Source organism: Sinohyriopsis cumingii, chromosome 18 (genome assembly GCF_028554795.1).
Source record: "Sinohyriopsis cumingii isolate HCF-2022 chromosome 18, ASM2855479v2, whole genome shotgun sequence".
NCBI lineage: Eukaryota > Metazoa > Mollusca > Bivalvia > Unionida > Unionidae > Sinohyriopsis > Sinohyriopsis cumingii.
In genome coordinates this window covers 45,067,727-45,139,815 of record NC_142978.1, presented here as the reverse complement: position 1 = coordinate 45,139,815, position 72,089 = coordinate 45,067,727, and the positions used below count along the sequence as shown (strand labels likewise).

The 72,089-nt window shown below is 37.1% G+C and overlaps 1 protein-coding gene across 2 annotated transcripts; it reads right to left on the bottom strand.

Annotated features, from left to right (window-relative positions):
- Nucleotides 1–16,111: 16,111 nt before the first annotated feature.
- LOC149776541 (uncharacterized) lies at nt 16,112–58,866 on the bottom strand. 2 transcript variants are annotated; one of them, XM_089940998.1, is made up of 4 exons: nt 58,683–58,866; nt 19,186–19,419; nt 18,562–18,597; nt 16,112–17,140 (listed from the first exon to the last, which is right to left on the bottom strand). In XM_089940998.1, exons 1-4 carry the CDS (start codon nt 58,723–58,725, stop codon nt 16,644–16,646), a joined length of 810 nt encoding a protein of 269 aa, XP_089797124.1. In that variant the 5' UTR covers nt 58,726–58,866; the 3' UTR covers nt 16,112–16,643. The 2 variants fall into 2 exon arrangements, with proteins under 2 accessions (XP_089797124.1, XP_089797125.1); XM_089940999.1 differs by lacking the exon at nt 58,683–58,866 and adding an exon at nt 30,804–30,989.
- Between the last annotated feature and the right edge of the window lie 13,223 nt (nt 58,867–72,089).

Genomic DNA, 72,089 nt, shown 5'->3' with positions numbered 1-72,089 from the left:
AAGTGTTACCTAAAGTGGGAAACGACGTCAGTCAGACGTTGAGCAGAACGACCGCCAAGTATCCGATACGAAGAGTGGAAGTGAAAACGTTCACCATTCCTGCTGGACAGCGATCCATGATCGAAGATCATCTATTCCAAGGACAGTTACCCAAACGTTTGATCGTTGGTATGGTCAAGAATTCAGCCTTCAACGGACTCTACCAGGAAAATCCTTTTGAGTTTCAACATTACAATGTGTCCAAAATCGAAGTCAGTCGTGATGGCAAGACCTTGTGTACCCGACCTTTCGAACCTAAGTTTGGTGACAGACATTATTTGAGATCGTACTTGTCCCTGTACGAAGCCACTGGTCAGTTAGGAACCAACACCAGTCACGGTATTACGTACGAGGATTATGTAGTAGGCTATGCTTTGTGGGCTTTCGATTTCACTCCAGACCAAGGCAGCGACGAGGGACATTTCCACCCTATAAAATCCGTCCAGATTCGTGTGGAACTTCAGTTTACTAATCCTCTACCTGACACAGTGAACGTCCTCCTATATGCAGAATTTGACAATACCCTAGAAATCAACAGTTTGAGAGAAGTCAATCTAGATTATTAGAAGCTATGGAAGACTGTTATCCGTCTTTACCTAGTGGAGAAACATTGAAGATGAAATGTGGGGAAACTGTGGAAGAAGAATCCCAAGACAAAGACGAAGAAGTTATCATGATGAAGTCAAGATGGCCAGAACAAGAAGCCCATTTAGTCTGCTGTTTTGCCAAACACTTGGTCGAAAAAATGACGGAATTGATCAAGAAAAATTGCTATGGATGTCAAAACGATCATCCCAGTCAAATTCAACACGATAAATGCCTGATTCTGAGTCAAGAAGAAAAATTGGACCAGTATCTGGACGAGGCTTGGAGTCTCATCTCGGACGAAGACGTGTGGCACCAGTGGTATAAAGACTTGCGTGAACATTCTTGTCCAGCATTAACCACTCAAGAGATCCATCGTATCGAAGCTCTCCTGAATCAGAGTGAGGAGACGAAACGAAGAAACGGTTATTTGTCAGACATTTTCAAGCAAAAAGTCAGGATCGAATTGACGACTTATTATTACCTGTGAAGAAAAAAACCACACAAATGGATACCTGGGAACTTTATTACCTTTTGAACCACAGTTCGTATACGGCTTCTTGGAATCCTGTCGTCTGTGCTAAAGATGAACTCCCTCATCGCAAACCTCAAGACCATCAAGCTTATGTGATCAACACGGACGACAGTCATCTCCCAGGAACCCACTGGGTAGCCGTTTACTTTCCTCAAGAAGGATGTGTGGAATATTTCGATTCGTACGGATTGCCCCCTTTGGAAGACGATATCGTTGACTTTATGAGAAGAAATGCTCAGACCACCCGATTCAATAATGTGAAATTACAAGGCACAGATTCCTTGGTGTGTGGACAATATTGTGTGTATTTTCTGCATCATCGCAGCCTGGGCTATTCCTTAGAACATTTAGTGACTCATTTTAATCCTCGTTCTTCTTCTAGAAATGATGTGAAAGTAGATAGATGGTTTTGTGACCATTATGCTTATCTTTTGTCTCAAGCTAGGAAACGTAGTGTCCATCAATGGCCTAATGACTTCCAACAGTGGAAATCACAATTTCATTCACAACGTTGTCAGCCATGTTTAAAGTAGGCTATATATTGAAAAAATGTTTGTGATTTGAAAAAAATGTTTGATGTTATATTGTTGGATTATTGTTAGAGTTGTTGGTTAGTGTTAAGTGATTTTGAATAAAAAATGTTGTTTTGAAAAAAAATGCCTTTGTCTTTTGTTTGGCTATAAGAATTTTGATTCATGCTCTTTGATTTCTTACTATCCCTCTCATGACACTCATTGAACGTTGCGGCTCGAAAACCGTAGGTGGATGTTTTCCTTCACGTCCGCGCTTTGACTTTAAGAACCGGTGGGAGTTTCCAGTCTAACCATCCATTGTCGACTCATCCTCCTACGAAGATGTGCTCCAAACTAGCTAAGCTAAACGAAGCCTACGTGAATTTGCATAGGGTCAGACACAGTCTGATACCGAAGCCAGAAGAAATAGAGAATGTGAGAATGCTAAAAGTCACTGAAGACCTGATAGAAGAGCTCTTCAGAGAAGAAGTGAACAGGGAGAAAGAAGAATGGACAGAGAAGTACAGACTTCAGAGACAGCAGCAGCAACAGCAACAACAACAACAACAACAGCAGCAGCAGCAGCAGCAGCAACCTGAACCTGACAGAGGCTTTGTCGATTGTCGTATCGACACCAAAGAGTTCTTCTTCTCTTTCCGAAGAAGCAGACCTATCGCCAGAAAGTCTATCCTCAGAGGACATCGCATTCTTAGAAACTAAAAGATTGCCATAGCAAACAAAAAAACAGCCCTTTTCAGGGCTACCCCAATACTCTAGAAAAGAAATAACCATCGATTTGCCAATGTGTGTAGGTAGAGTAGTGTGAATATAAACACTGACTCTTTTTTATTGTGTAAGTGTATGTGTTTGTAAGTGCTCACGTACGTTGGTGTGGATAGTAGATTAAGATCATGTCTTTTTTTGCTGTTAGAGGTGAAGGGAGAGTAGATTTGGGGGTTAGATTGGATTGCTTTGCGTATGTGAATAGTATACTGAAGTGATTAATGAAAATAATTTTTTTAGAATAGGAATGGGTAGTATAAAAAAGTGAGTGTTTCTTTTAGGTCCGCGCGTTGTTTTTTTTGGTCATGATCTAGGTAAGATCAATTTTATGTTTTTAGGGGGATGTTTTCCTTCACGTCCGCACATTTAGTATAAATTGAAACTCTTCGGCAGTCCAGCTACCCTTGTTGATTGATCAACACCAGAATGAACACCAGACTAGCGAAACTGTTGGAACTTCATGTGCATCTGGAATATGCCAGGCGCCTGTTGAACGAACTGGCCGCGGAAGCCATTGTGGAAGAGGGAAGGATGAGAGAGGAGGAGAGAAGATACAAAGAAGAGGAGGAGAGAAGATACAAAGAAGAGGAGGAGAGAAGATACAAAGAAGAGGAAGAGGAGAGAAGAAACAAAGAAGAGGAGGAAAAGGAGAGAAGAAATTTCAGAATCCCAGAAACAGAAAATTGGGATTCTGAAGCTATTTATCCCGCCTCTGCTCTCTCCCCCAAAAAAGTAAAAAGCAACTGGAGAACAAGATGTGTATGTGGCGCCAGGCCTGGAAGGTGCCATCATTAACCAGGTGTCCATGAAGTTCCAAAAAAAGCCCTTTTCAGGGCTACCCAATACTCTAGAAAAGAAATAACCATCAATTTGCCAATGTGTGTAGGTAGAGTAGTGTGAATATAAACACTGACTCTTTTTTCATAGTGTGAGTGTAAGTGTTTGTGTGTTTGTGTTTGTGTTTGTAACTGCTCACGTAAGTTTGTGTGAATAGCAGATTATGGGTTTGTTTATTGTTTCTTAGCGTATGTGGAGAGTATAGTTTGGGTTTTATTATATGAAATGAGAAAGTAGGAGGATGTTTTCCTTCACGTCCGCGCGTTGTTTTTTTTTGGTCATGATCTAGGTAAGATCAATTTTATGTTTTTAGGGGATGATTTCCTTGACGTCCGCGCTTTCACTATAAGAACCCACAGTATTCGTCGTTCAAACCATTCTACAGAGAAGATGGCTTCAAACCACGTGGATAAAATGCAAAAATTACAAGACGTCCTGGACAATTTAGGCATGATGGAACAAATGCTAGTGAGACTAAATGAAGACCACTATTCCTATAGTCCCCATCGAGTAAAGATGGAAATTAATAACTTAAGAAAAGTAAAGGACATAATAAGTGGTGTAATAAAAGAGATAAAGGAGGAGAAGGAGGATGAAGAAGAAAGGATAAGGATAAGAGAATGGAATGAAAAAATTGAAAAAGAAGAAGAAAATGAGAAGAGGAAGAAAGAAGAGGAGGAGAAGAAGAAAGAAGAGGAGGAGAAAAAAAAGAAGAGAAAGAGTGTAGGAGAGAAAATAAGAAGTTGGTGGAGAAAAAGAAGAAATTAGAAGCAGAAGAAAAAACCAAAGGCCCTTTTCAGGGCCACCCACATTTCTCGAAAAGAGAATGACTTTCAATTTGCCTACCCCTTTTTTTAAAAATTTTTATAAAAAAAAAATCCCATGTTCAATTTCCCTTGACGCTATACAGTCCCACCCTGTTTAAATTCCTTTGTCGCTCAACAGTCCCACGATTTTTCTCCATGTTCATTTCCCTTGTCGCTCAACAGTCCCATGATTTTTCTCCATGTTAATTTCCCTTGTCGCTATATGTTCCCACGATTTTTCTCCATGTTAAATTTCCCTTGTCGCTATATGTTCCCAAGGGGGGTCTGTAATGCTAATTCCCATTGTCGCTATAGTATCTCACTTCACTACTCATAACTGATACGTTACGAATAGGCTATAGGTATACTCTCTACATCAGTGAGGCATTTCCGTTTATTAATAATGAACAAAGTAACAAAATGAAAATATATTTATAATTCACATTTTATAAATATATATAATCACAATCACACAATTTAATCGAAATTCCATCTGCATTTACTATTGTCTCTCAATCTGTATGCCTTAATGGACTAAAAATAGGGTTTTCAGTGCGTTGTGGCATTTTCCGACGGAAAGAAATATCTATTTCATATATTTCATACTAAGGTTTGTTCAACTAATATAATGGATATAAACATTTAAAATTTGAAAATCGAAATCTTTTTAGCAAGGCTTGCATCATTTCCCAAATAAAACAAAGAATAAAGGACAATGATTAGGGCAGTAAATCCTCTTTGAGTAGAATAATTTTATTATCAAACACAAATCTAATTGCAAATACACAAAATAATTTTCCTTCTCAAATACAAATCCAAATATTTAAAAATGAGCATATTTGCATGATTTGGTAATGCTGTTAAGCAAAACTTGGGTTTTAATGCTTTATGACAGTTTTATCTTGCCGTCGATAAGCACTTTGGGCAAAGTTAGACTCAAAGGGTATGGTGTACAACGTCAGGCCATCCTGTGTGACTTATTTCTTAGAAACATTGTAAAGGATTTGAAAAGGCTTTAGTTTAATAGTTGGAGACATCATCCATGTGAATAACAACGGAGAAACGTTTAAGTCTCGGCCATGGAAGACGAGATCTTGGATCTTGATTTGGGAGTCGATAAGCAATGGTGAAAGTTTTCATTTCGTCAAAGTATGTGAAAGTGCTAGTAAAGTACACGTGGTTGAATACTATGCCTTTATGTTGGAGTTTGTCTGCAGAGCATTTCTATCTCCGGATTGCTACTTCTACTGATGTGGATAGAATTATTCCACTAATGACGTTCTTTTTTCACAGCATTAATGACACATGGTTTTTGGATTTCTGCAACTTATATTTTTATCATAGCAGGAGCTTTTCATGGTATCTCCGTTACTCCTTGACCGATAAATCTGTCCCCACTATGACTTTTATTCTGATAGTCATTACAATACAGAATATTAAAATGAAATGTTACTTATATTTATATAATGTACATTACTTTTACAATACAGGTTTTATTAAAGTAACTTAATGACATTTTTAATTACGAGATTATATGAATGGATTGTGTATCATAAGAAGAGTACATGTATAACACGTGGTACTATTTCAGTTCATATGGTCTAAGTTTACGTAAATTATAGCAATCAAGAGCGACTTTATGTTCAGATGAAAGATGGTAATGCACTCTCAAATCAAATATGTCTGCTAATATGAATACTCATACTTAGGACTAAGTGCCATCCGTTTTTGGGTGGATGCGGTCATGTTAGAACGGCTAATGGGGTTGGGGCGTACACTTAAGGACCTCGATTATATTCCCTGCAGGATACGAATTATAAATCTCTAACCTTTATGGTAATATTAGTTGTAAATTCACATAATAATATCAAGCGTTGTCATATATGATACATTGATAGTTCTTACAATATAAGAGCTACAATTGGTTTCTGTCCAAGAAGTGAATGTGTAAAGTGAGGAGAGGTAGTCACGGTATATGTTACTGAGTGTGAATACTGCACATGAAGTCTATAATTTTCATCCCTTTTTTTAGGAAGCACGGATGATCGAGAAGGTATCGGGGCTTGATGTGTGCAGCAATTCCTATGGTTTCCGTAAATCATGGTCTTGGGATCAATTTCTAATAAAAAATAATCTTTTAGTTTGTTTCTGCCTCAACTTTGATAGCTGCTAAAGTTGTCTTAGTTTTCATATTTTCTGAGCAATACTTGAATCTAAGTTTCAATAACAGCCTCGGTATCGAATGAAAGACTAATATTTTGTATCTTGCATGTAAAGCTATGAAATAATATTTGCAGCATTGATCATAGACCATCCAATTTTGAAATTACTGATGACAATAGTGTGACGTTAGGAATGATGCCGTATGATTGACTCAAAAGACAATCTTCAAACTTCCCTAGTACAAATTTAAATTTTGCATAGTGTTTATTTCTACAGGTAGTAGGATTTATGAAAGTAATTGTTTACAATGTACTATGATTTGTTCATGAAATGTTTACATTTGACGACTTATCTGATGTGCAATAATGCCTAACACATACCAGATGTATGAGCTTGCAGTGATAATATTTCTTTACACTACATTTAAATCTTTATCGAGATGTATGGAAACTTATTTCATTATTTCTGATTGATAAAGTCTTTGCATGATAATGTTATGTTCGTACGGGTATTTATATATAGGGTATTTATATATATTCTGAACCTGAAATGTTTTGATACATGGGGTGGAATACACATCAATTCGGGATGCTGACGGTTATTAAAAAGAGTTTTGAGTTATTAAGCTCCTTTGCGCCTTGTAACCCTCTTTGCGACAATGCACACGTTCCAAGATTGTCTGAAACTTGAAACAATGAAACATGAAATGAGGACAAACAATTATGTGTTGTTGAAGAACTAGTATAGTTATATAAAGCTCGTGAATTCCGTTTTTAATTCATAAATGCCACAATATTAATAGTTTCCATAGATAAACACTGGCCACATTTATATGTATGATATTCTTTTATGTCGCTTTTGATTTTTTGTCATTTTCAAATTGTACAAAAATATATTAGTTTAATTTAATGTGCATGCAATCTTGACATTATTCAAACGGAAGATTCATACGTTTTTTTACTGCAAGATTGAGAGCTCGATTTTCGCATTCCACGTATCTATGTAGATTCTATTTGAGTTTGAAAATAAAATAAAATATATAAAAATGATAAAGTTCAATAACACAAATTAATTTATCAAGTTGTATAGATCATTCCAGTACACCACATATAACCATTCAGCCCCTGTCTTTTCAGGCGTACCTCAAGGTACAGTCGTGAGTCCTCTGCTGTTCTTGATTACATCAGTGTTTTGCCGTTGGGAGTCGATTCTGAAATGAGTCTTTTTGCTGATGACAGCTTGCTGTACAGAGCAATCGACTCAGACCACGAAGCAGACCTTATACAAGCAGATTTAGACAGGCTACAATGATGAAAAAAAAAAAAAAACAACTTGCAAATGAAGTTCAATCATGATAAATGTGAGGTCATCCAAATCACCAACAAGAGACGGATCGTCTCAGTCATATACACCTTCTATAATCAAAAACTAACGATGACATCCAAGGCCAAATATTTGATCACCATCGATAGCACCTTATCATGGAACATCCACAATTACTCTGTTACAGAGAAGGCAAACAACACCATAGCGTTCCTTCGTAGAAATCTGTCTACATGCCCCGAACAAGAAAAGGCTATGTGCTATAAATCGTTAGTACGCCCACAGTTGGTGTATGCTTCGACCGTTTGAGACCCATCTATCAAAACAAACATTGCCAAACTTCAAGCAGTACTGAAAAGGGAGTACGATTTACTATTTGGGATTATCGACGAACCTGTAACGTCTCCACCATGCTCCAACATTTTGGATGGGTAGAGCTGCAAGCTCGATGCCAACAAGCAAAAGCTGTTATTATGTATGAAGTGAAATCTAGCTGTTTTGCGACCTTCTCTTATATCATTATCTTTGTCTCAGTAAGGTCGTCTCAGTCATGGTGTCCACGCGCTAAGAACTAATTTTAAAACGAAGAAACCATTGTTGTGTTCTACGCTGTGTGACAGAGTTGTTCTAAAATCAAACAACAATAACATATATATTTAACACAAACATCCAAATAGCAGCTTAAGGTATCTCCACCTTTGAGAACACAACATATAAAACCTTTTGAAATAGACACACACAGGCACAAGAAGTGGAGCTATTTGGTATTATGCTAGAAGCTACAGTTCGCTCCACACAGCATAGCGAATTTTATCCTATCTGTTGACCTAACTCAGTAAATGTTCAGGTCAGCGCCAATTAATGTAGCTAAAAGTACCTACTTAGATTTAAATACTTCGTGTGAAACGAATTAGATATTGTTAGCTACGTATAATGACGCTGACCTGAAAAATTACTGAGCTACAGATAGGATAAACTGGGATTTCATTGTCTTAGTGCAAACCGCAACATAGATAAGATAAGATAAGATAAGATGATAAGAATTCTATTATTTCATACAACAAAGTTGATACCTCTAAATTAAAATAAAACATTTTAAACATAAAAGAACATACATATCATACATACAAGTATACATATCCATCGACAACAATTAATTGTGCGATGCATTGTTAAGAACAACATTAAATGGCACATTTAAAGAGTAATTTGTTCCATCTACTAATAATATGAGAATTTAAACTAATGTCATAGTACCAAAGATATTTCAATACACAGTTTTTACTATTAGATATTCTTGTCATCATTGAGAAAACATACTTTCTCATTACTTCATCAAAACTGAATACATTATAATTTACAAGCATGATGGAGGCACCGTTCCACCCAGGAAGACCTAATAGAAAACGAAGACTATTATTATAACCAATAACTAGTTTTCTTTTCATACAGTCACTAAATTATATCCACAGAGGAGCACAATACATAGTACAGCAATAAGATTTGAATAATCTAATTTTGATATTCAATGAACAATTCTTAAATTTACGTAGAAGCATGTTTGCTCGAGTACACAAAAATTGGTAACGTCTCATTATATCCTCATTATCCGACCGACTGGATTTCAAATTATGACCCAAATAGGTGTAACTGTTGACATATGTAAGAGCATTGCCGTTAGGATGTACAGGGTGGAGGAGATGGTAATTTGAAAGAAGTTGACTGAAAGACCATGCATACTGATTTTTTTGTATTATAGATTATATCATTCTCAAATGCGTATTGTTTACATATCTTTAATAATTTCCTTAAATCTGTGATAGGAGGACTTATCAATGATATATCATCAGCAAAACTAAAATTGTTAAGGAACAACGCATTTGGTGGCAGAAGTAACCCCACGTGACACTGACCGAGCTTACCATTTAATTTGTATATATATATATATATATATATATATATATATATATATATATATATATATATATAACAAAAGGGAAAGAATACCCACTGCCTCACCCCATTGGTTACATGAAAAGAACTGGATATTACAGTTCCACATCGCACACAATACAACTGTTTGCCATACCAGTTAACTAAAGTATGAACTATGTAGACAGGTTTTTAATATCAATCCACATTTTAAGGAGTGTCCAGTGATTGACCCTATCAAATGCCTTGCTAGCGTCTAAAAAGCATGCAAACACTCGGCTGCCGTGTTCAACATAATAGCTAACAGTTTCCTTAAAGGCATATATGCATAAATCTGTTGAATGCTGCTTTTTAAAACCAAACTGATTATCAGAGATTGTGACTTCACATCTTTGCAGTATGATGCATTCAAATATTTTTGAGATAATAGTAGTAAGAGCTATAAGTCTGTAGTTATATTTGTCCGCTAGGTTACCAATTTTGCTCTTTAGTAGAGGTATAATTGCAACTTTTGTGAAATCATCTCGTACAAAGTGATGCACAAACATACAATTAAATAAAATTATCAATAGCACATGAAGTCTAGTATCTGAAAATTTAAAATGTTCCACATATAAAAAATCTGATCCTGGACATTTACCGCCTTATGTCTTGTAATTGCACTTTAAACATCAGATAAAGTGATTACCTCAATACGAGCAGAAGAGGTATTCAATGCTGAAAGCACATGCTTCTTATTCGATTCATTTTTAGCACTATTGAGTAAGTCTTCAAAATGATTTTTCCACATATTGCATATATTATTCTGACTATGGTTCCCATTAATGCAATGCAAATTGGTAGTTTACTGGAAGTTGTCATCAATGTCCATATATCAAAATTGAAGCGGCAATTGTCGGAGGTAACTCGCGCAGGCGTGATAAACGTGTGCTACTGGTACTATATTTTAGAGTTAATAAGTATATTTAAATAATCTACTGGGGTTCGGGGTGGGATTTGTGTGTGTGTGTGTGTGATATTTACCGCTTATTACATTCTTATTAGTTTCGATTTAAAAAAAAATATCTCGTGCACTTTTAGATACACAAAAAGGGCATGTATGCATATTCTAATATGATATATATATATATATATATATATATATATATATATATATATATATATATATATACATATTTACTTAAAATTCGTATAACTCAAACTCATACTAATGTACACACACACACACACACATATATATATATATATATATATATATATATATATATATATATATATATATATATATAGAGAGAGAGAGAGAGAGAGAGAGAGAGAGAGAGAGAGAATGTTTTCACTTACTATTTATAGAAATTAATACATGACTGCATACGTACACAGGTAAATAGGTAAAAAGATCTACTTATATAGAAGATGCATGTCCTCTTTCGATAAAATTGGGTCTATTTGAAAGTTTACGGTATCACATCTCTCTCTCTCTCTCGTAAAATAGAATTATAAAAGGATGATGAACCCAGGTAGACGTCACCTGATTATGATATTCTAACCATCCGCCATGATATATAATATTATAATTATAAGAACAATTATGATAACATTGAATGAGCAGAACATGTAACATGGTGAACATGGCTGACTCATTGTAGGACGGCATCGTGGGCACTATGATGAATCTTTTCTTTTATTTCATTGAATATCTTTCGTAGATCTTATAAATTTGATTGAATAAAATCGAGTAATCCTGTCGGACCGGATGTTCGCGTAATGTGCAGTTCAGTACAAATTTGTTCGTACCTGTTTTCGTGGGTACACTTACAGTAGGGTGCGACGTCTGGGCCTGACGTCTCGCTCGCCAAAGGAAAGTGAGGCGTCTCTCATAGCCTCTCCTTTACAGCTGTAGCGATCTCCGCGGGACCACTGTCTGGCTCTGCTGGGCAGGAGGTTACTTGCATATGGCCTCTCCTACACAAGTGTGCCCACAGCAACCCCCTGATGCGGGTCCCCCTGTTTTCACAGAGTCTGCTGCGTGGCGCGACCGAGTGCCCGGCGATATAACTGAGTGGGCAGACTGGTCTTATTAGCCTTGGTAGGCAACCAGTCTACGAGAAGGACAACTCTGAGTCCCAGCCATTGGATGATGGCTCCGCTGCTTTGTTGATATCTTCGGGAGGAGGAAAGGCTACGGGAGTAAACCCAGACAGAAAATCTTGAGCGGAGCCCCTAAGGCGGCTGAATGTTATCTACGACTTCCTTCCGGCAGCTCCTGTATCCACACTGGTGCCAAATGTCATACTCAGCGTTCCTTTTGACCCCACCAACAAGGACGAGAAGGGGATCCTGACGTCTGGGCAGTCCAGGATCTACATACTCCATGCCCAGACTTACGCCCTGGAGAGGCCAATTCAGCTTCGCTCCTGAGTGAGAAATCAACACGGAAGCTTACATTCTACCGGTTACAAGTCCCACCCGATTGGCGTAGGGAAGGGGCGCCACGGGTCAGCATCGACAGCGGGAGGGATCATCGCGTCCCACTGACCGAGTACCGCCCGCATCAAGCCGGGCAGCCCCCGCTCAGTAAGGTGTTGGACCGCCAACATCTGCCTGCTCCAGTGGGTGTCTGGAGCTCAGTGTGTTGCTCAGCATGACAAGCAGACGGAAACTCCGCACAAGACATAATAACCAAGAAACCAACAAAGAAGACTGTAGCTCTTCGATTCGCAAGCTCGAACGTGCGCACGATGTCCACAGGCATCCCGCATTACCTCAGGGAGGTGGACGACACCAGGAAGACGGCCATCATCATCATAAAGCTCACCAGACGAAATGTCAGCATGGCTGCCCTCCAGGAAACCAGGCTCTCCTCAAGCGGCTTCCTCAGAGAGAAAAATTACACATTCTTCTGGAAGGGTCGAGAAACTAAGTAGCCGCGCCAGCACGGAGTAGGTTTCGCCATCAAAAACACTCTCCTGGCCTCGGTTGAGCCTCCCTCAAGGGACACTGAGCGTCTCTTGTCCATCCGCAATGCCACTGCTATAAGTCCTGTCAGCATCCTCAGCGTCTACACCCCCACTCTCACGGTGAGTGGGGACGAGCCACTATCCCTCCTCGACGACTTTAATGACAGAGTAGGTACGGACCACGAGTCATGGCCTACCTGTCTTGAACATCATGGCACTAGAAAGACCAACGAAGACGGTCATAGACTGCTGCAGCTGTGCACCTACCATTACCTGTGCGTTACAAATACCTTTTCTTTTTCAAGTGCAAGCCACAATACAAAGTGTCATGGAAACATACCAGGTCTCATCGCTGGCACCAGCTTGATTTGGTCATCACCAGGCATTATGTCCTGAACGGCGTCTTCTCCACCAGACGTTACCACAGTGCAGACTAGGACTCCAACCACGCCCTCGTGACCAGCAGGTTGCGCCTATAGCCAGACACACTTCACCACTCATAACCAAAAGGTCGCCCTCGCATCAACTCTGCGTAGATGTTGGTACCCTCGAAGGTGGAGGTGTATGTGTTCGTGCAGGACCAGGCTTTCCAGGACCTGCCAGAGCACGCTGTCACAGCCAAGTGGAACGCCAAGAAGGGTGCCATTTACAGCGCAGCCCTGTCTACATTTGACAAGAAGGAATGGCACAGTCAAGGATGGACCCAATAATCTACGACAAACGAAAAGCCTTCACAGCTTACATAAATGCCCCAATGAAAGGACGCTTGCTACCCTTAAAAGTGTCCGATGCATTACCCAACGCATCGCCAGACAGTGCGCGAACGATTACTGGCAGCAACTGTGTGAATGAATCAAGGACAGTGCCGAATCTGGAAACATCTAAGGCATGTACAGTGGCATGAAGAAGGCCCTAGGCCTTATAGTGAAAGGGGTCGCCCCCTGAAATCTCTGACGTGTGGCCAGATGAGTGGAACACTACTCACTGCTGTACTCCCGAAACACTTCAGTCACCGATGCGGCCCTTAGCATCATACAAAAACTACCAACCATGGAGGAGCTCAACATAGTGCCCACATTAGAAAAGCTCAGCAAAGCCATCGATTGCCTCCCAAACAACAAAGCACCAGATGGCGATAGCATCCCTCCAGAAACGTGGGATACCAATGTTGCTTCAGCCGCTGAATGAGCTACTATTCCTCTGCTGGGAGGAAGTAGCAGTTCCCCATGACATGCGCGACGCCACCATTGTGACCCTTTAAAAAAAACAAGGGCAACCGCAGTGACTGTAACACTTATAGATATACTTGGTATTAACTGGAACATTTAGCAGAACATAGTATATTACAGGCTGATTAACATGAATCTGCAAATATACGACCGAGTAAGTCATCCATAATACTCGGATTAAATATCGTAAAATGAGAATGGACGGTGAGTACCAATGGGTGAAAATAATCTTCATGCATGGACACGTCTCAATACCTGATGGTTGATAACTATAAATGGATGGAATATAAAGAAATTAGATTAAATGAAACTATTGCTATATATGATTTATAGGTTACTGCATTTGTATGGGAAAATATGAACGATTTTTTCGGATGGCTATACTGCATGACATGCACATGATACTGCATGAATTTAGAGAGACAATTAAATCCCTGAACATAATCAGTTTTCGGTGTTACAAAAGTAGTTACATTTGCTTATTACAAGGGTCAAACAACAACGGTTGCTTATTACAAGGGTCGAACCCCAAAGGTTGCTTATTACAAGGGTCGAACCCCAACGGTTGCTTATTACAAGGGTCGAACCCCAACGGTACCCAAACTATTATGTACATTGAAAAGATAAAGATACCTCTCAATCTCTACCTTTAAAAATTTAAATACAATTGGGTTTAAATTTGTAAAGATACACTGATAGTTCTTATTCGGTCAACATACACTGATAAAATTACTACATGCAATACATGATTTTGAGACAACTTTTCAATTTTGAGGTTGACAAGATAAACACATTAGGACATACAATAGGCAGTGTGTTTTGGAGGTACAATGAACTTCTAATGAAAAGTATACCTCAACAGAACATGCATGGACATCTGGGGGTTGTTGCATACAGTCATTAAACCCAGATTCGAATCTCAGTTGGGATGAATTGAACGATTCTCCAACCGGTACAATACTATTCTTTATCAATAAATAATTTAATTCGATATCGCCACGCATTCGCATGTAAGACCCATGGAGAGCACTTTCCCCTGTGTATTGTGCACATTTGTGTGTGTCTCTCTCTATACTTTTTAAAATTTGCTTAGGAAATTCGAAGACAAAGCGGAAGTCACTATGCAGCCGCCGATTTTGTTCTCATTCACAGGACCATCATGCAAACACTCTTTTGGATTGTTTTGCCATAAGTCTGGTTATCATGATAGTAAGTCTGACTGCCAAATAGTGTAAAAGCTTCCAAGTGGTTTCCCTATGTACATCAGTATAATGTAATATATACATTTTTTAATTTGATATTCCTCCTGTTTTCCATTGCAATCTCTGCTAATGAGTTTGAACCACATCTAATTAGTTGCTTATAAACTCTAGAGTTCTTATTAGTAAACCTGAAGTTAGGATGTACAGTTTTGTGCTAAATCTTTTTTGAGCAATACAATTACACGAATGGAAAGGTAGCATTTTGTTCGACGTATTTACATAGGCAAATTTACAATAGATTGTGATAATAAAAAGGTAGCAGACAAATGAGTGAACATTTATTTTAGTAGATTTTACATCCAGGTATTTTGTTTTATTTTAAAAAGGCACTTTGCTTGATTTTTCGCTAGAATATTAATATTGCAAATGCCTCGATTGCAGCAAGATATTACGCAATGACGACATTTAAGGTCTCTTGATTTTATCGCATTCCACAACCAAAGAGCAATGTCATAAACCTTTAAAATGTATCCGATTAGCTATTTATCCATTCACTAGTTCAGTCTTTAATCACACAACCCCACCCACCCACCCCTAAATGACAGCACAATATGTACTCATATCAAACATAGAAACACAAAAACCAGCAAACAAAGTGCTAACTAAACACACAAAAGAAAGATACACATCTGTATTCCACTCTTTGTCAACAGCAGAGGGAAAATAGTCTAAAAAATGGTATTTCGTATAAGTAGTTGACTGATACTACCATTTGTATTATTATATGTTGCATGTGACATACGTATTGTTTTGGGATTTTACCAATAAAACTGTCGATTGAATTGAACCGAACAAATTTAACCCAGCCATACTTATCCTGTGAGACAGCAGGCTTAGTAGGAAATCCGAGACTTTCGGCATTTCGGTTTATTCCAGCATAAATTAAAAGCTTTTTTGAAAGATTGAACCTCAAGCAAAGCAAAGGAATGTCAAATACTCCGACTTGAGATTATTAATAAAGATGTACACAAGCTGAAAAATAAAAGGAAACATACAGCATAAACATATAAAACATGTCAATTCGTGATATGTTAGGTTTTTTTCTTTGTCATTCATATTGACTTCTTTGAACAATGTCTGTCCTGCATCAAAAATAAAGTCACTTCATTTTATGCATTAAAAGAATATGATTTCGTAAGAATCCAACGGAACGATGTAAGTTTAATAGGCGACATAATCAAAACCATTTAATTACAATACAAATTGAATATAATGGACAGTCAATCGTAGGAAGAAAGTGTTCTTTCATTCTTTTATAGACAAGCATTTTGTTTGGTCGTTTCCGGAAACAGCGACCCGTTTCTATTTATGTTCATGCGCATGTCTATTATGTGAATGAGGAAAACTGATTGTAATATATTATTGATTAGGACAGTTAAATAACAAAATACATTTAATAAAGACAGACTTTACAATCTAAAGCCAGAATGCTATAAGAAGACAAATCAAAATTATAAACTTCTGGCAAGGGAATGTGGAACGATAGAAAGTCATTGGTCAAATATTGGTGCCCTAGTAAGTACCCATATACCGCGGTCTTCTTTGCTTGCATCTGATATTGTCATTCTGAACGTGTGTCCTCCAAGCACAAATACCCCTTAAAAGTCCTGCAATTAGACGTCAAGACCTTTAACTCATTTGTTCCTACTGAGATAAAAAAAACAATGGTTTCACGGATTTTCAGTATTGTTCAAACTCGTGACTTTTCTCATTCGATTTTGAAGATTCTTCTTGTATGGGTAATATCGTCGCTTTCAGTTCAGTAACGTTTTGCTCTTTGGCACCGTCATTTTTAGTAACGTTTTGCTCTTTGACACCGTCATTTTCAGTAACGTTTTGCTCTTTGGCACCGTCATTTTCAGTAACTTTTTCCTCTTTGGCACCGTCATTTTCAGTAACTTTTTCCTCTTTGGCACCGTCATTTTCAGTAACTTTTTCCTCTTTGGCACCGTCATTTTCAGTAACTTTTTCCTCTTTGGCACCGTCATGTTCTTCCCCTTCCGTCAATGCTACTTCTTCCTCTTCTTTTATAATACCCTGGGAGTATTGTTTACGTTGGTGGAACCACCAAAGTAAAACAACAATATGGCCGACACAACTGACCAAGAAGAGAATCAAGAAAACTACGAATAAGGGCAAAGACCAGGCGGGAGTTGAATTTTCTTCCGTCGCAGTACCTAAATAAGACAGGAAAGGAAAATGTTTTGCATTATTCATATCAGTTTTAATTTTGCATTTAAAATTAACTTCTAGTTGTTTTGCATATCGTTTTAATTGTAAATTTTACAATAAAATAAACACCGTTAAATGACATAGAACACAAGACGAATCCTAATTTAATTTTTAAAAGTATTCATGTAGTGTAATAGTTGAAGTATTAATGGTGAAGATGGTAGTGGTGATGGTTGCAGTGGTTCTTGTAACATAATAATATGAAAGGATAATGGCCGGAAAATACGACCGATTGAAGATCGAAGGTTTAGGCCAAAGTATCTATAATACTATTTTGAAGTTTGAAGTAAGTTTGGTTGTTGAGGATGTGTGTGTATATATATATATATATATATATATATATATATATATATATATATATATATATATATATATATATATATATGTATGGTGAATGATGCAGAATAAAAAGTTAGAGTGTAAAGCTGTAAATGCACAAAAGTTTTCAAAACCTTAAGGAAGACAAATTCTTCTAAATGAAACCAAACATGTTCATCAACAAAAAATAAAATATAAAAGATGAAAGATTTGAACACTGCTTTACAAGGCATGTAAAACACCATAATTCAAGAATACTCAGTATTACAATATACTTTAGAAATCAAATGAAAATTGTTTCTCGAGAAGACGACATAATGAACTATTTTTTTTAAGGTTAGTCATGCATTATTAAAATTAGCACATGGTGGTGAAATTTTAAAAGTGATTAATAAAAAAAATAGTTTTCCACTCAGTTGTCCGTTTAGGGAAATGTCCGGTACGGAATGTTTCTTTATACCTTTAATACGTAGAAAACTAAAATTTCACTAAAAGACTTTTGGCAATACGTGGTTGTTCTTAAACGATCATAATGCTAGTTTGTACTTCAATATGGATGTCGTCTTTATACTCTTTTTGTCTCTGCTACTAAATGGATAGTCGTGTGTTAATCCTATACAATTTAAACAATAAATTCTTCTAACATCCACTCTTTACAGGTATTTAAATTTAATTTCTGATACACTTAAAAAATTAAGTCAATAAATTCTTTTATTATCCCCTCATTACAGGTATTTTAGTTTTAAATGAAAAGTTTATTGTACAAATTCTATGCATAATAAAACCTACATAACATTTAATACTCTCAAGAATTAAATTCCTCATTAAGATGACAATAGTTAGTTGTATGTTTGTGTCTTGTATAATAGAAGAGATTTGAAGACCGCGAAGGCTACGATATAAGTATATTTTCAGTTTCGATTTTAAATCGTGATACGTAGTGTTTTATTTCCTTCCGAATGGTTCCTTCTTATATTGGCAAACGTCTAATGCCAACACGTTTTATATATTCCTTCATGACACAAAGCTGTAGGATGATAAAAAATACCTGGGTTCTCAAGGATTGCTTGTTCAACACCCTTATCTGAAATGAAATAAAAATGGACAAACATTGCAATTTACATAACTTTTCTCTACATATCTCCTGAGAGTAATTTAATATTTATGGTTGATAAGAATGTTTTAGAGTTTGCAACAACAATAAAGGAAAATGCTTATCTTTTTAATTATATAAAGTTTCGAAGAAATGAGAAAGAAACATTGTGACCATTTTGTAACTGGAAATGGATATACCTCAACATGATATAAATGATGTGTATTTTGGCGTTCGTCATTGAACCTCTATACTGTTCTACAAGAAAGGAAATGTCGATCACTGGCAAACAATAATACAGCTGTAAAATATATAACTTGTCTTGATACCTTCCAAAGCATAAAAATACCATACTCTAACAATGGGGCACAAATATAAGGCATATCTTTCTGTAGGTCTATCATCGATTAAGAGTTTAATATATTTCTACTTTGTATTGACTGTTTCCAAATCAAAACGCTGTTGCCGATGCGGTTTATCGTTTCTAATTGTTATAAAAACTCAAATTTAAGCCACCATGAAAACGTATTTTATGTCGACATAAGATTAGCTTTATAAATTTGTATTATTGAATATTACCTATACAATATTGAAGGCAATCGAGATGTTGAGTACAGTTTGGTTTCTTGTACACACATCCTAGACATTTATTTGCACGTTTGTCGCAGTATTCTTCATTCATTACACACCATGTTCCGTTACATAATAAAGTATGTTGGCCGGAGTTTGCTGCATAGTCCCTGTTTCCATTAGGTATTTCGGTATCACCGCTTGCAATTGCAATAGATGTGATGCAAATTATAGAAAGCAATCCTGTAATAAAAGAAGGTAAACAATTTATTATTCCTCCACTAACTCATGGGAAACAACAGAAGGCTACAGACAAAAACATTTTTGAATGATCTGACAAAGTCATAAGCTACATATTTTTAAGATTTGAATTAATGCCTACCATATTGCATCAAAGTATATGCATCGTTCTATATGTAAGTTTGAACTGATACTATCTTAAATATTTTTCATGTTTTTAAGGCTTAATCGTGATTTAACGAACTATGAAGGATAAGAGCTTAGGTTTGTTTAGTGACGAATGAAAATATTTACTTTTGAGAGAAAGACAAGTGTAAGGTGAAGCTGTTGACACTTGCATTATGCACAATGGATAGTATGTTGGCATACCTATATGTCACTTTTATGTTATGTGGCTAAACTTTCTTCGGACATTGTGCTTATGGAAATTGTAAATGATCAAAGCACACAGCTAGAGGTGCACATCTGAAGTAATGCCAAGTTGTATATTCTATAAACCAAACTACATCCATGAATGATACATCAAAAAATGGAATTACAAGTTCTTTCAAAACTGTCTAAGATATATAAGGTTATTTTATCGAGCCAATATACCCACAGAGAACCTCGGAAAATTATTTTTCTTTAAAACTTAACAACATGCATAAAACAAAACTGTCGACTGCCACCTTAGTAGGTGTTGGTAAGCGCCAGTAAGACCCAACATATTTGTTGTCAAGTAACATGACGCCACCTTAGGTGTATCATGAGGAAACATCATGCGAAATCACGTCACGTCGTTCAATGTATTATTGCGATAAATAATAATAATAATAATACTAATACTAATAATAAAAATGATAACAAGAACAACAAAACAACATCAATAATAATAATAATAATAATGATAATAATAATGATAATAATAATAATAATAATAATAATAATAATAATAATAATAATGATAATAATAATGATAATAATAATGTAGCGATAATACATCTCCTAAACATGAGAAGCGCTCAGCGCTTTACAATGCTAGATAAAGCATTAGTAATTATACGATACGATTACAAAAACACTATTAAATACCAAACAAAATGCCGACAATAGTTAAGTAAGTAAACAATATTAAATCTTGAAGTCTGTTCATGCAATCGAACTAGGTGAGTTTACAGAGCACTCTTGAATGAGATCGCAGTATCCTTGTTTCTAAAATCTATGCGGAATCCGTTCCACATAGCTTGGCCATGGTACTCAAAGAAAACGTTGTCGGTACGGTATGACTTTTTTTAAACAGTTGTAGCAATGATAATGCGAGTGTCTGGAGAGGAGCGTACTTTTTAAATAAGGTGTACGCATGAATAAGGTCATATAGGTGTATTGGACTGGAGTCAGTCAACAAAATGTAAAACAATGAACAGATGGTGTGTTTGATCCAGTGATCGTTACAGAGTAGAGGGAAGGTGTGCTCAGTTCAACGTATATTTATATATTAATGGTGTTTATGCCGTAGTGTACTGTAGACGAGACTGATGTATAAACGGACGAGCTTGCGAGCTCCAAGTAATGTGGGAGAAACCATAACATCGATCAATACCAACACCTTAAAAGCCAACATTACAGTGTTGGTGTTTCAGAGTGGTTCCAACCGTCTATTTCTAGTTAATTAGTTGTGAGGGTATAAAAAGGTCTATTAACGCCCTCGTCACGTAGATATGCATCTACCAAAAGCGCAAAATGACTGTATTACCACCCAACCTGCAGATCCAAGACCTCGCCGGTAAACGACGCAATATCGTCATAATAGGGCTGTTTAGAATCCACCACGTATAAATAATGTTACATTTATTTAAACGCAGATCTAAACATATGAATGAAAGGAACAGCACTCGAAAACGACAATGAATCTCCGTAAAGTTATTTTTGATGCTGCGCAAATCCAACGTTGAAATCAGGATTTGAAATTCGCATGTCAGGCAGCTTACTAGCAGGATGAGGTTTCACAAATGCAGCCTGTATAAGTTGATGTGACATATATAAAACATGATCTCCATATATTATAGACGAGTAGACAGAATAATCCTTGCCGTATTTGGCGAGTCCAAAAATCGGCCTTGAACGAACAAAATTTGATTTCTCTTTCATCGGTTATATATCAAGTATTATTGAGTAGTACCGTGATGCTAACGAATCCAAACTTTGTACCGTCAGTGTAATTGTTATCGGTGTCATGTACAAGTTTCCAATCGATTTCCAAAGAAGGCCTCACACTTTAGTAAATACCGAGATAAGTCCACAAAACTCATAGTTTTGTTCGGTCTTTTAGAGCGGGTTACTTTGCCATATAAAGATAGTGCTGAAAATCTCGGATCCTTCAATCTACCATAATAGATGCATCAATGTCGGAAGCGGTATCGGGCCATTCTATGAATCAAGCCACGTTTATGTATTTCCGGTTTCGTCTGATAATAAATGCGTCCCGTCCTCAATCGTAATCCTCTTACCGTTGCCAGATTTGCAATCCTATAATCGGTGTTGGCTTGCGTTACCTCTTCCAAACGTCGCTGAGCAACTTCATTCAGTATTTTATTGGCCGACATTGTTGTCGTGGACCGGAACGCAACTGGAACTTTTTTTGTCTAGGTGCCATTTCTTTTAGTCGATTTCATATTAATTGAAACTCACGCGATCTAGAATTTTACAGTTGAGCCACAGACGCGCTTTGATACCATCTACGAACTACATTGCAAGTTGCTGGACGCATCGCGATGAGTTAGGTCCGCCAGCACCTTTAGCACGCCGGTCAAGAATCCTTGGGCAGCATTACCTAGACCATTTCCATGATATGTTTCGTTACCGGGATTTATGGCGTTACCAACACGCACGGGTTGCACATTACATATTCGACCATCATTCAAGAAATTACATTTCAGGTCGATCTCTAATATACAGTTGTATCGTCAGGGTTTCCCAACACAGATCTAACACATGCTCTCCTGGTCAACGAGGGAGAAACTAAGGTGCATCAACCAAATATTGTAGTGTAGAAGCTACATAATGTCTGGCGGGATACATCATCTGGACTGTTCGAGTCAAGTACGCATAATTTGTTGGTCTGATGGAATCATGAAGGATTCGAGACAAGCAAGAACCATTCTCAACTGTTTAATGTCAACCGTGGCTGCGGAGATTCAGTTGAGATGACGGGGATCTCATAATTGATTGATTAAATGTTGAGCACGGTAGTAGAAAGTTCAACAATGTTGCAGTTTGCACCAATCCGATCTCAATTGTAAATGCAGTACGTGCTATTATACGAAGAGTAAAGCATCCGTCGAGAGTCAGCGTGCTCGGAAAACGTTAGCGACGGGGTCTCCAAAGCATGGCTCCAAATAAAGCCTAATGGCAAAGCTATTTACTTGCTCCGAAAAAAAGATTTCCCGTTCATGGCTTGATGTGAGAATGCCGAACGAAGATCATGAGACTCCTCTCTCGAACATATTGACCATCAGATAAAATACAAATTAGAACAAATTGATAGAAAACTAACGAAACTATATTATTTAATAAACTAGACAAATCTATAATAATAAGGATAAGGTAGCCTTGAATATTTTAACTTTAGAAAAGCATTAAACATACAAAATATGATGGAATCGATAGAAGGAAGGGTTCCTTGTTAGGTAAGACAAAGCTGTTATTCAAATATAGTCGTAAGACAGTGGTTGACATTGCTTCTGATATAGGTGTGAGGTATGAATTATTAGTACTGAGACGGCGTTTTATTATAGTTGTAAAACTTGTTCATTATTATTTATTATATTATTAGCTTAAAGATAATTTTGTCATATGCTAGTATTGATTAGGCTTGTTGTTTGCAGTTTTGTAGTATATTGTAAGTGATATTCTGTTTATTTCATGATCTTTCTTTTTAAATATGCAATTTGCAAGTGTCATTCTGTTATCGTTTTGATCTGTCTAGTCTATTCAGTTCTTTTTAACGTTATCGTTTTTGTTATCGTTGTTGAGTTTTATGAGTTATCGGATGTTGCTTATTTGCTGAGGAAGTCTCATATTTTGTTCAGCATATTTATATATCACTCATCTAACTCTTATTTGAAACTGTCAGATGATTTCTTGCATTAATAAAGTAAAGTTAATGTTGTCGTTAAGAATTGTCAATGTCGGAATTATATTACTAGATTACACAAATTCACCATCACCACATTTAACAGGATTTAACATAACCTTTGAATGTGAATATATAATATTGCAATTCTTTCATCCGAGACGTAACATTCTTATCCTAATGATAATAATAATTGTTAAATTGTAAACGTGACCAACTAACACACAAATTAGTAAGATCCCGATGATTTGATTTAATCATGCAATGACATCATATACATCAATTCGTTCCTATCTCGTAAAATATTATTTAGTTAAACCTATTTTGCATCTGGTTTTAATCTCTATCAATGACTGTTATGATGTCGTAAATCAATGCTTATATAAACTAGAATTCCATATTTTGACCGGTTGTGTTTATAATACACATCCTACTAGTTGGGACTAATATTTCTAGCAATAAGAATCATGGTGAGTAGCTAGTGACTTTGTTTTATCAATATCATATCTGCAATCATAATGAAGAAGGGTGTTAATATTTTAACACCAAATTTAAATTGAACACTTTTTCTTTCAGCTCGATATTAATGTTAATGAAGTTACAAAATGTAACACAAGATAAATGAAAAGAACATTCGTATAATTTTTTCTCAGATGAGAGTAAACGTGAATCACCCCCCATCCATATATGTAATGTAACGTTGATGTGCCTCCTATGATGGCCTGTAAAGTGGAGATGTGTCAAAAATCTTTTGTTGAATCACTATAATATAATTCAAGAATATAAACTTTATGTTCGGTATTATCCAGAGTCTTTCTGTCCAAGAATAGTATAATAGAGCACTTTGTATTTTCAGACAAGAATAATTTGGATAATTCCGAATCAAATATAAATACAACAAAACAAATGATATCTGTCTGCTAGGTATTATAGCAGACCGGAACGGCCTTCGCACACGCGGTGCCCGCTTTTGGATCACTCACTTTTATGTATGCGCGGGGCCTACTGTTTTTGAGCAAGGCATTTGGAATTAAAATTTCAGATAAGTTTTATAAACTTTGCATTTTCTTTCATCGCTTTAAAATTAATTTCTCTCTAAAGATATATTTCTTAAAATTACTAACGTACGGGGCCCTTTTGAGGGTGGGGTCCGATTGTGCCGAATTTGTCCAATCGGCCTAAAGCCGGCCCGGATCACAAGAATACATAATTTGTCCAGTAAACTAGATTTTATACCCCTTTATTTGACCTCATGTCCCAATTATCATTTTCTGGAGAAAAAACTATTATCTAATGGAACTTTTCACTCTAGAAGATTCGAAATGATGAAAAGGTACGATTTGTTACTAATAGTATAATAAAGGACGCGGTAAACACAATGTCCTTGAATCAGACCAAGATAAATATGTTTGCTTTCATTTTAATAATGATCCTAATTTTAAACACATACTCATAGAAAAAATATCAGATGCGTATCAGTTGTTTACAGAATAGTTTTTGTTAAAAATGATTTTGGTTAGATACACAATGGACTTGATCTTAGACAAGGTCAGCTGTAAGACGCAATTTTACATAACCCATGGCATATAATGAATTTATAAAAACCTAACAAACAATGGAAATGAAATATGCAATAGCAATATATTGTTTTCTCCGTCTGGTACACTTGTATTTGCTATATCCCCATAAAATATTCCAGTACCTGATTTTTATATTGATACTGCACAATCAATATAATTGGTTTTCCCATTTTTAGTGTCAAACTGTGCACCATATATATTAACTGTCTTCTCTGTCAAATGCTAGACTTAGTTATGTTTAAAAAATTTAATGTAAAAATAACTTGTTTAGTGCAATACATTTTCCATGCGAAACGAAACTGTAAACTAAGTTAAAGGAAAAAGGATAAAGTGTTACACTTGTTAAATTTTTTCAAATTGTAAATTCTTAATTTAATTTTGTTGCACTATAATGAATTAACAGTTAGTATGGCATTCATCAGTGAATTGTGTGTGTGTGTGTGTGTGTGTTAGTTTTTTGTGTGTGCGGTATTCCGAATTTTAACGTAGCTTTAACAATTTTTTAGTCATATCGCTACGATATCTGCAGTGTGGCAGTTTAAAGTCATGTCTAGCACCGGGTCATCATGCTGCTGACATATAGCATCATGTCCCACCGAGTCACATTATCTTGACACTAGGCCGACCATTCCTAATACCGACCTATTAATGCTGAGCACCTAGCGACGTAGCTGCTAGTATTATTTTTAAAACACTTTTGTATGACTCGGCTGGGGTTGTAATCGTCGACCTTCCGCATCTGAGGTCGGCGCTCTAACCACTTTGGCCACCGAAGAGATCATCGGTTAATTGTCAAAACATTGTAATGAACCAAGGGTATGTGCTATACTATATATCTATTTACTTGTGAAGGGGCAAATTTCTGGCGATCTATGCAGAACACATTAGTTGAGACCAGAGAACTATTAATTAGATTTATGGGGACGTGCGCGTATCAAATCGCCATACTGCCATGATCGGTAATGTCTTAATTTTTAATTTTTATTCTTAATTAAGCATTCGTTTATTTAGCTAACAGAAGACTGGTAGAGACAAAAGCTGACTTCGATTCCATAGTGTAAATGTCAGAATTGAAAGATCGCAGAACACTATTACTCAAACTACAAGGTCAAGTTGACCACGACTTTGGTGCCTCTCGAAAAAGGCGGCAGATATATTTGATTCTGATTGGTTACACTAAATAAGGGGTGTGTTTCACACGCTAAATTTCCTAGTTTTAATATCGCCAGATCGAAAATTTGAATTAGTCTAGGCTTTTCTGCAAGAGAAAACAAGTGTAAGAAAACCGAGAGTAAATTTGGGAGAAATTCTCTCGTAAAACTCTTATCCAAGAGGACTGTTGTCGAGGAAAACCGACGAACAAATTTGGCGGTAGAAGCTAGGAACGCTGAAAGCTCAAAGGTATTTGTGACAATTCCATGTAATTCGTTGATGCCCTTATATAATGCTTTGATGAATTTATTTACTTATATTTGCATGAATCTATTTGCTACATTCGTATATTAATTTGCTTTATGAAGTATAACTGTGTTGAGTTTATGCATAGGAAGTCGTACATTAATCTTTAGATAAGTTTGACGAATTGTTTGATTTGTCGTCTTGTTTGCATAAGAATTAGGTTCTAAGAATTTCTTGCATTTCATTAGTTAATATGAGTTACGAGATTCCGTGTGAAGTCACCGAATTTAGAAGATTTCAATTCTGATTTAGGTTGAGTGTGTATTGACTGACATAACTTAGTAAGCCATATAATGTATCTCATACATTCACTTGTGTAAACTGAGGCTGGATCGGAACCGTTATGCCTCGTGTGGCGTTAATGTGCGGTGTTAATGCGTGATGAATAGCCATTAAACTAACTAGGGTCATTATAGGACATGTAGAGCCGACTGATAAACTTAGCATCTGTTTAGAACCGATAGTAAGATCTGATAACGAGAAGGGGATAATGCAAGCCCATGTTATCATAAACAACAGAAAATTTAGGTTGTCTCTATTTATATTTTTTTAAAAGGGAGAAAATAGCTCCTGTGACGTATTAGCTCCGCGACGTATCCTGTGACGTATTATCTCTGAGACGTATTATCCCTGAGACGTATCCTGTGACGTATTAATTCTGAGACGTATCCTGCGACGTATTATATCTGAAATCCAGGTATCTGTGAACCTACGTGCCACACACAGAGTTGAGGACTGAAAGAAACGAGACAGAGTGAAGTCGAAGGAATAGCTACAGTGGAAGCGGAGTGAACCGGAGAAGCTGGTTATGCAATTGTACAAGGCATTGACTTCCGATTGTTCACTCGATCCTTTGATGAACTAAATCTATCAGTAAGACAGATCGACTACGTTATTTAAATTTATTTGTGTTTTGTAATTCGGTGAAAGTTTTATTCCTAGAAGCAGTGTATATTCCTGATGTAATGAATTCACACAGTTGTTTTATGTAATTGATTCAATTGTTGTTTACATGTACGGGGGTTCGTGATGGTCTGTTCTATATATCTGCTCAGATCTCTATCTATTCCACCTATAAGTTTCACCACTTATATTTATATTTACTCGAACCGGGCAATAACATCGAAGGCAGTCAACCTCTAGATAACGAGAACCAAATTAAGCGGACACCTTGAAAGAAAGTATAATCCACCAACCCACAAACCTCTTGCAAGAAGAGGGGACTTTGTGCAAGGTTTCTACAAAGTGGACCGTGGGTCGCTTACACTGCTTTTATAGCTTTGTTTGATTTTATAGATTATTGCTGATTATGGGGCTGGTGTTGGGAAGATATTTCTCAGGCCGAGTAATTAGCCAATTTCTAGGAGCAGATGAGACTTTATGTTCACGTGGATTACTTTCATAAACGGACCGCCCCAAGTTTCTGAACATAATTATTTCTCGGGCTATTCTAATGTATATATGCTTTGTAATTTGAAATGAGAACAATTATATGTATCAGGTGTTTGGGTCGTTTTTGAATTGCATGGCGTGAAGTACCAATCTACGGCTTGTGAAGGTTTACTAATGGGTTTTCCAAATGTGAATCAAGACAGACCATGCAAGTGTGAAGTTACGGTCTTATGAATGTGTGGCTTTTAGTTGATTAATGGAATTTTTTTGTCGTATTTTGGCGTTTATCTACCTTTTCCCTGATAACCACTGTTGTCACGAGGTCCATCGAAATAGCGGAAACATCGACTTCTTGTTAGACTCACGTGGGTGTTGCTTGATTTGCTCGGTAGTGAAATCTCTATAAATTATTTAGTGTGTGTATATATATATATATATATATATATATATATATATATATATATATATATATATATATATATATATATATATATATCCATGTCTATTGCACGCGCGCTAGTGGCTGACGAGACCAATACGTGACAGGCACGTACGTCCACAGAGGCTGCAGGGGAATGTCTGGGTTGTGGTGGGTGCTGCCGATGGTTCTCGGTTTATTTTTACCCATCGTTTTTCCTGTAATATGGCCCGTCCGTTTTTTTCAAAAGTGCCAGCGGCCTGGTGAACTGAACGTCGCCAGCCAGCTTTCTCTGTCAGCAGCTTGTGATGGCCTTTGGCGGTGATCGATGTCACAGGTAGTGAGGGTCTGGGTCTATATATATATATATATATATATATATACATATATATATATATATATATATATATATATATATATATATATATATATATATATATATATATATATATGTGTGTGTGTGTGTGTGTGTGTGTGTGTGTGTGTGTGTGTGTCCCCATTTAAAGAAGTTATCTCATGAGATAGACATTACATCTTAATTTATCTTTTATGACACAGATTACTACGGCTGTTACTGAACAAATTACTTTGAAATTTTATCACCATCTATTGTGCCTGTCATTGGCATACTGCGCTGGAGCACGTTTCTGTTTAAAAGTAACAGTGCAAGATCAAACGATTCTACGAATCTTTTAAATATCTCTAGTCCATCCGTTGATTAGTATCATTTTCATGCGATATGAAAAGACTATCTATTAAGTGTTCCCTTTTGACTAATTGGTGACATTTCATAGTTTTACATTCAGAGTATACATTTAAACGAATACATTAATGTTTTGAAGACGGTATTTTCTTTTCCCATACAAATACAGTATATTTCAGTGTGTTGTATTACAAAATGGATGTTTGCACGATGGTTGTAGTGTCCTGTATCAAATCTATAGAGGACATGTTTTTTAAAAATCTAAATTTATACATTGTGTCTATATTCGAAAATGGCAAATCCTGTTGAATTATCTCCACTAGTAATGTGTGGAGGCTAATGTAGGCCATACACAACTGTCAGCAAGTATCTGTTCTATAGAAAATGACAACTGCATATAAAGAGCTATAGAAATTAGGATAAACAGTCTGTTAGCTTTGACGTTACAGATTCAACTAGTCATAGAATTTTCAATCACCTGACGTTATTTTGAAATTGCTGTATAACTTTTTATAGCTGTAGGGGAACACACAAATAAGTTGTAATGATTTACACGCACCTCTCGACCGTTACATTTATGTTATTTATTTTCTACAATTTTCAGTTATTAGTTTAGTCGCATGTAAACAGCTCAGAGAGAGAGAGAGAGGGAGAGAGAGGAGGGGCAGTGGCGTCACTAGGGTTGGTATCACCCAGTGTGTTCACTCATGGTCATGGTGTCAACTCCATGGACCTCCTTCCTGCACAAAAATTCAAACATTTTATAGACAGTCATGTGCGGTAACTCACGGTGTCACCCCAACGGACCCCCTTGATGCACAATAAGTCACGTGCGGTAACTCATAGTGTCACACCCATGGACCTCCTCCATGCACAAAAGTTCAATAATTTTATAGACAGTCATATTGGTATCAGTCCCTCTGATGGTGTCACCGGATGCGGTCCGCTCCCCCCGCACCTCCTTTTTGACGCTACTTTGGGAGGGAGACAATAATCTTTTTTATGGTTTAGTTTCAGGATGTTCAATTATTCAAGTGTATCTGTTTATCTACTGAATTACGATTTGGTAGATTGGCAACTAACATTCTGAGTATATATTATTAAACAGAGGCGGGTGGGGGTATGCGCTGTCTTGTCTCTCAGAAAGGGTGGTCATAATTCCTTTGTTACGAATAAAAAACTAATATCCGTTGTCTGTAAGATTATCAGAATATTCGTAGGTTTTCAATGAAACAAATGATACATGTTCTTCCGTTCCCTGGTAATAAATAACACTACTCTTAGTCGCTGAGACCCCTTCCGGAGCCTCCTGTATGCTTAAATACATAACATAGATATTATTGCTTCCTGGTTCTAAAATGAGAGAGAGAGAGAGAGAGAGAGAGAGAGAGAGAGAGAGAGGGAGAGAGAGAGAGAGAGAGATGCAAATCATATTTCCCTTTCATTTTCTTGCCCACTCAATTATCCGCCACTTTCAACGGAGGATGCCGAGGGGTGGGAAGGGTGTGAGCACACACGCCAATAAAAAATAAGCGGTAATGATCAGAACGTTTCAAGGAGTAAGATTTCCTTACACTTATTAGGTTAAAAGTATGATCAAATAGGCAGGAACATGCGTGGTCGTCGTCCCCTTGGCCCCATCGGGCTTTTTGTTCCATAGACAACTTGTTTGTATCTACCCAGTACACATTTACAGACAAATGAATATTATACTAGTGTACTTACCTCTGACACCAGCTTTAGTAAAAGTGACGGCGAAGTTGACCATTGTGTGTGACTAAAACAATAATCAGCCTACAAAGTATGGGTTAGCTTGCATTTAGCAAATCGATAACTTGTTTTGATCACAAAAGATTTCGAACTGCTAGTTATACTGATCTCGCATGTACTTTATATTCCCGGAATCGCTCTGTCTTGTCCATATAATCTAATTTTGAAGTTTACATAATGTTTTATCAACACTGATAAATCCCGTTAGTCAGCCGCAATGCAATATACTTCAGTACTTGTATGTATGATATAACGATGTACATATTCAGGGTATACAATATGTACGCGTGAATGTGTCAGTCAATTAGCCTGTGTGCCTTTTTGTGTATATTTTAACCTCAATTAAAGACAATTGGTAATGCACAATTCGGTACAGGCTGCTGAAGAATGGGATAATGATTGGACGGGAACGCAACTGGCACTTGTATTGTCGAGTTAATATTTCTATTAGTCGATGTCAAATAGATTCTAACTCACGGGATCTAGGATTTTACAGTTTATCCACAGATGCACTTTAATACCATCTACGAACTACATTGCAATGTGTTGGACGCATCGCGCGGGGTTAGCTCCACCAGTACCTTTAGCGCGCCTGTAAAAATTCCTTGGGCAGCATCATCTAGACCATTTCCATATGTTTCGTTACCGGGATTTTTGGTGTTGCCAACACGCACGGGTCGTACATTACACATTCGACCATCATTCAAGAAATTAAATGTCAGGTCGATCTCTGATATACAGTTGTATCGTCAGAGAACCAAGGTGTGCTGCGGAGATTAAATTGAGATGACGGAGTGCGTGTGGGCTCGTGCAATCGCATGCTGAGTTTGGAATCTTTGCCGGTCACCAGTGAAATCCTCCGTTGGATATCATAATTGATTGATTAAATGTTTTAACACGGCAGTAGAAAGTTCAACAATGTTGCAGTTTGCATCAAAGTCTGGCGAGAACGAGAGCGAGTTATTCGTCTGCAGCCGCCCCCTGCCCCCCTCGACGTTCGCGATCGGATATTAGACCAAATGTAGCCAACGCGTACGAAGCCAATCCGATCTCAAGCGTAAATGCAGTACGTGCTGTTATACTAAGAGTAAAGCAGCCGTCCAAAATCAGCATGCTCGGAAAACGTTAGCGACTGGGTCTCCAAAGCATGGCTGCCAGATAAAGGCTTATGGCAAAGTTATTTACCTGCTCCAAAAGTTCATGAGACTGTTCTGTTGTTTCTTCCACACAATTGCGTGAGTGAAACACATACAAATAAGCACTAACCGTCCTGGATGGCGATAACAGGTACACGGAAGCCGAGCAGCCTACCGTCTACATACGTAACACGTGTTACAACCCTATACAACGTATCCATGCACTTTGATCGCTGTCATTGTCGCGCCGTCTGCAAATGGATCCAGGTACAGAATTTCTCAGAGCCATTGCTGCATTGGTGTTGACACACCATATATAAGTTAGTCACATGCATGTCAACGAACATCGTAGTCAAGCCACTGTATAATAGTTAAACCCGTCCTCTTGCGTAACGATTAGATTATTCGGGAAACAGTACGCATAAGAATGTTCAGTTAGTAATCGATTTTCATCGTGGGTGATGGATCTTCATTCAATTATATTAGAATTGAATAATGAAAACAAACGTTGGACGTGATTCAGCAAAATAACCGTCATGATCACAAGAGGTGTTTTTCCGATGTAGCCATCAGCGATAATCTTGGCAAAAGACTATATGTATGCCGAGGAAGAGCTGGAAGGTCGACAACGTCGTGCTACAAACTCTGTGTCGTCCTTAGATGCATATACGACATCGACCGAATGATATTTCGGAACAAGCGAATCCGCTATAATTTTTCTCACGAGAGCACAAGTGGACCTTATCAATGCGACAAAATATTAGTTGACTTCGTCCACCAAAAAGAACATTCGTGCTAGCAGAATTAGAAGTTAATCCTGTGAATATTGAGTTACCAATAAGATGTATTTTGGGATGCTTGTTTAGTGTTGGTGTTAAACGGTAACGAACTCAACTTGATGTAACGATAAACACTTATGTGATGTTTTTCAGTGATTGATGCCTGAATGAAATAACGTAGTTGCTAAAGACACTCATCCTACGTATCACTCCATAAATCTTTTTGCACATTTTCGCGTGAGACTCAATTAGAGTTCTTGAAATACTGAAACGCACCTACAGGCAACATTTCTGGTGTAACCGTGAGCGTCAAAATATATGATGTAATTGTTTTAGGGTAGCGCGGACGTATTCGTCAACGAGCTTAGCGATGACTCGCCATGGAAATTCTGATACGGAGACATCTTTCAACAAATAAATTATTGATGTCTATTAACAGTTCCAACTCGACACGAATTTCCGACAGCGGTACATCTCAGGCCAGTCGTGGCGATGAGTAGTAGTGCACAGAATCGACGTTGCACATGAGCCTTGCAGTATCGCAGGATGCCTCATAAAGACACAGAAAAGACTTTGTTTAATTTGTAGTCGTCATAATTACATTGGATGGACAGCGATAAGTAAATCTCTCCATCGGTTGGAAATGAGATTTAGAAAACCTCTACCTGCGGCTCATGTACTCGTACATGCAAACGTATTTGCAGGTGAGAAAAATGAACGTTCCATCGTCCGCGCCACTGTATTGACGAATATTCCGTGGTCTTTATTGGCATGTATGGTGACGACCTTGTCCAAGCTGCAATTCAGAACCTGCAGCGAGACGGCGAATTACAGATGACCCAGCCGAAATGTCAAGTACTTTTCGTTTTGTTAGAATTGATACTTATTACCGCGTTTGATGCCTTTTGATTTCGTCAATAAGTTACCGTAGCAAACTTGCATATTATGGAGCAGAACTGGAGTTCTTGCGCTTCGTTGCAATAAATTTGCATGTGTAAGTTGCATGCGCTGTGTGCCGTTCCTCTGTACGCGCCAGGGATTTGACAGTCATCGCGAAATATTCCATCAGTGGAGGTAAACGCATTGTTGCAGATCCAGATTCTGGTCGCCGCGAAAACTTGTAAATGTCATCATAATTCATTGCCATCTGTGAGTGAGGAAATTTGTTCTCAAATTTCTATCGCTAAATACTCAAGCAGTTTAACAAATACTTCAATAGAGTAACAGCGGCAGTACACTGTTGGTCGCTTCTGGCTACGAAATATATAGTCACATCGGGCTTCTTATGAATAGTAATAGCATAGCATGATATTTGTTCAACAAGCTGCGTCCTATTTGATTGAACCGGATAAGGACCGGGTGTGGTAAGCTTTCTCTGTCAGTCTCATCGCTGGTCATTCACGGGAACGTTCAAGCATTCAAATTCCGCATAAAAGACGAAAGGACATACAGTACTCTCACCTTTAAATGCACATCGGTGAATTTCATAACATTATTGTCAGGTTTCCTCATGATCGTACGCTGCATCTTTTAGCTCGCTGTCCCGCAGGAAACATAGTAATCGAGGAACTGGTACTAAATACACCCAAACAAAGTGGGCACTAAAACCTTTTCGTGTTGTTCTTGCTGGTAAACAATTTGAAAAAGATTATCTACAAGTGCTCAAGTGCTCAAACTAACAGAAAAGTATTAAAAGTATTAAGCCACTTCGATGAATCATTGTTTTATTGTTGTTGTTGTTGTTGGTGTAGGGTTAAACGCGATTTTTCAGCATACGATAGGCTATAGTTGGCGTCAAGTAGTAATGGTGGATGAAAAAACCCGTAAAACTCCGGAAAGATGCACCGACCCACGAGGAGCTACTGGCAATCTTTTCACATACCGACTTTGGCCAACTCCGAGACTCGAACGCACTCAGATAGAGGTGAGATGGCAGTGATCCGTAATGGTGAGCGCTTTAGACCACTCGGCTACTCGGGGCCTCCCTTTTCAGTACATCATAGCATCGTTGGTCATCTACAGAAGGAGCTATCAAATACAACTTATCCCATTTCATCAACTTTGTTATGAAATTAATCAACAGCTGCGTTTTACCAGACCCGGACGGCCCAATTATAATCATTCGGACAGAATTTGGTAACGCTGGATAATGCTTGAGCCGTTGGCGCTTTCTTGTTGCCGAGAAATCAGTGACCTCCTTGTTGTAGAAATATAATAAATAATATGGATTTATATTGTGTGAAATGCGGGACACGTACTCCCACAGGTGGACTAACAACTATTACAACAAAAAACAAACGAGAAGCAGTTACAGGTAAGTGTGAACGATGTGGTACAAATTTTAACAAAGTTTTATTCCTGATCGAAACAGTATTAAAAAAGGTAGGTGATATTGCCGCCCATTTAACAAAGTATACCAGGAACTCCATGGGGGAAATACCCAGTAGAAAAACATCTTCCAGGATATAATTACTGTGGTCCCGGTACTCGACTTGATATCCGACTTGATAACCAAGATCAGCCAAAACCAGGTGAATATCCAGTAAATGCTATTGATAAAGCTTGTCACGCTCATGGTTATAAAAGTAAAAACCTACAAGATAGACATATTGCAGATGTAAAATTTATTCACGCGTTAAATTCCATAAAAAATAAATCTTTCAAAGAATCATTAGCTAATTGGTTGGTGAGATCTGCGATGAAGGGTAAGCTTGTATTAAGAGCCGGTAATTAATCAACCGATTATTATTATAATGGAGTCGATTTATTATACCCCAAGATGATATTGGAAAGGTAGAGCAGTGATTAGTAAACTTGCCGACGCAGCAAATGTTACACGTGTTGTTGCTGAAATATGTTTAGCACGACAGGCAATATGGCAAATTTTATATACCACCGCCTAAAACAATTCAGCATGCACATTTTGATGTTAGCGTGCCAAATGAAATTCATCAGGCTGATATTTTATTTCTACCATATGATACTATTAAAATTGGAAGACGTCAATTAACATAGAAATACGCGCTAGCTGTCGTTGATGATGCAGGTAGATACAAGGAAGCAGAGCCGTTATAAACAAAGACAGCAACTGAAGTAGCTTCCACGTTTGAACAAATTTATCGACGTGGTGGTCTACGATGGCCACAGCTACTACATGTTGATCCTGGCAGAGAATTTCAAGGTACAGTATCATCCCTGTTGAAGCAACATAACGTCAAAATACGACGAGGACATACTGCAATTCATCGCGATCAGGCAATTGTTGAACGATTTAATCGAACGCTTGCTAAGCGGTTATTTGGATATCAGTATGCGAAGGAAATAATTCAAGACAAGAGATCTCGCGAGTGGGTTGCAAGATTGCCAAGTGTGATAGCTGCGTTAAATAATGAAATAACTGGAACAACTGCCATGAAACGTATTAGCGCAATACAAAAAATATATACCCGTACAACTACGTGATTTTTCAAAACAACCAGTGCTGGGTAATGTTACTGTAAGATATTTATATGAATCCGGTGAACTTGAGGGTGGTAAAATAAGAGTAACTGATCCTATCTGGAGTATTACGACACATACAATTTCCAGTGTGGTTACATCTACGGGTAGATCTGCAATCTACAGACTAGATTCAACTGCTCTTCAACGTGGATTTACACGTGAACAATTACAAGTAATTCCTGAAGACAAACAATTACCACCACGATCACTTATCTAGCACCTCTACGTCGATTACATTCAAGACAGGCCAGCATCACATTTTTGTGCTTGTGGCCAAGACGACTATCTTTTCTATCCACGGTAAATTGTCTTGGATTATTATTTGAATATCGCCACAACATTACTGTATTACAACTTGCACAATGATTTTTCTGCTGATGTTTTAGCTCTGTGATAAATTCAACATCGAGATCAAAGTCTCGTTTGTTTTCGTGTCACTTTGTTTATAACCAGCTAATTTGTTTTCTAATTATATCACTATTACCAAGACATTTATCGAGGGTTTCCATAGCGTCTATGACAATTCTCCGCAGCTGAGATATTTTTGTGGCTCGAGACAATGCGAGATAAACTAAGTTTGACCACTCGCCACGATCATCGCAAATCCAAACAACTATATCAGAGATGGTTAACCCTTGAGATGAGTGAATTGTCATCGCGTATCCCAATGTCCACAGGGATTTATCAGCGCGTAGCGCATCCTCAGCAATACTGACATCAACTGCCACAATATCATTTAATACAAGATTATGTTTCTCAGTCTGTCCTGGTATATCAACGTCGATATTCTCTCAGCTTGTCTATAACACAAAGGTACACGTAGATCTGAAAACTTTTCTTTATGCAGCTGAAATAACCGCTGTTGAAGTGTACCACGAACTATCTTTCTACTTACCACCATCAAATCATTTGGTCTCCACGTTTGCAGAAAATCGTTCATAGAAGTTTCTTAAATTATTTTACGCATTATTTCACATTGAATTGTATTCGGTTGTAGTCTGGTTAATTTCTTAAACTCCCTTAATTCTACATCAAGAGATCTATGATAATCATTTATCTCCTCGTAAAAATCTACAAAATTCTTTAGCCACCCGTGTGGAGATGGCCCAACAAACGGCGGTGGTTGACCATGATCGCCGCAAATGATCACATCTGTAATTTTCAAAAACAGCCAATCGAGAAATATTAATAATATCTCTTTAGATACTGTGCATACCTCAACCCAAATAACATTTTTTGGAATATATATCTCTGTGTGTAGGTGTTAAAACAACCACATCATCCGAACTCTGCCGAAATAATTCGATCAATCGAGCATTCTTGCCAGAACCCCCCGGCCTATTTAGATATACCATCTTGTGTCTGGATACTAGATCATACAAGGATTCCGCAGACGATAATTATGATATCTGATTATTTTTGTAATAAATATCTTCAATCGCAACATCTGCGGATTTAGACTAGTTATATAACATTTCTTGATTTTTCTCCATTTACCCCACCATGCATCAGTACTTGTAAATTGAGTCAGTAATTCTGAATATTTTTTTCGATATAGAATGAATCCGTTGCAACTCTGACCACGTTGGTAGGAAATCTAATTATCATCAATGATAAATTTATAGAAACATAAGCGAGCGTTGAGGATCTTAAATGAGTAAACTGAGGTACCTCACCATCAATATAACCAACAATTGTACCTAATCGTGTTCCGTTTGACAAGTAAGCGTTTTCTCGACTTACAGTTATATCTCTCTGCATCAGCCATTATGAAATCATATTCAACATCATCCATGATCAATCATGCATAATATCGTTTATGATCATATGCTCCGCCTTGAGTAAATTTACCGATTATCCTTCTACCGAGATCTTTTGCGGTTTTATCATCATCAGGTGGTGGTAACCAAACTTCGGTCTGAGGACGGTATAAGATAATTGCCTCACTTACATTCAACGATATTACTATTTTACAATCAAGCATATATCGTAAAAAGCACCATTGGTGCTCAACGTTTTTCTGAAATGTGCCTAACAAACCAAACATAACAGATCGGATGAAGACCCTTACCAATGATACAATGCGAGCGAATCTGGTTAGATCAAAATCAGGTAGGGGTCCATTTATCCTTACTCTTTTCATCTCGTCTGTGGGGTGTCCAAATCTTTTAAAATATCCAGAACACTCTCAGTAACCAAGAAAACTTCCAGGATAACACGCAACCATATCAACCGAGATAACATCGCTGTGGTCATACTTGGTATTCCACAATCCGCCATGACCATATTCACAGCAGCCTAGCTGTACATCCTCAAGAAATCCAAATCGTGTTGGCTTTCCCGAATTTGTCTCTCTTGTAAAGTGAGCTGCAACACATGGAACTGTTAAACAATTATTTAATAATTGCTCAGTATTCTCTGTTGAAAATTTCTGCGCAAGTTTTTTCATTTCTTCATGAAGAGATTCTTTACGATATATTTCGCCGTTAAAATCTATTCGGTTATTGTTGCTATGTTATTGGAAATTGTAATTTATTTTCTAACTCGGCGACATCATTTATTGTAGCTCCGGTATCCTTCACCGATTCGGCTCATTTGTTTATTTTTACACGTCGTAGATCCGTTAACCCATTTCCACGCATCGCGTTTGTAAAATGTTCGATTACCCGTTCGGCTACACAGTTCAGCTTTGAATATCTCATTGGCTTAAGATCATTAATGTTGGTGTTATCATTTAGCTGATAAATTCCATAAATAACAGCGGTCATAGGATACGCTCGAGCATACTATGGTCTGTCATTTCCAGTCAGCATTCCTGGTTTGGAATTTTTACTTAGCACAGCGGTTTTTCCGTTATGAAAAACAGGATCACGTTTGTCATAGATAATCCATAATATTTTTTGATCGTTGAGATAATCGATAGTTTTTGCCCGCTCATCGTTCATTGTAGCATCAATGATTTCGTCGATGACTTTGTCATTGCAGATAATTTTGAATGTCAACCATACGTGAGATGCCCCATTCGTGGCGAAATTCTTTTTTAGCATCCAAAATAATATTAATCAGATTATTCGACGGATCAGCCAGAGCTCGTATCCGCAAGCCAGGAGGTATTCTGTCAAGATCGAATCTGGACACAGGAAACAAAGTTTTCCAAGTCTTGAGTGTAGATAATCTCCCAAACTCTTCCATTATTTTAATTAAAGCAAGTATCTAAATTAATATATTATATATATGTTGACTGATATAAGGAATCAATGCAAGTGGTTGATGATAGGGTCTTTAACTCCTTGTAACAAATTCTGTGTAAACGAATTCTGCGGACAACATTTGCAAAGCGTAAAACGAGGGAGTCTTGGTCCAAAACCGTGCTTACGGTGTGGTGTTAGAGTTAGAGGGAAAACGCAGTTGTGTGTGCAATCTGGTGGTAAAAGATATAGAGAACTAAAGCGGTATTATGATAAAAAAATAACAACCCTGACTCAGTCAACAACTCTGCTCTTGATAAAGTTATAAGAAGCCCTGAAAACTATATAGCAAGGTTCTGTACAGTAATGGTTTAAACAAATTATTATTTCGACAAATAATATTATATAATGGAGCAAACAAATTTTGTCAGACGTCCTATCAACAAGAATTCTGAAGCATCTCGTGTAATCAGACACTGTCGGCTGAAGAAACCAGTTGGTTTTGTCAATAATACTTGTTATCTTTGAATCAGCACTGGGAATAAAAGGTATTACAATCATAGATTCGTATAGAACACTTTTACGGGGTGATCAAAGATGGTCTTGTGATCAATCATATTGACTAGGATAAAAAAATAATTCTTTGAATAACTTACAAGCTATTATACAATTGCGAGAATTGCAAGTTCTGTAATACTGGAAAGTATAAACAAGGTTCGCGAGGAAGTTAAATCTGTCAATACTGAGACCGGTGAAGAAATAATTTTTTCTATCGATGAATGCAGCTCCCAAGTATTTCGGTAACTGCATGCCTTCAGTACAATACGCAGGAGATAAAATAACCAAATCAGCGTTTTCACACAAGTATGAGCAGTGGATTGTATTTTATTATGTTCCAATAGTATTAGATATGGTCAACATCCTTGATAAAAACAACAGAGGCAACTCTGCCGCGGATATGTAACTCGGTTGATAGAGTTATCGTTGTTAGCTTGATTTCATCTTTGATTTTATCCTTGACTCTGTCAAGGGAAATATATTTCAAAAATGCTTGCATATAAAAATCTTTTTTCATGATCATACAATTTAAATGTCAATGTGATAACTGATAGAAAATATTTTACTTACCTTTGCTGCTTAAACTTTAGTCCGATTGACTAGAAAGTCGCTGATTCTCCGTCTTATATAGTTATACACACAATATTTCCTAGTGAATCATCGTGCGTGAGTTCCCAAAATAACTCACCGAAAACATTATGTATATAACTATAAGACGTAGAATTACAACTTCCTACAGAATCATCATGTATGATTTCTCAAAATAACTCACCGAAAACATTATGTATATAACTATATAAGACAGAGAACCAGCGTCTTTCTAGTCAATCGGACTAAAGTGTAAGCAGCAAAGGTAAGGGAAATATTTTCTTCAGTAATATTTTATAAAATATAATTTAAAGATATATTATATACTGTATAATGATCTATGAAAATATCAGTATTATTTCTACTATTGAAAATTACAAAAAGACGGCATAAATATATCTGATTTTGAAACATTATGCAAGAACATAGGGAGGAGGGGGATACACACTACTATCAGAACCAGGTTCGTAAAGATAATTCAAGCGGGAATGTTTCAATCGCTCGCCACAGTGAAAGAAAATGAAGTGAGGGAATTCTTCTCTCTCTCGCAATAGACAAAATTAGATCAGAACTGTCTCGTGAATATGAGGCAAGAAAGGCATTGAATACTCGCATAAGACAATTAAGAAAAATTATGTCAGAAACTGTTAGTGGTTATGGAAATAAACGTTAGACTCCCTCGTTGAAATGAAAGTGAAAGTGTATCAGATTTTCGTCGATTTGTCAGTAAAACAAATATCCACCCCGTTGATTTTATCAAGGATAAAATCAGGGGAATAAAAATCAAGGGCGGGAGTTATTTGTTTTTACTGTTTTTAATGTTTATCACGCGTCAGTGGCATTTTTAAAGTATATTCTTGTTCCCTTGTCATTGATAAGGGAAGACAACGCTCTACGATTAAATGTCCTCGAAAATCGCAGGTTTTTGAATTTACATTTAAATTCAGACTCAGCGTTGTATTTCGTAGGTCAAATAAGTTGCCGGACTGGTCAGTTAGTCTGAATTCATTTTTGTCAATAGTATTCTTGCACAATCAGATATCCGGGTGGTACTTGCGGGGTAAAAGTATATAATATATATCCTTGCTGCGCCGGATTTGATATTTCTGTGTTTGTCTGATAGCAGTCATCAATTACGTCACATACAAGATTGACAGCGATCGTTGAGGTTATATTTAAAATTCCCGGAGAAATATGATGGCCTTGTCCGTATGGGTCATTATTATACCTGAGAACAGTTGATGGTGGTGGGGGGATATTTTTCTCCAGGATTCGAGTATTCTGGGAAAACACTCATCAATGATATCATTGACTGATCTTTTTAGTTCGTCATGGTTATACCAGGGAAATTTAAATGCAGGTAGATCTGATTCATTGATTGAACAATATTTGAGAAATTCTAGCTTGGATTTTTCTTCTGACTTAACTTTAGATTTCACAAGACTTTCGTGAACAAATTTAAAATCAGATATAATTGGATTTGATATTTCTATCTGTTTGATGATTTCTTCCCTCGGCGATGACAAATCAAGAAGATATTCTGTAAAATTATGTCATATTTTTTCTTAATATTGTTTGTGCTTTTCTTTAATTTCACCGAGTATTGTGTTTAAACTAAGTATACCACCACCCGCTTTATTGGTGCTACCATCAGTGGTAAAATAAGTGTACTCCCAATATAAATCCTTCCCCACGAACAATAATTTACCGTTACCATCAGAATCATTAATTATTGCTTTATTATAAGTTCTTATGTAATAGTCTGGAACAGTTCCCCAGTACAAGCGTTTGTCAGAAGTAAACTCAGCTCGGGTTGGTTCAGGTATTGGAGGTGGTGCTTCCGGGGCAACTTCAAGCCATCCATGCACTGATCTGATCGATGACTGATAGACATCACCGGCGTAATCCGGTGAATTTATCGTTGGACAGTGTTGGTTCATGTACTGTTATTGCTATCTTGGAATCTTTCCCCGTGATATTTTTTATTCTGCGTTGAAAGTCATGATTGATCTGTTTGATTTGATAATTCACCGTGGATATTACAACAATTTGCCAGTCAGGTGTTCCATCTGGTTTATTTTTATTTGCAAATACCAACGAATTATTTGACTCTGCAGTCCGCCTAATGATCTTGACCTGATATTTGGCCAACTGTAGTATACTCGCAACTGCGCAAGGGCGATTTCTTTAACTGGAATCGCGATTTGAAAATTAATACCAAATTCAGGGTTGGATGAGTTTACTGATATCATTGTGGTTGTCATCGGACTTGTATTTGCGGCTATCTGCTGAAGTAGTTCTGTCATTATTTAAATTTCCATTTTCCAAATGGCGGTTTTCTAAATCAATTACTTCACTGTGTATCTTAACCATTATATCAAATTCAGAATCTTATATCATCGTATCGTCAAGGCTTGATGATATCAACAACGACAATTTAGCGTAGGCGTTAGATACCACGTGTAATCGCACAAGGTTGCAATGCAATTTTGTACTTGTGCACGTGGATACTGTTTTCGCGATAATATTAAAAACCTTAGCAATTGTTGCTGTATGAAACACATATCGTTGCTACTGCTACCGTTAATGGTGTTAGCGCTGATAACACTACGCTGGTGGACGCAACGAGTGTAGATACCGAGTATACAATGACATCAGTGGCATCTACACGTCTTCGGTATTTTTTTACTTTCGTTGTATACTTGTCAACGATGGTCGTTAGTGCTGTTTTTCATTCACGTACTTGATCATATCTAAATTTTTGAACGTCCATTATATTTTACGCAGTAACCAATTGAGGCGTTTCAGCAATAAGTTCCAGACACAACCAGTAAGATGTTGCGGGTAATTTCTTATCAGGTGCTTCCAGCATAAATGTCTCTTCGTTCCCGCTATTTAACAGACACAACCCCGGAAAACTTATCGGTTGAATGACACCAGGGATATGTAGTGTATATAGTAAATGTTGCAGCGCTGAACACAGACAGCCTGTGCACATCAGTGACTTCCGTGGTATGTTTGATAGTATTATTTTGCTGTGACCACGTCGAGAATCCCGAAGACACTGTGCATACTATATTTGTGATCTGTTTGTGAGGAATTTTAATCAGATTAATTTTGTTAACGATATCAGGAATTCCACTTATGACATCTTTTAGTGTTTTCCTAATTGTATCAATGCTCGTCTTGATATCAGAGAGTTTAACGTCAACGGTCAACGGGGTGCCAAAGAATTCCTCTGCGGTTTTATTAATTTTTCTAAAATTTCTACGAAGATTTGCAAACATACTTACGTCAACATCATACACGCCCGCAACGTGGATAATTTACCATCGACGGTACTGTAGTTAACGCCTACATATTTTTTTTTTATTGCGGCATCTTTGTAGGACGTTGGATCTCCGAGCACGACTATTTTATTTCCGTTCATGCTGAGTTCACCTGTCAATGTGTCGCCGGTATTTTTCGAACGATTAGCAACGCTTCTTGCAATTTCATCTCTGATGGTTATAAACGATATATTTGAGTCTCTGATTCTACCGCCGTCAGTATACACAGGGATATTATCTGTAGTAACACCAATAACTTTGCGAGCTATATCATTCCATTTGATATTGCTCGTTTTCAAAACGCCGTATTTATCCTGAAAAACAACAACCTCATCTATGTCAACTCCAGAGAGGTTCACGATATCAGCGAGTTGGTCTTTTTTTCACGTAATTTGACAAATCTATTTCGTCGAACCTTTATTACTCTTAGTAGTATCACCGCGGGATCTTCCGTAAATATCTACCATTATTCTTTTCTTTCTGATCTAAATCAATGATTTCTCAAACTGGTGACTTGTATAATTAGATACGACTTTGTGAGGTGGCAACGATGGTGTCGCTGACACATCGTAAAGTACAGCAATTGCTTCACGGCCGCATATTGGTGGATCGGTTAATGTTTGTGCTGGTAACGTTTGAGATTGGCACTTTGTGTCCGACTTTTGTGTGCAGAGATAGAGTGCATAAATTCCTGCGGAGGAGCTAACCCGTACGAGTCAAAATAAATGATTCCACGGGGATCAATCGCGTATGCTAGCAATGAGTTCCAACCCCGGTGGAATTATCGAGATTAATAATACTCGTCTCGGTGTTGTTTGCTTGTTGCGGTAACTGATCGCGCATAAAAGCACCTCTAAAAATATATATTTTAGTTGCTTAGCAGCATCAAGTAAATGGAATTTGACATCGGTGAAATTAGCGAAGGGATCCTGGAAGCCTTAGACCTTTTCCTCGATGAGTTCCTGGAAGCCTTAAGCCCTTTCCCTATACTTTGTTTAAATGCCATTCCAGCAGCGTTTCCAACAGCACCTAACGCAGCTGATTTTGCAACGGCGGAGGCTTCAGCGGCTATCAACGCTGGTATTGCCGCGAGTAAAGGAAAGACACCTCCGGTTTTAGCGGTGATGCTGATGGCATCAGTGGAAAGTTTCGGGTCTTGGTTTGTCTGGCTTTCTCGAGATGTTTAAACTGACGCGATGTCAACGACATTTTATTTTCACCGCCTGTGATTTGATTGTGCTTTAGCATTATTATAATTCCTGTATTTTTAATAACGCGGATTGTAGTTTTTTTAATCTGACCAGGAGTCAGACTAACACTAACGGGATGGTAAGATATTTTTATAAAATTCTCGTGTTTTTAAATCGTTACATATTTGGGAAACATTACATGTTTTATACTGGTGCGTCAACGAGTTTCATTCTACCACCAGCGCCTTCAAGCAACATTGCCTTGTCGCTAAGTATAACCACGATTGCTCTGTAATTATCACCACCTGGATTTACTCTAGCTCCGAAGTGTATGTCAACGACAGATTGTGTGTAAAAATCTAAATGATCAGTGAAAAGAAATAAATTGGATACAGTGTTCTAAAATCCAATTGTGAGACTTGTAATCCAGTGACTATGTTATGTTCACGTCCCATATACGACAGCAGTCGATGATACACGCGCGCAGTTGTATTATTTTCAAAATTCAAGATTTTATCATCGGATGGTTCTTGATGTCCGCTTATTCGTAAAGATACTTCACTGACTCCAAGGGAATCAAGTATCATGCGGCTAGGCGTCAGGCTGTTTAACCGATTAACATTTTGCAGCGCAACAAATATTTGTCTTGGTACAGAAACACCTTGATGAGTCGCTACTTGCCATGTGAAAACCCCAGCAGCATTACTTTGAATGCTATCAGTGGACACTGTGTGCCATGACAACAATGACTTTCCGCCTGTGTTCATGAAAGAAAGCAATCGTTCTTCTTCAGCGATCGATGGAGTCATTACTGGCATCCACAGTGAAATTTTATACAGATTTACCTTACCAGCAGAAACTCCATCAGTAAGCCAGATAACATCATTGTCGTTAGGTTTTCGCACAAGCACAGCTGGATGCTTCGCTCCAACAATAACTTTTCTGATATTTCTGCAAAATCCAAAGATATGTGACAACGGAATAGCACATGAAAATCTTCTACGGTTACCCATTAGCACGTTTTTACGCGTAGCAAATCCAAGATTGTAATTGTCGTTGGTGCTTTGTACCATTAAAAAAGCAGCACTAGGTCAGTCTATCGCTCCAGCTGCTTGTGGGTCAGTTGCGGTAGTTCGTGCTACTTCCAACCTGAAGAAATTGTTTATGATCAAGATGATTAGAGTTATCTTTGTAAAACATCATTGACGGACCAGTTGATCTTGAATAATTGTCAGAGTATCTTGCTAACCCTACTATTGTTGTGGCAACATCAATATCTTTTTTAATTGTCTCGATGTCGTGTCCATTAATCATGTAGTTGGCGCTGTCAAATAACGCCATAATACCATTATTAGCAAAACCAACTATAACATTAGCGTCGTAGGGTGTATTGGCAACAACATATGCTACAAGCTCACCTTCTACTTCAATAAACGCCTCGGAGGGTAGAAAATATCTACTTGTATCATGTACTTGCAATTCAATTCTTCCTCGTGTATTAAGTACACGTGCGTCGTAAGAATAAAATTGACAATCACGCACGGATTCATCTTTGTGAATTGGTTCATCCATATCGAATGCTGTGTCGAATATGTATTTGAACATCTTATTGTATTGTCATTTTTCCAAATGGTTATCGCGCTTCCTGAAATAAAACTCGTGTTTGTTTCGCTAGGTTCTTGTCTTACCAATTCTACTAGTTGTTTGATTTGCAGCCTGATTTATTATTTTACTGACATTTGCGAGCATAACTTCTGTGCTTGGTAATTTTACTGGTTGTTGCTGAACCACCTTTCGTCCACGTGCTAATCGTGCTATTCTGTCTTTGATTGCCGTGAACGCTTTACCAGCAGCGTCACTGATTGCACCAGGAGCTTTTCACGAATAACGTGAATGGCTTTCATTGATAATTGTTTTGCGATTGGTGCTGCTTTGGGAGCTATCCTTGTAAATAATCCCCGAACAACATCGCCGAGGCCATCCCGGTAATGCGTGTTTTAACGGGTAATCGTGAGTTTACTACTCTGACCATCTCGGGTCTGCGGTGGCCGTTGTTGTGTATAATCATCTTATTTGTTAGTTATTCGTTTAATCGATGTAGTAGCTGTCCGCGATGTCATCAATAACTTCACGATAAACATTAATATCCATAATACCGCCTTGAAATTATCGTCGACAAATATCAGTTTCTTCATTGATTATTTCCGGATAATTATTACTGGCTCGTTTTCCTCCTACGAGAACTTCCAACCGTTTCACATCATTGATGATACTGTTAGGACAAGCAACAAGACCACTTCCTGTAAAACTGCTACTAGTAGCACAGGTGCCAGGTGCATCGTAAAACGCTTCCTCTTCAATAATAATAATAATAATAATAATAATAATGATGATAATAATAATAATAATAATAATAATAATAATAATAATAATAATGAGGACTTTGTATAGCGCTTAATCTTTAGAAGCTCTAAGCTCTTTACTACACTAGACAACACCTATAAGATAAAAAAATATAATATTATTACAAAAACAAACAACATGAAATTAGAAAAACATTAAAAAATAAAAAACATGTTGAGAATATTTCAGGTAGGAAACATTATTAGGTCTTTAAGTTTGTTCTTGCAGTCGAAATAAGTGAGTTTTGATAGCCCTCTTGAATGTGATCACTGTGTCTTTGTGTCTAAGTTCAGTGGGCAATTCATTCCACGTTGCTGGGCCCTTTGTATGCAAAAGAACGCTGTCCATATGACTTTGTTTTCATAGTGGGAATACTGAGCATACGATTGTCAGAAGAGGAGCGTAATTATCTTGCTGGTGTGTACACATGGGTGAGATCGGATAGGTATGTTGGACTGGAGTCCGACAGTGAAACGTAGCACAGAGAACAAATTTTGTGTTTGATTCTGGATCAAATGGCTAGCCAGTGTAGGGTACAGAGCAGCGGGAGGTGTGGTCTGATCGTGGTACTCTAAGTATGATCTGAGCAGCTGTGTTTTGAACGTTTTGAAGTTTTTGGAACATATATTGAGATGAACCAGACATAATTGAGTTGCAGTAGTCCAGTCTTGAAAGTACTAATGAACACACACGTGTTTTAGTGGCATCAGCTGAAAGATATTTGCGAACTGAGATGATGCGTCTCAGCTCAAGATATGCAACCTTGCATATGTTCATGACATGTTGGTGCAATGTGAGAGTACTGTCCAGAGTAACACCTAGGTTTCGTAATGATTGTATGAATTTAATGTTGGTGTTGTTGATATTTATTGTTTCAGGTAAAATATGTAAATGAGAAAGTCTTTGTGTTGTGATCAGAATGGCCTCAGTTTTATCATCATTCATCTGCAGCTTGTTACAAGTCATCCATGATTTCACATCAGAAATGCACCTCTCTACACCTTGGATGGTAGCATCAACTTCAGTTGGGTGGCTAGATTTGTATATTTGGGTGTGATCAGCGTACAATTGGTGAGACACTGGATGATGATCTATGACACCTGTGAGCGGCTGTGTGTACAGAATGAAGAGAACATGTCCAAGAACAGAGCCCTGTGGAACACCACAACATAGATCAACTGGGCTGGAGTGTATTCCATTTGCAGATACAATTTGTGTCCTGTTGACCAAGCAGGACTTGAACCACAGTAAGGCTGTATCATGAATGCCAAATATATGCTGGAGACGGTGATGTAATAAATCAAGGTATATTGTGTCAAATGCTGCTGAAAAAAAAGGGGGGTGAAGACTGTAATCATTCCGCTATTCAACGCAGAGAGAATGTCATTAATTACTTTTAGAAGAGTAGTTTCAGTAATGTGGCAGGGGCGATATGCAGATTGTACATTGCTAAAAAGACTGTTTGAATTTAGATGAGATACAAGCTGGGATAGAACAACCTTTTCTAAGACTTTTGATATGAATGGGAGATTAGAAACTGGGCGGTAGTTCTTTAAATCGTTATGGTCTAGTGTTGGTTCCTTCAGCAGAGGCTTTACAATGGCAGTTTTGAAAATTGATGTGAATTCCCCGGATGAGAGAGAGGTATTAATAAGATCAGTTAGTGAAGGAAATATTGGATCTAAGCACTGAAGCAGCAGTGATGTTGGAATTGGATCAAGTTCACATGACTTTGGTGCACTCTTTATCACGATTGTACGTACAAAATCCATAGAGACATGTTCAAATGCTGCTAATGGTTGCCGCTCAAATTCTGTATCCCAACCGTATGGTGGCGACGAGTCAATTGAAATTGTGGTGTCAGGCTTATCTCTAATGGTTTGTACTTTGTCAAGGAAGAAATTTGCAAACATGTCCGGATGTTCGACTGGAGAGAAGGTAGTTGGATGTGGTGTTGATTTGTTCCTTGACATTAGCTTGTTAGTAATCTCGAAGAGCTCTTTGCAGCTGAAACTTTCCATGATGTTAGTAGTGGAGTGGGCTGATTTCGCTGCAATACGAGGTGGAACGAATGAAGTTTTGTTTAATGATAAAATATCTCAGGTAACGGATATTATTTGATATCTTCTTTCTGAAATTGTTTGAATTTATCCTTGTGTTTACTTGTGATTCTTTGTATACTTTCAACTGCTCGAAATACAAAAGGAATATATTTTTTCTTTTGAAACATCGGCGGCAATCTGCCGAGGATTCTCCTGAAGTTGTCTATAACACTCTTTGGTAATTTGAGCTTGTGGTTTTAAAGGTGGTTTTGATTATGGTGTAACACGTTTTTTTTACATCACTGACCTCCATGCGGACTTTATAAATACTATCAAATATTTATTGTATTTCTTCACGGACGGGTGGAGTTTGACCTGCATTTATTTCAGTCGGAATTTTGTTTTAGGATTCGTTTTGTTTTCTTAGTTTCCTTTGCTATTTTTCCAATTTGCTCAGCAATTTGTATTACTGATGGATGAAGACTTTCAGTAGCCGTTGCGACTCTTTCATTAACTTTTGTAAATGGTTTAAACAATTGTCCTGTACCCGTTGAAAATTCAACTTGTGCTTCTTGTCGCGCTTGTAGTTTTTGTTTAACAGCAACTCTCAATGGAGTCTATTTATTAATTGCTTCTAGTCGCTCTCGATCTAATCTAGCTGTGTAAGATTCCTGCGCTGATGGGATTATTTGCTAAATGTTATATAATTAATAGCAGCAGAGAGGGCGAAGTCTCATACTCAGCACCCAGTCACCCCGATCCTTTTTTTAGCGATTGTTTTTGCGATTTTCAGGAAGGCTTATTTTTGCAATTCGAGGGTGAGCCAATTAGAGTCTGTTCGCCCTCTCTGCTGCTAGACGCCCTGCTCTCATATTTGATATACTATAACATTGCAGCACAGTGCCGTTCCGAAACTAAACGATAAAGACTGAACTCCACTGGGGCTATTGTAGGGTGGGTCTTAAACGTGATTTTGCGTCTCGTGCGAAAGCGAGTAACTTGTGACAGGGAACACAATTGTGAGCGATTTGGTCGGTTTCAAAAATTTCTGAATTAGTAGTTGGGAAAGAAGTTCGCACGCGTATCTGTTTCATCTGGGAACGTAGCTGAGGTGACAATGTTGGTGGGGGTGGGCGTTTTGAAGGTTTGATGCCAAAAATGGCAATACTAATTTAAAATCTCCATAATCTAACTATTTTTGCAGATCAATACACAATAAGTAATATTTACACAAACCGCTTAACGTTTACAAATTACCCGTTCAAAAACCTTAAGTTAAACCGATTCAACGTCTTCAATAAAAGGAGTAGCACAAACTAGTATCCATAGAACCTACTGTTTTACAGAGACAACCAATAGGGACGAAGAGAAAGAAATGCGAGAATTTTGTCCAAATGAGAATACATGTATGAAAATAAATGAAAGAAAAAATAGTAATTGAAACAATCAGAATACTAGTATTAGCAAAATAAAGCTTAAAACATGTATCTTTAAAATAATTCTATATACTGTCTCCTAATAATGCAACAGAAAGAAAAAAAAGTTCATCCCTTTATATAATTACAAATGAAGAAAGTTTTCAAAGGTCATACTTATAACAATAAGAAAGAGAAAATGAATGACTATTCATTTGGTGCTGAAGTGATACTACAAAAATTGAAAGTTTAAAAATTAAACTCGGACATGTTGCCCATCAGATAAAATACAAATTAGAACAAATTGATAGAATACTAACGAAATTAAATTATATAATAAACAAGACAAATATAAACTAATAAGGGGATGGTAGCGTTAAATATTTAAACTTTAGAAAAGCATTAAACATACAAAATAGGATCGAAATGATAAAAAGAGGGCTTCCTTTTCGGGTAAGGCAATACTGTTATTCAAATATAGTCGTATGACAGTTGTTGACATTGCCTCTGATCCAGGTGTGAGGAATGAATTTTTAGTACTGAGATGATGACTTTTTATTCTAGTTGGAAATTTTGTTCATTATTACTTATTATATTATTAGCTAAAACATAATTGTTTCATATGATAGCATTGCTTTGGCTTATTTGAAACTGTCAGAAGATTTCTTGCGTTAATAAAGTAAAGTTAATGTTGTCGTAAAGAATACTGCCAATGTCGGAATTATATTACTAGATAACACAAATTCACCATCACCACATTTAACAGGATTTAACATAACCTTTGATTGTGAATATATAATGTTGCAATTCTTTCATCCGAGACGTAACATTCTTATCCTAAAGATAATAATAATTGTTATATTGTAAACGTGACCAACTAATACACAAATTAGTAAGATCCCGATGATTTGATTTAATCATGCAATGACATCATATACATCAATTCGTTCCTATCTCGTAAAATATTATTTAGTCCAACCTATTTTGCATCTGGTTTTAATCTCTATCAATGACTCTTTATGATGTCGTAACTCAATGCTTATATAAACTAGAATTCCACATTGTTACCCGTTGTGTTTATAATACACATCCTACTAGTTGGGACCAATATTTCTAGCAATAAGAATCATGGTGAGTAGCTAGTGACTTTGTTTTATCACTATCATATTTGCAATCACAACGAAGAAGGGTGTTAACATTTTAACACCAAATTTAAATTGGGCATATTTTCTTTCATCTCGATATTAATGTTAATGAAGTTACAAAATGTAACACAAGATAAATGAAAAGAACATTCGTATAATTTTTTCTTAGATGAGAGTAAACTTGAAACACCCCCATCCATATATGTAACGTTGATGTGCCTCCTCTGATGGCCTGTAAAGTGGAGATGTGTCAAAAATCTTTTGTTGAATCACTATAATATAATTCAAGAATATAATCTTTATTTATGTTCGGTGTTATCCAGAGTCTTTCTGTCCAAGAATAGTATAATAGAGCATTTTGTATTTTCATATAAGAATAATTTAGATAATTCAGAATCAAATCTGAATACAACAATACAAATGATATCTGTCTGCTAGGTATTATATCAGACAGGAACGGCCTTTGCACACGCGGTGCCTGCTTTTGGATCACTCACTTTGATGCATGCGCGGGGCCTACTGTTTTGGAGCAAGGCATTTGGAATTAAACTTTCAAGGAAGTTTTATAAACTTTGCATTTTCTTTCATCGCTTTATTATTAATTTCTCTCGATAGATATATTTCTTAAAATTACTAACGCACCAGGCCCCTGTGAGGGTGGGGTCCGATTGTGCCGAATTTATCCAATCGGCCTAAAGCCGGCCCGGATCACAAGAATACATAATTTTTCCAGTAAACTAGATTTTGTACTCCTTTATTTGACCTCAGGTCCCAATTATCATTTTCTGGAGAAAAAAACTATTATCTAATGGAACTTTTCACTCTAGAAGATTCGAAATGATGAAAGATACGATTTGTTACTAAAAGTATAATAAAGGACGCGGTAAACACAATGTCCTTGACTCAGACCAAAATAAATATGTTTGCTTTCATTAATAATGATCCTAATTTTAAACCCATACACAGAGAAAAAATATCAGATGCGTATCATTGTTTACAGAATAGTTTTTGTTAAAAATGATTTTGGTTAGGTACACGATGGACTTGATCGTAGACAAGGTCAGCTGTAAGACGCAATTTTACATAACCCATGGCATATAATGAATTTATAAAAACCTAACAAACAATGAAAATGAAACATACAGTAGCAATATATTGTTTTCTCCGTGTGGTACACTTGTATTTGCTATATCCCCATAAAATATTCCAGTACCTGATTTTTATATTCATACTGCACAATCAATTCAATTGGTTTTCCCAACTTTAGTGTCAAACCGTGCACCATATATATTGACTGTCTTCTCTGTCAAATGCTAGACTTTGTTATGGTTAAAAAATTAAATGTAAAAATGACTTGTTTAGTGCAATACATTTTCCATGTTAAACGAAACTGTAAACTAAGTTAAAGGAAAGAGTATAAAGTGCTGCACTTGTTAAATGTTTTCAAATTTTAAATTCTTAATTTAATTTTTTTACACTCTAATGAATTAACAATTAGTATGGCATTCATTGGTGAATTGTGTGTGTTTGTTAGGTTGTGTGTGTGTGTGTGGTATTTTGATTTTTAACGTAGCTTTAACAATTTTTTAGTCATATCGCTACGATATCTGCAGAGTGACCGTTTATAGTGATGACTAGCACCGGGTCATCATGCTGCTGACATATAGCATCATGTCCCACCAAGTCACATTATCTTGACACTAGGCCGACCATTCCTAATACCGACCTATTAATGCTGAGCACCTAGCGACGTAGCTGCTAGTATTATTTTTAAAACACTTTTGTATGACTCGGCTGGGGTTGTAATCGTCGACCTTCCGCATCTGAGGTCGGCGCTCTAACCACTTTGGTCACCGGAGAGACCATCGGTTAATTGTCAAAATATTTTAATGAACCAAGGGTATGTGCTATACTATATATCTATCTACTTGTGAAGGGGCAAATTTCTGGCGATCTATGCAGAACACATTAGTTGAGACCAGAGAACTATTAATTAGATTTATGGGGACAGGCGCGTATAAAATCGCCATACTGCCATGATCGGTAATGTCTTTTCGAGGGGAGAACTTTATTCTTAATTAAGCATTCGTTTATTTAGCCAACATAAGACTGGTGGAGAGAAAAGCTGACTTCGATTCCATAGTGTAAATGTCAGAATAGAAAGATCGCAGAACACTGTTATTCAAACTACAAGGTCAAGTTGACCACGACTTTAGCGCCTCTCGAAAAAGGCGGCAGATATATTTGATTCTGATTGGTTACACTAAATAAGGGGTGTGTTTCACAAGCTAAATTTCCTAGTTTTAATATGGCCACATCAAAAATATGAGTCAGTCTAAGCTTTTCTGCAAGAGAAAACAAGTGTAAGAAAACCGAAAGTAAATTTGGGAGAAATTCTCTCGTAAAACTCTTGTCCAAGGGGACTATTGTCGAGGAAAACCGACGAACAAATTTGGCGGTAGAAACTAGGAACGTTGAAAGCTCAAAGGTATTTGTGACACTTCCATGTAATTTGTTGATGCCCTTATATAATGCTTTGATGAATGTATTTACTTATATTTGCATGAATCTATTTGCTACATTCGTATATCAGTTTATCAATTTAGAAGATTTCACGTATGATTTAGGTTGAGTGTGTATTGATTGAAATAATTTAGTAAGCCATATAATGTATCTCATACATTCACTTGTGTAAATTGAGGCTGGATCCGAACAGTTATGCCTCATGTGGCGTTAATGTGTGGTGTTAATGTGTGATGAATTAGCCATTAAACTAACTAGGGTCATTATAGAACATGTGGAGCCGACTGATAGCCTTATCAACTGTTTAGAACCGATAGTAAGATCTGATAACGAGAAGGGGATAATGCAAGCCCCTGTCATCATAAACAACAGAACATTTAGGTTGTCTCTATTTATATTTTTTTAAAAGGGAGAAAAAAGCTCCTGTGACGTATTATCTCTGCGACGTATCCTGTGACGTATTATCTCTGAGACGTATTATCCCTGAGACGTATCCTGTGACGTATTAATTCTGAGAACCTACGTTCCACACCCAGAGTTCAGGACTGAAAGAGACGAGACAGAGGGAAGTCGAAGGAACAGCTACAGTGGAAGCGGAGTGAACCGGAGAAGCTGGTTATGCAATTGTACAAGGCATTGACTTCCGATTGTTCACTCGATCCTTTGATGAACTAAATCTACCAGTAAGACAGATCGACTACTTTATTTAAATTTATTTGTGTTTTGTAATTCGGTGAAAGTTTTATTCCTAGAAGCAGTGTATATTCCTGATGTAATGAATTCACACAGTTGTTTTATGTAATTGATTAAATTGTTGTTTACATGTACGGGGGTTCGTATTGGTCTGTTCTATATATCTGTTCAGATCTCTATCTATTCCACCTATAAGTTTACACACTTATATTTATATTTACTCGAACCGGGCAATAACATCGAAGGCTGTCAACCTCTAGATAACGAGAACCAAATTAAGCGGACCTCTTGAAAGAAGGTACAATTCACCAACCCACAAACCTCTTGCAGGAAGAGGGGACTTTGTGCAAGGTTTCTATAAAGTGGACCGTGGGTCGCTTACACTGCTTTTATAACTTTGTTTGATTTTATAGATTATTGCTGATTATGGGAGCTGGTGTTGGGAAGATATTTCTCAGGCCGAGTAATTAGCCAATTTCTAGGAGCAGATGAGACTTTATGTTCACGTGGGTTACTTTCATAAACGGACCGTCCCAAGTTTCTGAACATAATTATTTCTCGGGCTATTCTAATGTATATATGCTTAGTAATTTGAAAAGAGAACAATTATTTGTATCAGGTGTTTGAGTCGTTTTTGAATTGCATGGCGTTAAATACCAATCTACGGCTTGTGAAGGTTTACTAATGGGTTTTTCAAATGTGAATCAAGACAGATCATGCAAGTGTGAAATTACGGTCTCATGAATGTATGGCTTTTAGTTGATTAATGGAAATATTTTATGGTATTTTGGCGTTTATCTACCTTTTCCCTGACAACGACTGTTGTCACAAGGTCCATCGAAATAGCGGAAACATCGACTTCTTGTTAGACTCACGTGGGTGTTGTTTGATTTGCTCGGTAGTGAAATCTCTATAAATTATTTAGTATATATATATATATATATATATATATATATATATATCCATGTCTATTACACGCGCGCTAGTGGCTGACGAGACCAATACGTGACAGGCACGTACGTCCACAGAGGCTGCAGGGGAATGTCTGGGTTGTGATGGGTGCTGCCGATGGTTCTCGGTTTATTTTTACCCATCGTTTTTCCTGTAATATGGCCCGTCCGTTTTTTTCAAAAGTGCCAGCGGCCTGGTGAACTGGACGTCGCCAGCCAGCTTTCTCTGTCAGCAGCTTGTGATGGCCATTGGCGGTGATCGATGCCACAGGTAGTGAGGGTCTGGGTCTATATATATATATATATATATATATATATATATATATATATATATATATATATATATATATATGTGTGTGTGTGTGTGTGTGTGTGTGTGTGTGTGTGTGTCCCCATTTAAAGAAGTTATCTCATGAGATAGACATTACATCTTAATTTATCTTTTATGACACAGATTACTACGGCTGTTACTGAACAAATTACTTCGAAATTTTATCACCATCTATTGTGTCTGTCATTGGCATACTTCGCTGGAGCACGTTTCTGTTTAAAAGAAACAGTGCAAGATCAATCGACTCTACGAATCTTTTAAATATCTCTAGTCCATCCGTTGATTAGTAACATTTTCATACCATATGAAAAAACTATCTAATATGAGTTCCCTTTTGACTAATTGGTGACATTTCATAGTTTTACATTTCAGAGCATACAATATTAAAAATTAAAACAAACGTAGATGTAAATATTTAAACGAATACATTAATGTTTTGAAGACGGTATTTTCTTTTCCTATACAAATACAGCATATTTCAGTGTGTTGTATTACAAAATGGATATTTGCACGATGGTTGTAGTGTCCTGTACCAAACCTATAGAGGACACGTTTTTTAAAAACCTAAATTTATACATTCTGTCTATATTCGAATATGACAAACCCTGTTGAAGTATCTCCGCTATTAACGTGTGGAGGTTAATGTAGGCCATACAGAACTGTCAGCAAGTATCTGTTCTATACAAAATGACTACTGCATGTAAAGAGCTATAGAAATTAGGATAAACGGTCTGTTAGCTTTGACGTTACAGGTTCAACTAGTCATACAATTTTCGATCACCTGACGAAAGAATGAAAGTCGTTATTGTAGAATTGCTGTATGACTTTTTATAACTGTAGGGGAACGCACAATGATTTACACGCACCTCTCGACTGTTAGATTTATGTTATTTATTTTCTACAATTTGCAGTTATTAGTTTAGTCGGTTCAACGTTCGATTTTACGTGCAATTAGGAAACACCATGCAAGAATAAATTGTTAGAGATGCCGGTACATTATCGCATGTAAACAGCTCAGAGAGAGAGAGAGAGAGAGAGAGAGAGGGGGGGGGGAGCAGTGGCGTCACTAGGGTTGGTGTCACCCAGTGTGTTCACTAATGGTGTCAACTCCATAGACCTCCTTCTTGCACAAAAATTCAAACATTTAATTGTGCGGTAACTCACGGTGTCACCCCCATGGACCCCCTTCATGCATTAAATTCAAACATTTTATAGACAGTCACGTGCGGCAACTCATGGTGTCACCCCCGTGGACCTCTTTCAAGCACAAAAGTTCAATAATTTTATAGACAGTCATACTGGTATCAATCCCTCTCATGCTGTCACCCGATGCGGTCCGCTACCCCTCCTCCGCATCTCCTTTTTGACGCCACTGTGGGAGGGAGACAATACATTTTTTTACGGTTTAGTTTCAGGATGTTCAATTATTCAAGTTTATCTGTTTATCTACTGAATTAAGGTTTGAAGGATTGGCAACTAACATTCTGAGTATATATTATTAAACAGAGGCGGGGTGGGTGGGTGGCATGCGCTGCCTTGTCTCTCAGAAAGGGTCGTCATAGTTCGTTTGTTATGTATACAAAAACAAATATCCGTTGTCTGTAAGATTATCAGAATATTCGTAGGTTTTCAATGAAACAAATGATACATGTTCTCCCGTTCCCTGTTAATAAATAACACTACTCTTAGTCGCTAAGTCCCCTTCCAAGGCCTCCTTTATGCTTAAATACATAACATAGATATTATTGCTTCCTGGTTCTAAAATGAGAGAGAGAGAGAGAGAGATGCAAATCATATTTCACTTTCATTTTCTTGCCCACTCCATTACCCGCAACTTTCAACGGCGGATGTCGAGGGGTGGGAAGGGTGTGAGCACACACCCCAATAAAAAATAAGCGGTAATGATCAGAACGTTTCCAGCAGTAAGATTTCCTTACACGTATTAGGTTAAAAGTATGATAAAATAGGCAGGAACTTGCGTGGTCTTCGTCCCCTTGGTCCCATCGGGCTTTTTGTTGCAGTATACATTTACAGACAAATGAATATCATACTAGTGTACTTACCTCTGACACCAGCTTTAGTAAAGGTGACGGCGAAGTTGACCATTGTGTGTGACTAAAACAATAATCAGCATTTAGCGAATCGATGACTTGTTTTGATCACAAAAGGTTTCGAACTGCTAGTTATACTGATTTCGGATGTTAGTTATATTCCCGGAATGGGTCTGTCTTGTCTATATAATCTAATTTTAAAGTTTACGTAATGCTTTATCAACGCTGATAAATCCCATTAGTTAACCGCAGTGCAATATACTTCAGTACTTGTATGTATGATATAACGATGTACATATTCAGGGTATACAATATGTACGTGTGAATGTGTCAGTCAATTAGCCTGTCTGCCTTTTTGCGTATATTTTAACCTCAGTTAAAGACAATTGGTAATGCACAATTCAGCACAGGTTGGTGGAGAATGGTATAATGATTGGACGGGAACGCAACTGGAACTTGTATTGTCGAGTTACTATTTCGTTTAGTCGATGTCAAATAGATTGAAACTCACGCCATCTAGGATTTTACAGTTGATCAGCAGATGAACTTTAATATCATCTATGAACTACGTCGCAATTTGTTGGACGCATCTCGCGAGGTTAGATCCGTCAGCACCTTTAGCGCGGCTGTCAAAATTCCTTGGGCAGCATCACCTAGACCATTTCCATAAGATGTTTAATTACCTGGATTTTTGGTGTTGCCAATACGCACGGGTCGCACATTACATATTTGACCATCATTCAAGAAATTAAATGTCAGGTCGATCTCTGATATACAGTTGTATCGTCAGAGAATCAATGTGTGCTGCGGAGATTAAACTGAGATGATAGAGTGCGTGTGGGCTCGTGCAATCGCATGCTGAGTTTGGAATCTTTGCCGGTCACCAATTTAATCCTCCGTAGGATATCGTAATTGATTGATTAATTAAATGTTTTAACACGGCAGTAGAAAGTTAAACAATGTTGCAGTTTGCACCAAAATCTCGCGAGAACAAGAGCGAGTTATTCGTCTGCAGCCCTTTCCCCCCTACGTTCGTGATCGGATATTAGATCAATTGTAACCAACGCGTTCGAAGCCAATCCGATCTCAAATGTAAATGCAGTACGTGCTGTTATTCGAAGAGTAAAGTAGCCGTCCAAAATCAGCGTGCTCGGAAAACGTTAGCGACTGGGGCTTCAAAGCATGGCTGCCAAATAAAGCCTATTGGTAAAGCAGCAGCAGGGAGAGTGAACAGACCACTTTATAGGAACGTCCAAATGTTGAAAATAAGCCTTCCTACGAACGATCGAAATATAAAAAACGTCGACAGATTTAAAAAAGTGTTGATACTTTACTGAGAAAATCTCTATGGAATTTCCAATTAATATTACTCCATTGTCGTTGGTGATTTTTTCTAGTTTATTATGTGCACGCTTTACGCAATTACGTCTTCGCGAGGTCCCACCCTCCCTGCTGCTATTAATTAAATCATTATGTTATAATAAAATGGTACATCCGAAATCTCATACTGCAAAAATAGCACGAGAATGATTAGAAGCAATCAAAAAATTTCTTCCTGTTAGAGATTCATTTAGAGAAAACCTACAAGCGCAGCAACAATCACAAGTTGAGTAAGAGGAAGACACTAAAAGGTTATTTAAACCCGTCACTACAGCTACTGAAAAAGCTGCAGCGGCTGCTGAAAAAACTATATGGGGAGATATTGAGGATGATGAGAAGAGGAAAAAGGGCATTTTTCCAGTATTAGAACAAACTGCAGCGCAGACTGAAAAAATAGCAAGAAGAACCAAACAAACAAAAAAGATTTTACAAGATCTTCCAACTGATATAGCTGCGGCTCAGCCTCCACCTGTCGGTTAAGAAATACTTGAATATATTGGAAAACTTCGTACTGAAGTCGTCGACGTGAGAAAAGAACTTGCACTTGAACCCAAACCAGTAGAAGGAAACGTAGAATTAATTGCAAGATTTAAGAAGGGGTGTGTCGAAGATATTAGAAATACTAAAAGAGAAAAATTACCCGAAACAATATTATTTGGTATATTTAATAAATCTGATATTTTAAAACCCCGTCATGAAAAAGTAAGTGATGATAATCTTATTAAATGGATATATCGCGTATATAGAAACAAAAAGCAAGCCAGAGATCTGGAATATAAAAATCATGATAAAGAAGTAAAAAGACTTTATAGAGAGAGACTGAACAAATAGAACAACAATATCAACTTCCTCCACCGTAGCAACAAATAGAACAACAATATCAACTTCCTCCACCTCTGCAACAAATAGAACAACAACAATCTTCTTCACCGCAGCAAGGGTTGATGTCGGAACTTAAAAGGTCTGAGGAGCTGCTTAAAAAAGCAAAAGAAGAAAGATCACCCTTAAGACTATTTAAGAAAATACCAGAAAAAGAAGCAACGGGGAGTGGTTTGGGAAATAATTTTGTTTGTCCTGATAATATCCTCAATGATGTGTCGCGGTTAGAAGTTCTCATAGGGGGAAAACGTGCCGGAAATAATTCACCTGAAATAACCAATGAAGCAGCTGATATTTGTCGGCGATTATTTCAGGGTGATATCATGGATATCGGTGCTTACCGAGAACTTATCGATGAGCTCGTTGATGATTACAGTGACTAGTTGTTAGATAAATGATAAATAAGATAACATGATCATGCATAATAATTATCGTAGACCTGTGCCGGTCAGAGTAGTGAACTCACGACTACCAATCTATAGAGCAATTTACGGAGATGGACTTGGTGATGTTATTCAGGGATTATTTACAAGGTTAGCCCCAAAAGTAGCACCTGTTGCAAAACAATTATCGATAAAAGCTATCGATGTTGTTCGTGAAAAAGCTCCTGGTGCAATTATCAATGTTGCTGGTAAGGCGTTCTCGGCGATCAAAGATAGACTAGCACGATTAATAAGACGAAAACGACAACCAGTAAAATTACCAAGTACTGAAATTATGCCCGCAGATGTCAGTAAAATAATAAATCAAGCTGCAAATAAAAAACTAGCAGCGTTAGCAGATCGGGGACTCGGTGAATCGGGAAATAATATCTCAGGTTTGATATCAGGAAGTGGAACTTCCCGAAGTGGAATTTCCCGAACGCGGTAATCAACGTGTTAGACGAAAATAATTACAATAAAATGTTCAAGCGCATGTCCGACACAGCATTTGACATGGAAGCACCTGTCATTAAAGATGAATCGGTACGTGATTATCAGTTTTATTCTTATGACGCACGAATACCAGATCAACGTGGAAGAATTGAACTACAAGTTCATGACACAAGTAGATATTTTCTACTCGCTGAGGCTTTTATTGAGATAGAAGGTACAATTGTAAGAACAACTAATGCCAATTACGCAGATGCAGTAAAAGTTGGTTTTGTCAACAATGGTATTATGGCACTGTTTGATAGCGACACTTATATGATTGATGGAAAAAATATCGAATCGATTCAGAAAGATGTCGACGTTGCTACAACAATAATAGGATTAGCAAGATATTCTGATGATTATACAAGATCAGCAGGTCCCACAATGATGTTTATGAAAGATAATACTGGTCACCCTGAAAGCGATCAGTATAATATAAGACTACCAAGAAATGTTGACGATACCGCTGATGCTGCTGTGTGGCCAGTGGTTCATAGTGCTAACCCAAATTTCAACTTGGGATTTGCAACGCGTAAAAATATGTTGCTAGGAGCCAATATAAGTTTTTCATGTACAATTCCACAAACGCATATTTTTGGATTTTGTAGAAATGTTAGAAAGCTTATTTTTGGAGCTAGACACACGGTTGTTTTTGCAAGAAAGGGTGATGATAGCGATGCTCTGTGGAGACCTGCTTGTGATGCTGGTAAAGTAATATTATCGAAACTTTCATTGTGGATGCCGGTAATGACTCCAACGGTAATGACTCCAATATTAAAACGAAGAAACATTTATTCTGGAAGCAGCTGATAAAAAATTTAACCGCAACATCTTACTGGTGGTGTTTGGAATTTGTAGCTGAAACAACTCAATTGGTTACTGCATAAAATATAATGTGTACCTCAATCGACGTTCAGAAATTTAGGTATAATCAAGCGCGTGAATGGCAGGCAGCGTTGAAAGATCGTGTCGAACAATATGCGGTAAAAGTAAAGAAATATCGACGACGACTAGCTATCGTTGACGTGATCGTTTATTCAGTATCCGCTGTTGTTACTGGAACCGGTGTGATATTATCAGTGGTGACAATGATGGCACCAGTAGCCGTAACTATTTGTATTTCAGCAGCAGCAACTATTGCAGGTGTGTTTAATATCATCGCAAAAAGAATATGCACCTGCATGAATGAAAAATTATCCGATTACATGATACAATTACACACAGCGACGGTCGCATACTCGAAGTTATCTTCGTTATTATCAGCAAGCCTCAGTGATGAAATGATTTCTGATTTTAAATTTTCAGAAATGATTAAAATACACAACTGCGCTGGTATTAAAGGTACGAGTATTAATAATGACATCACAGGAGCTACTCCAGCATATCGTGACAAACACAACCCCGCACAAGACCACGATGATCTCGGTAAGCTCGACTAATCCCGAATTTAGTGTTAATTTTCCAACTGCGATTCGCGCGAATGAAATCGCGTTAGCACAATTACGAGTATATTACAAGTGGCCAAACATCAGATCGAAATCATTTGATGGTACACCAGCAAATAATTCACTTGTATTTGCTAATAAAAGCAAACCAGATGGAACACCTGATTGGATCGTTGTTGGAATACCAACTGGCAGTTATGAGATCGAACAAATCAATGAGGAACTTGCGCGTAGAATAAAATCAATAACAGGAAAAGAATGAAAAATATTAATTAACGTTCACGAGCCGACGCTATCTTCTACGGTTGAAATAAACTCTCCTGATTATGCCGTTGATATTTATCAGTCCACGATAAGATCCATACTAGGTTGGCCTGATATTGCGCCAGTGCATGAAGGACCACCAGAACCAAAATTAATTGATTTTATCACTGACGATGCCAAGTTTATAATAACTCAAGAATACCGAAATTTGTATCCATGGACTGGTAGGGATACTCGTGTTATTCGTGATGGAAAATTATATCCTATGGTACCGTTTTCTATCATTGATTTTGATACAAAAACTTCAACTAATATTGTTTATGAAAGTGATTTCAAATCATCAGCTAATAGAATTAAAACTGAGTACACAACTACATTAACGACATTAGCATATTTATTTAAAAACTATATCCTGGAGTATCCCAATATCAATCTAAAACATCAGATTATTGCAACGATACAACATTTAAATCAAATTGTATTAGATCTTAAATACGCTAATCAGACTATTATTGAAGTAATAAATGCTAATAATTATATATTTACAGGAGAAAAAAATAGTATCAAACAAGCATATTATTGATCATTATAAAATAACTGAAGCAGATTTATTAAATATTACACTACCAGGATTTGAAACCGGCGAATTAATAAGATCACTCAACGATCTTATCGAGAAAAACTTTCCTGAAATACTAGCTGTGTGGAGAAAAATAGCCCCACCTCCGAATGTTCTTAGATATAATAATGATCCATATGGAAGCGGTAGACATGTATCTCCGGCAATCGTTGATATAACATCAACTATCACGGTTAATCTTGTTTGTGACATAATCGATGGCAGCTATCAAATAGATCTCGGAAAATCAAATCTGGCTCAACAAGGATACATCTTATACACGTTCACACCACAAGGCCCCCCTGGGGATTTGATCGTGCAAGAGCCAACCAATCCTGTTTATCTACGTACACATAATCAGTATTTGTCACGAATAAATTTCAAACTCACAGACCACATAGGACGATTAATTGACCTGCATGACGAGGAGTTGATTGTCAATCTACATGTAAGATCGTAGATCTTCGTCTTAAAGACTTTTATCGTAGATCTTCGTCTTAAATACTTTTATTGTAAGATTTCTGTCTTAAAGACTTTTATCGTAATGATTTTTGATCATAGATCTTTGATCAGAAACATTTTATTTTATCAGAAACATTTTATTTTTTCTGAAATATTTCGACATTTTTAGTCAAGTTTATTTTTTCAGCTATTTTAGTCGATTCGTCGAGGAAAATTGATCAAATTACAGTTTTTCGTCAGGTCAAACCTCAAACGGTTCTCTAATTGATTTATCGATAAATCGTTAAAAATCCTCATTTTTTTCTCCGAAAATTACTAGAAAAATTAACGAAATCGCATGAAAAATCTCATTTTTTGAGCTAATTTTACTGATTTTTGGCGATTTATCGATAAATCAATTAGAGAACCGCTTGAGGTTTGACCCGAATGATATTGTAAAATGTATCAATTTTCCCTGACAAATCGACTAAAATATCTATAAAAAAAACAAATTTGACTAATGCTGGAATATTTCTGAAATATTTTCTTTTTTCTGAAAATTTGATCATTTTACATAGTTCTGAGTACCAACTAGCCCATCAAAATTACGAAATTGATTGGTTTGCATGATTCTGAGTACCAACTTGCCCATCAATTTCAGAAAAAATAAAATATTTCAGAAAAAATAAAATATTTCTGATAAAATAAAGATCAAAGATCAAAAATCTAAGATAAAAAAATGTTTCTGAATAAAATAAAATAAAATATCACACGAGCTCGGTCGTTTCACCAACGAAGTTACTTTGGATCGTTTCACCAGTAACGAAGTTACTCGCTAACATAATTTTTCTTAATTGTCTTATACGAGTACTAATTATTTTTTTTGCCTCGTATTCGTGGGATAACTCCAATCTAATTTTTTCTACTGCGGCAGAGAGAGGGACGAGTTCCTTCACTTGATCTTCTTCTATGGTAGCTAGCGAAACATCGCCGCTTGAATCTATTTTATAAACTTGTTTACAGATGATAGTGTGTATATTCCTTGGTTCTTACGTTCTTGTAAAATTTCAAAATCAGAAACAATTTTTTCAGGATTTAGTTCATCAGATATATTAATTCCATCTTTTTCCAAGTTTTTAACAGCAACAATTACATCATTAATATTTTCGTAGTTCATTATTTAGTCTATATTTATTTAAATCAAAAAATATATCCTCATGTGAACCCCTAGCGAGTATTTTAGCGAGCTCACGAGGATGTTTCAAGGACAGCACAACATGTGTGATGAATGATAATCCCCACATTTGAACCTCTATTCGAGTGTTTTAGCAAGTTGAGTAGGTACATGAAATATATACAATGAATGAAATAATTAAGGACGGCACAAACATATATGAATGAAATGAAATATATACAATGAATGAAATCTTAATTAAGGACGGCACAAACATATATGATGCCATTTTCTACGCTCAACAGAACACCCCCCAATAATCAGCCCGTGGGTGATATAAAACATGTATCAACCACCAGTGACGTGGTTGGAGGGGTTCTGTTGAGCGGAGGGTGCTGGCGGTGCCCCAATTAATTATAAAAATCGCTAATATGCGTAAACCACCAACGGTTGTCAGTCATGGGATTCGATCCTGGGACCGTAAGTATCACGGTCAGATACGTTATTAACTGAGCTATCGAATCATCTAACAATATATGTTTCAGAAGTTATTATATAGCTACAGATCGGTTTCTGAATAGATTGTAAATATTTCTGCATTAAAACAGCGGTTTCTGAATAGAATGTAAATATTTCTGCATTAAAACAACGGTTTCTGAATAGATTGTAAATATTTCTGTATTAAAACAGCGGTTTGTAAATATGTAAATGAGCAGCGTGTTCTGCCAAGATTTCTCGTAACAGATTGTAAATATCTGCATTAAAACAGCGTGTTCTGCCTTGATAAAATATATTTACATACTACCACTGCACCATCAAACGTTTTACCACCTGCGGATCTGTTTAAATATTTCTGTATTTCTGAACAGATTGTAAATATCTGCATTGAAACAGCGTGTTTTGCCTCGATTTCTCGTAACAGATTCAAAAATAGCTCGCTATATTGTACGATGTGAAATACGTTTATTTTTCTATTTTGTAAGTTAGAAACCATCAATATCTTTCTTTGGTATAATTATTGATATCAATTACGACGTAGATGATTAAGTAACTAATTACGACCATAAAAATCGGAAATCTACGAAGAAAGTTATATTACAGAAGTAATCCCCCGTTCGTATGATCGAAAAATAAGTAGTATAAAAATGGGACTTTCTGCCAAAAAGGATAAATAATTAAAAAATGGTTAATAAATATAATTCTACGTAATTGCTTGATAGTGATAATAGTATATCTCACTAACAATATTGGAACATGATTTTCTGTTTATATTTACTGGAAAAAGTGGATCTGGTTATATTTTCCGCGTTGTATTTTACCACACGCGAGTTAATATCAAAGTATTTCGCAGTTGAATACATTGATTGAAACATTTTCTCTTCTCCGGTCTCTGTATTTGTAGATTCAACTACCCTCCTTGCAACTGCTTTTTCCTATTTACCAGTACTTCCCCGTGCAGAGTTCTCGCTTTGTGTAATAGCCTGAAGATTGGATAAACTATTGTCAATTTTCACCCCGTTGATATGATCGATTGCAAGACCATCTTTGATCAACCCCTTGTGACATTCATACACAAATCGATGACAGAGATAAGGTTTCTTCCCAGCAGTAAACAATAGGTAACCAGTGTTGTTAATATAACCAACTGGTACTTTCTTCTGACAATTTCTGATCATACCATCAATATTTGATTCGTAGTTGGTTATTATAGGATGCTTTATAAACTCTTGGTTCATATTTTGCTCCATTATACAATAATAGCATTTGTTTAAATCATAATTTGTCTGATAACTTAGTTAGGTAATCCTCCACGGATTTTATAGCTCCGTCACTGAGATCATTTTTTTTAATCATATATCTTTTAAGCTCTCTGTATCGTTTACCACCACAACACGGACACAATTCTGTTTTATCTCGTACTCCAACACCACATCGCAGACATGGTATTGGTCCTAAGCTTCCACGTTGAACGTTTTGCATGTGTTGTCCGAAAAATTCCTTTTTACAGGATTTATTGCAACGAGTCAATGAACCCACCATGAGCCATTTGCATCGAGACATCGTATACATAATATTTTAATTTAAATACTTGTTTGAAATATAATATGAACGAATTCGATAGATTATCCCGAATCAAGCCTTGGAGCGCAGATAAACTTAATCTCGACAGAATATCTCCTGATTTACCAACAGAACATCTAGTTGATAAGAAAAACAAAAGTTTGATTAATAAAATTCACGTCGCCAAGAAAGAATTTCACGCAGATGGTGCATCTCATGTCTGGTCAACGTTTAAGATTATACGTGTCAAAGATATCATCGACGCTACGATGAATGACAAACGAGCAGCAATTATCATTAACTATCTTCATAATCGCAAATATCTTTTCAGAATAAAATTTGTCGTGTTGACAGAAACAGATAATTGGATTATCCGTGACAAATATGATCCTGTCCACGGTGATAAAATAAACTCATACTAAGTAGAGATTCCAAACCAGGTCTCGTGACCGGTATTGACAAACCTTATTATGAGCGAGCGTATCCTGTGACCGCGGTTATTTATGGAATCTATGTGATAAATGAAAAACCCAGCATTGATAAACTGGCGCCGATGAAATTTTCAAAAATAAATTGTGTGGCTAAACGAGTAATAGAACATTTTTCAAACGCGGCCCGTGGAAACGTTCTAACGGATACAAGACGTAAAATAATAAACACGTGAAACAGTTAAAGATACCGGGGCGTCCATCAAAGATGTCGCTGAGTTAGGAAAAAGATTAAAATTTCCAATTCCATAGCGACGATGACAGGAGAGATTTTGTATGAATCAAAATATAAATCAAAAGGAGCTTCGATCTAATTTATTGATCATAACGCACACGCGTGGACTAACGCAGTAACAGTGTTTCCACGAGATCGAACTGTTAAATGTTATCCCGGAGATATGTTTGATTTTATTAACGAAATAAGTAAAATCGTTTCTGTGTCAGTATGGTTATTTCAGAGTTTTAGCGACGAATCATGCATAGAGGAAAAGAATAAATTTGATCAGTTTATAAGACCAAATGGTGTTATTTATCGAACAGATCTTCTCCACGAAAAAATGAAAAATCTTGCACTGCAATATACTGATGACACTGACGAACTACTGAGCAACTGTTTAAATGTTCCGTCAGTTGCGGCTCATTTTGCTAGAAAGAAAAACTTGTGGAAGCCAGCTCGGTCTGATTTTCTCAATGACATAATATCGAGTTGTGTCGACTATGGAATACTAAATACGATCATAGAGATGTTATTTCAGTTGATATGGTTGCATGTTATCCGGGAAGTTTTCTTGGATACGGAGATTGTTCTGTGTACTTTGAGCGATTCGGTCATCCGACGCACGAGATGACACGAGTATCTACAAATGGACCATTACCGGATTTTGACCTAACTGGATTTGCTTGTATTGAGTCATTTGAAATGTCTAAAGAGCTCCATGCGATTTGTTATACCTGGTTTGGGAAACATTTTTCAGAAAAAATGTGGGCACCAATAGTACTGTTACGGTATATGCTCGATTGTACGATGTTAACACGGTTGATTGTAAGTGACGAAATTATATCACACCGGAAACAAACCGAAGTTTGGTTACCACAACAAAAGGAGTATTCAGATGAAAATCCCGATATAACCGATTACGAGAATAAAATTACAAAAGATCTTGGTAGAAAAATAATCGGCAAGTTTACCCAAGGAGGAGCATATGATCACAGACGACATTGCACAAGATTGATTATGGATGATGCTGAGTTAGATTTTATAATCGTTGATACACCGAACGGAAATACGTTTATAAGTCTAGAAATAGCTTTCTTGTCAAATGGAACTAAATTAGGTACAGTTGTAAGTTACATGGACGGTGAGTCACCCCAGTATACTCATTTAAGATCTTCAATGCTCGTGTACGTTTCGATAAACCTATTATCGATGATAAATAAAGTTTCTACACTCGCTGTCAGAGTTGCTAATGATTCATTTTATATCAGTAAAAAATATTCAATACTGTTAGAAAAATTAAGCATAGGCACTTGTGCATCGTGGGGTTCGTGGAGAATAAAAAAGGAATATATACTCGATTATTTCGAATCAGCTGATGTTGCGGTTAAAGATATTTACTTGATAAAATCAGGCAGAAATAATCAGATATCTTCTGCACCATCAGTATACGATCCAATAACTAGACACAAAACGGTTTATCTAAACGGACCTGGCGCTTCTGGCAAAACCACTCGAACGATCGAACTATTTCAGAAGTCGGATATGATCGTGCATGGACATCTTTAAGGATGGGAGAAAAATATATTCCGAGGATTATAATATGGGATGAAATATGCACGGTGCCGTTAGAAACATTAAAAACGTTTCTAGATTGGTTGTTAACAAGAAATACTGCTGTGATAATGTGCGGCGATCACGGTCAACCACCACCGTTTGTTGGACTATCTCCACATGGTTGGCTAAAGAACTTTGTCGATTACTATGAAGAAATAACTGATGATCATAGAGCGCTTGATGCAACGTTGAAGGAATTTAAAAAATTAATCAGACTACAACCGAATAAAATTCAGTGTGAAGTAATGCGTGGAATAATTCCAGAAACACCCATGAACGACTTTCTACAAACGTGGCGACCAAATGATCTGATAGTTGCAAGTAGAAAGATAGTTCGTGATACACTTCAACGGGAGTTGCTTCAGTTACAACGAGAAAAGTTTCCGACGCTGCCGGTGCCGTTGTGTTATCGACCAGCTGATACACAGCGGCAAAATATTGACGTTGATATACCAGGACACACCGAGTCAAGGAAACAGAATTTAGTATTAATTGATATTATCACAGTTGATGCTGATGTTGTTGAAGATGCATTATCGTTGAACAAATCTCCGTTGACACTAGGATATGCAATGACAATACATTCATCTCAGGGATTAACTATTACCGATACAGTTGTTTGGATTATAGATGATAGTATCGAGTGGTCAAACTTAGTTTATCTCGCAGTGTCTAGAGTCAGAAAAATATCTCAGTTGAGACGAATTGTCCTGGACGAGTCAGTGACTAGTGATGATATTGACGGTGACACAATAAGAAATTTTTTAGCTAGTTATAAACAAAGCGAAAAAAAAATCGAGAATTTCATCTTGATGTTGAATTTATCAACGCGCTGAAACAACAACAGAATAATAATTGTGCAAGTTGTAATTGTATAATCTTATGGCGGTATCTGAAAAATGATCCAAGACAATTTACCGTAGATAGAAAAAATAACAATCTTGGTCATACACGAGAAAATATCATGTTTACCTGTCTTGAATGTAACCGACGTCGCGGCGCTGGCACCAGTGCTAGTTAAGTGATTTGGGTGGTAATTGTGTGTCCTCGAGAATTTCTTGTAATTGTTCACGTACAAATCCACGTTGAGGAGCAGTTGAATCCAGTCTGTAGATTGCGGGTCTACCTAAGGATCTTGTCACGGTGGATATCTTGTGTGAGGTAATACTCCAAATAGGATCAGTCGCTCTTTTTTACCACCTTCGAGCTCACCGGGCTCATATAAATACCTGACAGTGGTATTACCTAATACTGGTTGCGCTGAAAGATCACGTCGTTGTGTAGTTATACCTTTTTTGTGACTGCGCTAATAGCTTTCATGTTGGTCGTTCGAGTTACTTCATTATTTAACGCGGCTATCACACCTGGTAATCTTGCAACCCATTCACGAGATCTCGTATCCTGAATAAATTCCTTCGCATATTGATATCCAAATAACCGCTCAGCGAGTGTTCGATTAAATCGTTCAACAATTGCCTGATCACGATGAATCGCAGTATGTCCTCGTCGTATTTTGGTATTATGTTGCTTCATCAACGATGATACTGGACCAAGAAATTCCTTGCCAGGATCAACCTGTAGCAGCTGTGGCCATCGCAGACCACCTCGTTGATAAATTCGTTTAAAAGCACCGGCTACCTCAGATGCTGTTTTCGTTGATAGCGGTTCTGCATCTTTATATCTACTTGCAGCATCAACAACAGTTAGCGCATACTTGTATGTTATTTGACGTCGACCAGTTTTAACGGTATCATGTGGTAGAAATAATATATCAGCTTGATGAACTTCATTAGGAACACTAACATCAAAATGTGCAAATCGAATTTGCTTAGGTGGTGATAAATAAATTTGCCATATTGCTTGTTTGGATAACCACGCTTTAGCAGTAGAATGTTTAACCGCTGCTGCATCAGCAAGTTTACT

Excerpts from the sequence above, each read along its gene's own strand:
- LOC149776541 (XM_089940998.1), bottom strand. The coding sequence starts at position 58,725 with ATGGTCAACTTCGCCGTCACCTTTACTAAAGCTGGTGTCAGAG. Across the intron at positions 19,420-58,682 it reads TACTAAAGCTGGTGTCAGAG|GATTGCTTTCTATAATTTGC; the intron begins GTAAGTACACTA and ends CTTTTATTACAG. Across the intron at positions 18,598-19,185 it reads TTGCCTTCAATATTGTATAG|ATAAGGGTGTTGAACAAGCA; the intron begins GTAATATTCAAT and ends ATTTCATTTCAG.